Below are 72,089 nucleotides of genomic sequence, written 5' to 3'. Positions count from 1 at the left end.
TGATATTTCAAGTTCCTAGCCAGGACAGATAGATTTATTCATGAAAGAGTTTCTGATGAGAAAAATCTTTTTAATCCAGAACTGGAATTAAAAGAGAACATAATATTCATAGCAAATGGGTTTGATATAAACCTTGACTTCAGCTCGAATTGAGATTTTGTAACAGAAAGATTATAGTGCATGGTAACATATGATTATAAGTTCATTTAAGGTAAACCTTATTACTAATTGGGTGGCCATGGCATGCTATGCTAGGTGTTAACCATGGTCTATGAGGTGCATAAAATGATTTAGAGAAATCATTTATAGTAAGAAAGAGTTCTAATGATATTAAGAGTTGATATCATGTCTCATTGCCAATTAATGATGAGCCTAGTAAGTCACACACATACATAAGCAATCACCAAATTAAATATGATTTAATTAATTAATTAAAGAGTTTAATTGATTAATTAAATAGGTTTAGTTTACAATTAGATTGCAAAGTCCCTAGCATGGCTTGAAACCAAATCTAGGTTATTGGATGTATAGTATAAATTAAATTTATATTTAAAGTGTTTAAATATGAATTTAATTAATGAGAAATTAATTAATAAAGATTAATTAATTAATTTATATTTGATATAAATTGATTAGAAGAAGAAAAATAATTATTTTGGGTTGAGAACTCAAAATTAAGACACAGGGGTATTTTGCTCATTTCACAGAGTGACATGTGGCACCATGATATGGTGACACATGGCACTATACATAAGCTTGCCAAATGTCTTTTAATCATGTAAGATGATCAAAGTCAAGATTAAATATAGGTTTGACACTTGGCACAATGTGATTGGGTCAACTAAACCTAGAATCAATCAGAGGGTGACATGTGGCAAGGGTTTTAAGTGGTGACCTAGCTATATAAGTGTAAGGATGAAAGAACAAAAACACAAGCTGCCATTCATCTCTTTGTGCCGCCACCCTTGGCTGCTCTCCCTTCTGTTCTTCTTCATCTCTCATCAATTCAAAGAGATTAGCAAACAATCTCTTGAATTAAAAATCTTAGAAATTGTTTCTATTTTCCTGTTTATATTTGTAATCTCTCAAAAGGTAAAATTGATTTTCTAATTCATAGAAAAAGCTTTAGAAGCTGTTAAAGGGCTGCCATAGGTGATCTTGGTGTGGATAAGCTAGAGGGACAACATCTGGTGTCCTAGACGTATCCTAAAGGTGTCAAACACACTGCAGTGCATCAAAAAGGTTAGTGCACTTGTTCTTGATCTAATCTAAGGTTTTAATGAATTAATCTGTTAATTCTAAAATCTTAAATGACAAATATAGATCCAAAAATATGTTAAAAGAGTTTTAAAATATTGTTTATCATTGAAATCAAATAGATAAAAATGAATCTTGCATGATGCATGTGACCCTTGATGAAAAATTTTGAATTTCAATGATCTAAACTTGTGTTTTTCATGCTTCCACTCCTTCACTGTCAACCTATTGCGGTCAAGTATGCTTGCAAGGATATTGGATGATGGTGGTTGTTCTGTGCTCATTATTATCAAAAAATTAACTACAGAAAATAACCAGATTAATTAGTAAATGTATCATGTAATTAACCAAAATGATTGTGGTCTTTTAATCAAATTGGTCCTCCCACTAACTTAGCGAATCCTACACTTCCAAAGTAGAAAACAGAAATCTTAGTTGGATGGATTTCTAGTGGGTGATTGAATTCTTATAATTCTATTGATCATCATCAGGTACATTGTAACACCCTCCCGGTAACCACTCCGTACATCCTACTGTTCCGGTGACCAGTGTCGGTCTGGACAGCTAGAACGTCCGGAAAAATATTTAAACTAAAGTTAGGAACCATAATTAACTCAAATATTAATAAGAAAAATTTAGTAAAAATTTTAGAAATAAAATACAACCAAGTTAAACGAGCCGGTGCCCTAGTGAGGGGTAAACTGAAGGGAAGTTGCGGTTCTCGCAACTAGGAGCCCTAGACCCGGGGGAAAAATTATAAAATAATTTTTGGGACTCCAGAGAAGGGTCATTGAGGTTCCTATGGCATTAGAATGCCAAGAAAATACCTAGAAAAATTTTTCAATCGGTACAGACGATTTTGGCCCGTTGAGCCAAACGGAGGGCATTTTGGTCATTTCGCCTTCAGAGGTGATTTTTGGTCGACTTGTCCAGTTAAGTAAATAATTAATATGACATAAAATATGAAGAAACATTACTAAAAATGAAATTTGAAATGAGTAGTGGAGAAAAGATAAGAAAAATAAAAAAAAATGCAAATTATGACATCAAAGTGATGCCATTTAAAATGTTCAACCAATCACAATTAATCTACCATTTGACTAACTAATAAAGAGACAAAATGAAGACTAAATAACCACAAATTGCAGCAGCCATCCTCCCCAAAAGAAACCAGCCAAAACCCTAGTCCTATAGCCACCCTCCATGAAAGCTCTTTCAAGCTTCAAATTTCCATGCTTCCTCACCCTAAAACCCATAAGTCCCTTCATCAAAAATTAATCCCACATCTTAAACAAGCTCTTGGCAGCCAACAAGAGGAAGGAAATTGAAGTTTAGGGCTTGGAAAAATTCTGCCACTTGAGGTTAGTGCACTTATACCCATTAAACTCTTTATTTCCATGATTTTGGACTTGAACTTAGTAAGATTTGTAGTTTAAATGAACAAAAAAACCTATGTGTATGAACACTTGAATTTCGGCTGCCCTAGTAAAAGAATATGTAGGAATGTTTTTGATGAGCTTGAAGTGAATTAGAAACCATATTTGAAGTTATAAACATATGAGTAATGCCTTAGTAGCTAGCTAAGGTAAATGGCATAAATTATGAATTTGAATTAGGGTTTTGGGGAGTGAAAAATTGATTTGGCTTAGGAAATTGTTAGAGCACATTTTAATGGTCAATTAGTGACCATTTTAGGTATGTTGACCATAATTAGAACTGAAAAATGGTATGGCAAAGTCAAGGTATAAAGCGCCTAGGACAGAAAGATAGGGACTGAAAATTCAGTCCCTTTGCACTGCCATAACTTGGGCTGTGTTAGTCCAATTGGTGTTTGGCCAATTGGACATGAAACTAGGCTTATAATGGCACATTTTTGCTGAAGAAACCATGCCCAAAAGACCAAAGCAAAAGGACCAAAACTCAGCCCCAATCCGGATACCCTGCACTGAATTCTACAGAATTGACCAAATGAACAGTAACTGTTCATTTGGCCATAACTCACTGTAGATTTGGTCAATTGACCTGAAATGTTTACAGCAACAAGTTAAGACATAGACAAACAACTTTCATGAAGGAACCTACCCCAAATTATGGTCAGAACCTAACCCAAATGGCTATGGCAGTCACTGTTCATGCTACTGTAGATATGGTATTTTCTGCAGAATGCAAATCCGGCCAGCCTGGGTTTTTGGGTCATATCTGGAGCTACAAAACTCCAAATGGAGTGATTCAAAAAAATAAATTCAACTAGACAAAATAAGGAACAACTTTTATGTTTTAAATTTCTTCAAATTCCCACAGTAACAGTGTCCAATGGAACAGTGAAGTTGACTCACCAAAACTGAAAATTCTGCTTGTGTTGAGTTACACTTTGAAATGGTATTAACACTTAATGCCAACAAGTTTTAAACACCAAATGTGGTATGTTGGGAGTGCCAAAGTCAATGTACACATTTTTATTCCAAAAGTCAACATTTTTGTTGACCAATGATGAATAGTGACACTAAAAATTTGAAATTCACAAATTGAAGAATTTAAAAGTTTCAAATGCCCTAGTATACCTAACAAGATTGGTTTGGATAGTTTGGCATGCCAATAGGGTTCGATTAGCGATCGCACATGGCAATATGCCATTCGTGATTTCATGGCTTTTAGCCATTCGACTTTGTATTGAGACTTGGCCTTGTGCTCGATATTATTTACACTTGTTACCGCTCATGCACACCGGAGATGCATATGTGACCGATGGTGTGACGGCCCGAGGTACTAGTTACCCAGTGCGCTTATCGTTATCCGATGCGTCTAGGGTAGGTTACTTGGGGCAACCAAATGAATAAAAGTGAACAAAGTTAATGAAATAATGAATATACCAATACCAAACAGAGAAAGCATACACATTCTATACATATTTATTTTCTTGCTATTTTCTTTTATTATATTATTGCACCACGAAGCATTATTGCTTAGCGCGTTGCTTTTGCCACGCGTAGGTACTGGAGATCCCGATCGTGAGCCCAGTAGACCACAGACTGGGTGAGTCCATCCGACAGTTCTGCTCAGTGTCCGTGTTACCTCAACTTCTGCTGTGCATTGGTAGGACACTAGGTGTCATTTTGTCATTTTGATATTTTGTAGCAGATTTCTACTTTCTCATATGTATTTGAACTCATGTAATATATTTTGGTGTTCATGTAAATAATGGAAGTTATGACTATGAATGCAAAATTTGAGCATGTATTTATCGCTTGTATATGAGAAATGGATGCTTGAGAAATGAAAAGATTATTGAGAATTGGAATTGAGAAATATTGTTGAGATTGTGGATATTGGAGTTTGAGATGATGGAATAAAAATATTGGAAGTGTTTTTAACAGGTTCCGAAGAACGGTTTTCTCCATTTTTAGCCGGTACTCCACCGGATTTTCTTTAAAATTTTCGGAACCTTAAATGAATAATACTTTTGATAAATGTTTTAAATAAACTGTATTTCATAAATTATATGCAAAAGCATTGTATAAATTAATTGAGAAATATTAGAGTGTGCCGGTACACCGTGTGGCATTACTTACTTGGGTATACTGTACACGGGTAAGGGGTGTCACATTTAGTGGTATCAGAGCGCGGTTTAGGCGTTTCTGGGCCTAGATTGAGTCCATACCATGCATTGCATTTGTAAGAGTCGAGGTGACACTAACGCAGATCTGTTTATCTTTCTTATTTTGAATAGGATATGGACCCTTCATCTCAGAGGGCAGTTGAGGAGGAAGTGGAGAGTCATGCTCCACCGGTAGCAGCTGAAACTGGGGGTAGGGGAGAACCTACTCCGCCAGCTCAGGCAGAGCCTGCTCAGCCTCCACAGGCCATGTTCCAACAAATGGCCGACTTCTTCAGACAAATGGCCGGGGTAATGCCAGCACCACCACCACCAGCTCCACAGCAGAAATCACACCTAGAAAGACTAAGGAAATTTGGAGCTGTGGACTTCTATGGCAAGAGAGAAGATGACTCATGGTAGCGAGAATTGGTTGAATGTAAGGCAGAGTACTAAAACAACTCCACTGCACCCCAGAGCAGAACTTAGAAGCTGCTATATCCTTGTTACAAGACGATGCCTATGGATGGTGGGACACTGTGTCCAGTGAAGTGCAGCCAGAAGCTGTAACTTGGGACTTCTTTCTCTCCGAATTCAAGAAGAAATATGTGGGTAATGTATACCTGGAAGAGAGAAGAAGAGAGTTCATTAATCTGAGACAGAGACAGCTGTCAGTGGCCGAGTATGAGAAGGAGTTTGTTCGATTAAGCCGCTATGGAAGGGAAATAGTCCCTAACGAAGCTGAAAGGTGCAAGAGATTTGAAGAGGGACTGAATGACAATATCAAGATACAGCTCACTGCCTTGGGAATCACAGAATTTAGCAAGCTAGTGGAAGCTGCAATAAGGGTTGAAAAAGTGAGAATCAGTGAGCAGACTAGAAGGGAGAGACAGCAGAAGAGGGGACCCGGTCAGTCTAGTTCATCTCCTGCACCGGGGAAGAAGTTCAAGGGTCCTCCTGCACAGAGTTCAGCTCACCCAGTGGTCGTGGTCGGTCTCAGGGGCCTGTGCCACGATTCACCCCTAGGAGAGGTCAGTCCACACCATCAGTGGGCAGCTCTCCAGGGATGGGGTTCAGGGGACCAGCCCCAACATCTTCTGCATGTCCACACTGCCTTAAATGGCACAAGGGGGAGTGTTGGAGAGTAACTGGTGCCTGCTTGAGATGTGGGTCGACAGAGCATCAGTTGAGAAACTGTCCACGCAGAACTACTACAGCTGCTCCAACACAAGCAGATAGACCTGCTCCTGCACCACCAAGGGGTAGAAGGTCTGGTAAATCCGAAGTTGTGGGACCATCTCAGAGGCCCGCATCTGAGCCAGCAGAGAGGCCAGATAATGCACCACCTGCCGTAAATTATGCCTTGAGAGCTCAGAGGAGCAAGATGCCCTGACGTCATCGAGTGCGTTCTCCCTCTACAATACTCCTGTGCATGCATTGGTGGATCCAGGATCCACTCATTCCTACATTTGCATCAACCTACCCGTAGAAAGGGGGATACTAGTAGGGGAGAGTGACCAAGACATTCTGGTCACTAATCCATTGGGCCACAGTGTGGTAGTGAACAAAGTATACAAGGGTTGCCCGTTAAGGATTCAAGGGTATGAATTCTTGGCCGACCTGATTGAGTTACCCTTCCATGAGTTTGACGTGATTTTGGGAATGGACTGGTTGTCACGTCATCAGGCAATAGTTGATTGCAAACTGAAGAGGATTTCTCTAAAAACTCCGGAGGGTAATGAAATTACAGTTGTGGGTGAAAGGACAGATTTCTTGTCCAATGTCATCTCAGCCACTGTTGCAAGAAGAATGATGAGAAAAGGCTGTGAAGCCTACCTAGCACATGTGGTGGATACTAGGCAGGCTAAGCCAAACTTGAGTGACATACCCACAGTGAGAGACTTCCCAGAAGTATTTCCTGAAGAGTTGCCTGGTTTGCCACCAGAAAGGCAAGTCGAATTTGCTATTGAGACACTGCCGGGTACAGCACCCATTTCCATTGCTCCTTATAGGATGGCACCTACTGAATTGAGGGAGTTGAAAACTCAGTTGCAAGAGTTGTTAGATAAGGGGTTCATACGCCCCAGTGTGTCACCATGGGGAGCTCCAGTGCTGTTTGTGAAGAAGAAGGATGGGACTTTGAGACTTTGTATTGACTACCGGCAGTTGAATAAAGTGACTGTGAAGAACAAATATCCGTTGCCTAGAATTGATGATCTGTTTGATCAGTTGAAGGGAGCAGGAGTATTTTCTAAGATTGATCTCAGATCAGGGTATCATCAGTTGAGGGTGAAGGATGTAGATGTGCCCAAGACTGCATTCAGGACCCGGTATGGGCATTATGAGTTCCTAGTGATGCCCTTTGGCCTAACAAATGCACCAGCGGCATTTATGGACCTTATGAACCGTATCTTCCATCCACACTTAGATCGGTTCGTAGTGGTCTTTATTGATGATATTTTGGTGTATTCCAAGACCAGTGAAGAACATGATGAGCATTTGAGGATTGTTCTGCAAACCCTGAGAGAAAAGAAGCTGTATGCTAAGTTGTCCAAGTGTGACTTTTGGCTGAATGAGATTGCATTCCTTGGACACATAGTGTCAGCTGATGGGATTAGGGTAGATCCCAAGAAGATAGAAGCAGTGATGGAATGGAAGCCTCCCAGAAACACAACTGAGGTCAGAAGCTTCTTGGGGCTAGCTGGGTATTACAGAAGATTTGTGAAGGGATTTTCCCTAATAGCTGCTCCAATGACCAAGTTGTTACACAAGAATGTCAGATTTGACTGGAATGACAAGTGTCAGACCAGTTTTGAGAAATTGAAGGCTATGTTGACAGAGGCACCAGCAGCACACAATGTGTCGAAAAGACTTTGTGGTCTACAGTGATGCCTCACATAATGGGCTAGGGTGTGTATTGATGCAAGAGGGGAAGGTGGTCGCCTATGCTTCCAGGCAGTTAAGGCCACATGAACAGAACTACCCTACCCATGATCTAGAGCTTGCAGCAATTATCTTCGCACTGAAGATATGGAGGCATTACTTGTATGGTGAAAAGTGCTACATTTACACAGACCACAAAAGCCTGAAATACTTGCCAACCCAGAAAGAGCTCAACCTTAGACAGAGACGATGGATTGAGTTCCTGAAGGATTATGACTGTGTAATTGACTACCATCCTGGGAAGGCAAATGTAGTTGCTGATGCTTTGAGCAGAAAGTCCATGATAGCTTTGAGATCATTGAATGCCCGTCTATCCTTGGTTCGAGATAGAGCTATTTTGGCTGAGTTGCAAGTGAGGCCAAACCTGCTACAGCAGATTTTAGATGGGCAAAAGGCAGATGAAAAGTTAATGGCCATTATGAACAAGATCTCAGAGGGAAAAGTAACTGACTATGAGGTGAAAGCAGATGGGTGTCTGTACTATAAAGGAAGACTGTGTGTACCAGATGATGGGGAATTGAAAGCTAGTATTCTAAAAGAGGCACACACCAGTGTATATGCTATGCACCCAGGAAGTACAAAGATGTATCATGATCTGAAGCTTCAGTATTGGTGGCCTGGTATGAAGAAAGACATAGCTGACTATGTGACTAAATGCTTGACATGTCAGCAAGTCAAGGCAGAACATCAAGTTCCATCGGGTTTGCTACGACTATACGCATACCGAATGGAAATGGGATCGGTCACCATGGATTTTGTAAGTGGTCTACCTCTCACCCTAAGAAACATTATGCAACATGGGTGATAGTTGATGATTGACAAAGTCAAGACACTTTACGCCGATTAGGACTGACTACTCACTAGAGAGGTTAGCAGAATTGTATATCAGTGAGATAGTTAGACTGCATGGAATCCCACTTTCCATCATATCTGATCGAGACCCAAGGTTTACATCTAGATTTTGGAAAAAGTTGCATGAATCCTTGGGTACACAACTCCATTTCAAAGATGCCTTTCCATCCTCGACGGATGGGCAATCGAAAGAGTAATCCGTAAACAATTGAAACCCATGAAATTGATACAAATGTTGAATGAAATGATAACAATAACGTGAAATACTTGTCGTCCTTGAGGATATCTTGAGGAGTTGTGTCATTGAGTTTGAGGAAGTTGGGATAGATACCTCCCATCGCGTAATTTGCATACAACAATAGCTACGTGCTAGCATCCAAATGGCCCCATATGAAGTAATCGTATGGAAGAAAATGTAGAACTCGGTGTGCTAGACGAATTGGGCGAAGATAAATCGGTAGGGCTGCACTGTGAAACAGACTGAGGACAAAGTAAAATTGATCAAAGCTAATCTGAAGATTGCCTCGGACAGACAGAAATCTTATGCCGACCTGAAGAGAAAAGAAATAGAATTTGTGGTTGGCGACAAAGTGTTCCTCAAGGTATCACCGTGGAAAAAGTGTTGAGGTTTGGCAGAAAAGGTAAGTTAAGCCCTAGGTTCATTAGCCCATATGAAGTCATCGAACGTGTGGGTCCAGTGGCCTATAGGCTAGCTTTACCACCAGAGCTGGACAAGATCCACAATGTGTTCCACGTGTCCATGCTTAGAAGATACCGCTCAGATCCTTCACATGTCATCTCCAGAGAAGAAATTGAAATACATCCGGATTTGACATATGAAGAAGAACCTCTACGGATCCTGGCTCGGGAAGTAAAAGAATTGAGGAACAAGCAGATTCCCCTGGTGAAAGTGCTTTGGAGGCACCACAACACCGAGGAGGCAACTTGGGAAAGTGAAGAGACGATGAGGCAACAGTTCCCTCAACTGTTTGCATCAGGTAAATTTTGAGGACGAAATTTAAATTAGAGGGGAAGAGTTGTAACACCCTCCCGATAACCACTCCGTACATCCTACTGTTCCGGTGACCAGTGTCGGTCCGGACAGCTAGAACGTCCGGAAAAATATTTAAACTAAAGTCAGGAACCATAATTAACTCAAATATTAATAAGAAAAATTTAGTAAAAATTTTAGAAATAAAATACAACCAAGTTAAACGAGCCGGTGCCCTAGTGAGGGGTAAACCGGAGGGAAGTTGCGGTTCTCGCAACTAGGAGCCCTAGACCCGGGGGAAAAATTATAAAATAATTTTTGGGACTCCAGAGAAGGGTCATTGAGGTTCCTATGGCATTAGAATGCCAAGAAAATACCTAGAAAAATTTTTCAATCGGTACAGACGATTTTGGCCCGTTGAGCCAAACGGAGGGCATTTTGGTCATTTCGCCTTCAGAGGTGATTTTTGGCCGACTTGTCCAGTTAAGTAAATAATTAATATGACATAAAATATGAAGAAACATTACTAAAAATGAAATTTGAAATGAGTAGTGGAGAAAAGATAAGAAAAATAAAAAAAAATGCAAATTATGACATCAAAGTGATGCCATTTAAAATGTTCAACCAATCACAATTAATCTACCATTTGACTAACTAATAAAGAGACAAAATGAAGACTAAATAACCACAAATTGCAGCAGCCATCCTCCCCAAAAGAAACCAGCCAAAACCCTAGTCTCATAGCCACCCTCCATGAAAGCTCTTTCAAGCTTCAAATTTCCATGCTTCCTCACCCTAAAACCCATAAGTCCCTTCATCAAAAATTAATCCCACATCTTAAACAAGCTCTTGGCAGCCAACAAGAGGAAGGAAATTGAAGTTTAGGGCTTGGAAAAATTCTGCCACTTGAGGTTAGTGCACTTATACCCATTAAACTCTTTATTTCCATGATTTTGGACTTGAACTTAGTAAGATTTGTAGTTTAAATGAACAAAAAAACCTATGTGTATGAACACTTGAATTTCGGCTGCCCTAGTAAAAGAATATATAGGAATGTTTTTGATGAGCTTGAAGTGAATTAGAAACCATATTTGAAGTTATAAACATATGAGTAATGCCTTAGTAGCTAGCTAAGGTAAATGGCATAAATTATAAATTTGAATTAGGGTTTTGGGGAGTGAAAAATTGATTTGGCTTAGGAAATTGTTAGAGCACATTTTAATGGTCAATTAGTGACCATTTTAGGTATGTTGACCATAATTAGAACTGAAAAATGGTATGGCAAAGTCAAGGTATAAACTGCCCTAGGACAGCAGCATAGGGACTGAAAATTCAGTCCCTTTGCACTGCCATAACTTGGGTTGTGTTAGTCCAATTGGTGTTTGGCCAATTGGACATGAAACTAGGCTTATAATGGCACATTTTTGCTGAAGAAACTATGCCCAAAAGACCAAAGCAAAAGGACCAAAACTCAGCCCCAATCCGGATACCCTGCACTGAATTCTGCAGAATTGACCAAATGAACAGTAACTGTTCATTTGGCCATAACTCACTGTAGATTTGGTCAATTGACCTGAAAGTTTTACAGCAACAAGTTAAGACATAGACAAACAACTTTCATGAAGGAACCTACCCCAAATTATGGCCAGAACCTAACCCAAATGGCTATGGAAGTCACTGTTCATGCTACTGTAGATATGGTATTTTCTGCAGAATGCAAATCCGGCCAGCCTGGGTTTTTGGGTCATATCTGGAGCTACAAAACTCCAAATTGAGTGATTCAAAAAAAGAAATTCAACTAGACAAAATAAGGAACAACCTTTATGTTTTACATTTCTTCAAATTCCCACAGTAACAGTGTCCAATGGAACAGTGAAGTTGACTCACCAAAACTGAAAATTCTGCTTGTGTTGAGTTACACTTTGAAATGGTATTAACACTTAATGCCAACAAGTTTTAAACACCAAATGTGGTATGTTGGGAGTGCCAAAGTCAATCTACACATTTTTATTCCAAAAGTCAACATTTTTGTTGACCAATGATGAATAGTGACACTAAAAATTTGAAATTCACAAATTGAAGAATTTAAAAGTTTCAAATGCCCTAGTATACCTAACAAGATTGGTTTGGATAGTTTGGCATGCCAATAGGGTTCAGTTAGCAGTACTGCACATGACAATATGCCATTCCGTGATTTCATGGCTTTTAGCCATTCTGACTTTGTATTGAGACTTGGCCTTGTGCACGATATTATTCTGACCTTCTTATTGTTACACCGGAGATGCATATGTGATCGATGGTGTGACGGCCCGAGGTACTAGGTACCCAAAGGCGGTTTACCCGTTATCCAGTCCAGTCGTCTAGTGTAGGTTACTTGGGGCAACCAAATGAATAAAAGTGAACAAAGTTAATGAAATAATGAATATACCAATACCAAACAGAGAAAGCATACACATTCTATACATATTTATTTTCTTGCTATTTTCTTTTATTATATTATTGCACCACTAAGCATTATTGCTTAGCGCGTTGCTTTTGCCACGCGTAGGTACTGGAGATCCCGATCGTGAGCCCAGTAGACCACAGACTGGGTGAGTCCATCCGACAGTTCTGCTCAGTGTCCGTGTTACCTCAACTTCTGCTGTGCATTGGTAGGACACTAGGTGTCATTTTGTCATTATGATATTTTGTAGCAGATTTCTACTTTCTCATATGTATTTGAACTCATGTAATATATTTTGGTGTTCATGTAAATAATGGAAGTTATGACTATGAATGCAAAATTTGAGCATTTATTTATCGCTTGTATATGAAAAATGGATGTTTGAGAAATGAAAAGATTATTGAGAATTGGAATTGAGAAATATTGTTGAGATTGTGGATATTGGAGTTTGAGATGATGGAATAAAAATATTGGAAGTGTTTTTAACAGCTTCCGAAGAACGGTTTTCTCCATTTTTAGCCGGTACTCCGCCGGATTTTCTTTAAAATTTTCGGAACCTTAAATGAATAATACTTTTGATAAATGTTTTAAATAAATTGTATTTCATAAATTATATGCAAAAGCATTGTATAAATTAATTGAGAAATATTAGAGTGTGCCGGTACACCGTGTGGCATTACTTACTCGGGTATACTGTACACGGGTAAGGGGTGTCACATACATCCATTGTTGGAATTACAATAAACTATAAGTGAGCAACTCCTTGCCCATCACATCTCATGTGAGGTTCAATCCTTTACCTAGCCCCTAATGCTCAAAATCTTAGGTACATCCATTATTTACTTATCTTGCATTAGTTAAGTTGATCCCATTGAGCCAGTAATTATGCAAATAATTTAATGTCCTCATGTACATCCAATATTGGCCACCAAACCATTTACATATTTACAACATCTCATGCTTAATAATTATTCTTAAGAAAATTTCTTAAATTAATTGCATCTTATGCAAGTATTAAAATTTCTTAAAATAATTGCCTCAATGGAGGGCTCATGTTATAATTACTTTAATTATAGAATTTCCAACTTAATTATTTGTTTGGAAGATTTTGTGATCATCCTAATTACTATTAAGGTCTCACTTTGCACATTATCCAATTAGCATACATATATCATATACTTGCATACATTCTCATACATCTCATGCATTCATGGATAATAAATAAATATGGTATAATCATAGACTTTTCTAAGGAATTCAATTCTGAGCCACCAAGAATTGAATCAGGGCATTCCTAGGTGCATTTCATTCATTCATTTTACAAGAGTTGCTGAAGGAGTACATAATCAACACTTGATCTTGAATTCCTTCGACTGGTCCCACCAATGCTCTTGACCTCATTAATCTTCTTGCAATCCAATTACATAGTAATCATTGGCATACCAAGGTGAATTTACAAGAACTAAATAAATGAAATTACAACCCAAAAATATTACAACCTTTATAATACATGCCCAAAATAAATTAAAATTAATTAATTAATTTACAACCTAAAGAAACATAAAAGAAATTAATCCAATCACATTGGTCTTTTATAGTCCATGATCATCCATCATACATATCACTATTTAACAATTAAATAAAACACACATACTTAAATTAAATTGAATATCTCATATTCAACTTAAAAATCCAGATTTGAATATGATTCAAACAAATTTAAAAATTCATATTTGAATCACATTCAAACAAATTTAAAAATTCATATTTGAATCACATTCAAACAACTTTTAAAATTCAGATTTGAATCACATTCAAACAACTTTTAAAAATTCAGATTTGAATCACATTCAAATAACTTTAAAATTTTATATTTGAATCACATTCAAACAACTTTTAAAATTCATATTTGAATCACATTCAAACAACTTTTAAAATTCAAATATGAATCAAAATTTAATTGTGTGATTAAAATACCTAATTAAACATTTTAATTAGTCATAGGATAAACCTTAGATCATACAACAATTGTAGATTCAAAAACCAAACGTTGCGCACACCAATGGAGACCACAAAGTGTGCACACCATTGGTGTTCATCACCATGCCGCCACTTTTCCTTTGTAACCAGTAATGGATCTATCATCTCATGATCAAAACACACAATTAGATCATATAATCAACAATCTAAATGGCAAATATAGTAGGTCTGATACCAATTGAAGGAGCGGAAGCATGAAAAACATAAGTTTATATCATTAAATTCAAAAATTTTTCGCCTAGGGTCACATGCATCATACATGATTTATTTTTATCTATTTGATTTCAATGATAAACAGTATATTAAAACTTTTTGAATATGTTTTAGATCTACATTTGCCATTTAAGATTTTAGAATTAATCAGATTAATTCATTAGAACCCTAGATTATATCAAGAACAAGTGTACTAACATTTTGATGCATTGGTTCCTTTGTAAGGTGTCTTAGGATACCAGGTGTTGTCCCTCTAGCTTGTCCACACCAAAATCACCAATGTCAGTCCTTGAATAGCTTCTAAAGCTTTTCAGATCAATAAGAAAATCAAGTTTTTCCTTTTGAGAGATTACAGATGTAAACGGGACATAGAAACGATTTCTAGTGTTTTTAATTCAAGAGATTATTTTCTAATCTCTTTGAATTATTGAGAGATGAAGAAGAAGAGAAGGGATGGCAAACAAGGGTGGCGGCACAAAATAGATGAATGGCAGCTTGTATTTTTTCTTTTCATCTTTTCCCTTATATAACTAGGTCACCACTTAAAACCCTTGTCACATGTCACCCTCTGATTGGTTCTAGGTTTAATTGACCCAATCACATTGTGCTAAGTGTCAAACCTATATTTAATCTTGACTTTAATCATCTTACATGATTAAAAGACAATTGGAAAGCTTATGTGTAGTGCCATGTGTCACCATCTCATGGTGCAACATGTCACCCTGTGAAATGACCAAAATACCCCTGCGTCTTAATTTTGAATTCTCAACCCAAAATAAATATTTCTCTTCTTCTAATCAATTTATATCAAATATAAATTAATTAATTAATCTTTATTAATTAATTTCTCATTAATTAAATTCATATTTAAACACTTTAAATATAAATTTAACTTATACTATACATCCAATAATCTAGATTTGGTTTCAAGCCATGCTAGGGACTTTGCAATCTAATTGCAAACCAAACCTATTTAATTAATCAATTAAACTCTTTAATTAATTAATTAAATCATATTTAATTTGGTGATTACTTGTGTATGTGTGTGACTTACTAGGCTCATCACTAATTGGTAATGAGACATGATATCAACTCTTAATATCATCAGAACTGTTTCTTATCATAAATGATTTCTCTAAATCATTTTATACACCTCATAGACCATGGTTAACACCTAGCATAGCATGCCATGGACACCTAATCAATAATAAAGTTTACCTTAAATGAACCTATAATCATATATGACCATGCACTAGAATCTCTCTGTTACAAAATCTCAATTCGAGCTGGAGTCATGGTTTATGTCAAACCCCATTTGCTATGAATATTATGTTCTCTTTTAATTCCAGTTCTTGATTAAAAAGATTTTTCTCATCAGAAACTCTTTTCTGATTAAATCTATCTGTCCTGGCCAGGAACTTGAAACATCAAGAACAATTAAATGAACATAGGATTTTATCCTTATTTATTTAGAGGAATAGATTCCATCTTGATCAACACCCACCTCCATATATAACTAGTAGGAGCCAACACATTCCCATATACTCATACACAGTACAAGTATGAAAGCAGTATCAAATTCAAACCACCTATATACAAGATAATTGTGCTATCTCAGGTCTAAAGATTATATGCACTGATATGATTTATGACAATGCATTGACAAGAGTAAACTCCATGTGCTTGTTATAAGTGTCACTGGTTCGGCCTACTTATCATGTATAAGTGCCTATCATGTTTGTTATATGGCATGAGACTCACCATTCCATCTTATTTACATCTCATATAAATAACTTGGGAACAAACATGATTACAATCTTTCTGGATAAGTCATGTCCTTATTGTGAAGTATCCTTGATTGTGAACCTATTTATGATACTTTGTGTTAGAAATACTGTCACTCATATTCTTAACAACTTAATAATAGAATTTTTAATAAAATATCAATGGATCTTTTCTATTACACATAAATATATTATGTAAACAAAAAAGTGAAAATGCCTTTTATTAATAAAAATATGTACAAGATATATACTAAATGATATGCTCTAGGACATACTACTAATATGTATACCCTCATTTATAATAATATATTTCTTAATATATCGAATGTAAGTGTATTATAATTTGCGTTCCATAAAAGTACATGCCTAATGAATGATATTTCAATGAATGGTGTTTCTAAAATTGATTTTATATTTTAATTTTTGGATAATCTTTTGTTAATTTAATAAAAATTATATTAACTTCAGACAAACAAATTATTTAATTAACAAAATTAAATTTAGCAAATTAATTTATATGACATCAAAACATATATACTAATATATTGGTCAAATTAATTAAATTGTACTAATTCTTTCTTTTATCATGTTGATCAACAAGTCGTTTAGGGGGCTTGTGTTGGTTTTTCTATTGATCAACTTGATAAAAGTCTATCAACTTTTTTTTTCTTAATCTCTAATGGTTCTTTGTCTTTTTTTTTATTTTTTTTTATTATTTTTTTTTTTTTTAGGAACTGAACTTGTAGATTTCTGTTTGGACTTAAATCAACTGATTAACCACTGTCTTCTTTTCTTTTCTATATATATGCACATGATTTACTTATTAGAAGTCCGGCCTCTACATTGGCAATTGAAATGCAAAACAGAGAATGTTCATACCTTATTTTTGACGTACTCCTTTCATGGATTTTTCTTCATGTTCATGCCTACAAAATGCAAATGAAATTTATTGCATCTAGTCATTAACAAAATTTTTTATCTGCTTCAGGTCTTTTGCAGATTCGTTTCAATAATGAACCTAAGATGATCTCTAGCTTCCAGGTTAGATTATCATACAAATTGACTAATACAACTGACAAATTTGGATAATGCTGTTCGTAAAGAAGCATTGTCAAGAGGAGTTGCTTTACTTATTTGGGTAGGCGGGGGATAGAGATGGGAAGCACAAAGATAAAGTATAGGCATGAAAGATAGGTCTGCAATGAATTCCGAAATAAATATATATCAGAATTAAATAGGGATGAACCAAGAGAAAGTATAAAAATCGGAATTGGCGTCTTAATCAGTAGTGACACATTTCTTGTGCATCAACATCAACCTACCGTGACGGGAAAGAAACTCTTTTTTTTCGCAGTCATTTTTTACATGAATGACAAAAGCATAAAAGACATAGAACTGCTCTTGTTAACTCCGCTTTATGATTGTTTCATTGTAATATACTTCTTATTGATCACAAAGTTTACTAATTTCCTTTCTGCTTTCTAGCTCCTTGCAGGTTCATCTATGGCATCAAACAGTCAGGTAGAAGAACACAGTGGAATTACATCCATTAAATCACCACCAAAACGTCAACCCACCACCTGGTTGGAGAGACTCCCTTGGGAAATCTACCTGGATATACTTTCCAGACAACCCATCATGTCTCTTCTGGACTGCAAACTCGTGTCTCGACTCTGGTATTCTTCAGTAAAGCATCCATCGCTGGCTAACATGCACCTGAACCATGCAACTGAGGATGATCTATACCTGCTATTATTTTCTGACTGGCCAAAAAGCAAGCTTCAACTTGTGCAAGTAAGGCATCCAGAAGGAACAAGAACAGTAAAGACGCTCAAGACCACATTTGACTCTGTGTTGCCCGAGTTCGAAGTGGTAGGTTCTTGTAATGGATTGGTATGTCTCTACAACTACCACTTTGATGACCCACTTTACATATTGAATCCCTTTGCTATTGAGTACAGGGAGTTGCCCAGATTTGAGGCATCTCCACCTTCAAACATTTGCAGAGTGGTTTTTGGATTCGGATTCCATCCGAATATAAAAGAGTACAAGGTGATAAAAATAGTTTATTACATGCAAAGGAACAATGATCTTTACGGTGGCAACCCAGAGGCTTTTGTGCTTACTATGGCCAATGATACTCCTATATGGGGAAATATTGGCAAAATAGGTTATGACCTTAGTGGTCCAACCTCAGAGGCCTTAGTGAATGGAAAACTTCACTGGCTGACTTTTATCCTTGTCCATGAAGAGGTGAGTTATAGACAGATCATATCATTTGACCTAGAAACTGAGCAATTCCAAGTTGTTCCAAGACCAAGTTGTGGAGGTCTAAATCAAAGCAATTATCATCTAGTGACATTAAGAGGTTGTCTTTCAGCAGTTGTTTGTGGTGGCGGGTCAAATGAGATATGGGTGATGAAGGTTTACAATGTGCAGACATCTTGGAGTAAGGAATTGGTTATTGGGAATTATGTGCCTCATGGAATGCCCATGGCTATTCCTCCTTTTAGAAGAAAAAAGAATGGATATCAAGGTGGAGCATTTAGAGTTTTATGTGGTTTGAAAAATGGGGAGATATTGATTTTGCATAGTAGAAGATCCATTGTCTCTTATGACCCAAATAATGGAGAATTCAAGGAGCTTAATTTCCAGGGACTTCCTCTCGAATTCCAAGCAACTGTTCATATGGGTAGCCTCATTTCAGTTCATACACTGTTTAGCATGGAAATTAAAGAGTAAAATGCAAATAATAATAATAATTAAGATGAAACTTTCATCTTATGGATGAAAGTCTAGACTCTTACTATGGATAATGAAATATTTGTTTTATCTTACACTTCCATCTTTTTAGTTTATATATTTTTGTATTTCTTGAAATTTTAAGTACTATTAGACTCTTACTATTAATTTTGTTTTCTCTTTTATTTTTGACCCTAAGTGTTTGAAATAAAATTGTACAATCCAATTTCTATCTTTTTTTTTTTTTTACCTCAAATCTCTCTCTTCATTTTAGGGTTGTTAGTATAATTACAGCAATTAGCATGATTATAGGAGATTTGTGTAGTATAATTACAGCAATTAGCATGATTATATGAGATTTGTATAGCATAATTACAGCAATTATTATTCTTGTCTAAATTAGCTCATATTCTCATGTATAAATAGATGTAATATCTCTGTAAATAAGACACAGACAAATACACAATCTTTTCCTTCATTACTTGTATTCTTTCTTCTAACAAGGGTTTAGTTCCCTATAAATAGCACCCTTATACTTTTCAGTGGAAGCAATTGAAAAAAGGAAAAAAAAAAAATCTTCTACCTAAAAAACCCTCCTTATCATTGTTGTTCCACTAATGCTGATTCAATTAATAATTTTAGAGATTCATATCCACTAATGCTTTGCGCTACCTTTGCACTAAATTTGGTATTGGTAAAATAGTCCATTCGATTTTTGTTGTATCCCTTAAGTCACGATATCACACTTGGCCTACATTTGTTTCAAGCTTCGTTTGTGTAAATCTTCCGCTTGCTATGTGAGAAAATGTCGGATAATAATATATCCATGTTATTCAAGTAACTGTACGCTTCTGGCTACTGATAGGGAGGGGTTAGTGCCTTAGTCTATTTTGATTTTTGAATAAGGTTTTGCTTGCTATTGAAATAAAAATTGATGGTAGTGTCTCGCCCATTAGAAAATGGTACCCATAAGGATTTCGCTTGATTGTTGGGGAGAAATGGTGCTGTTACCATTCGAGATGGGCACTGTTAGTTGTCATATAATGTCATTATGTTTATTACTTAAAACATTGAAGTGGTGGTGGATATGTGGTTGAATCTTATTTGTTACCTTCAATGGTTGGATTGTTGGTCATGTAATTGCTGTGATGCTTGGAAGGTGCAGTATAAGGAAAAACTAAAAGTAATAAAACATTTTTTTTTATGATCTTGTTAATATCTATTATGAAAATCAAATTAATTTGAATTTTAATTAATTATCAATTATTGTTAATGATGAGATCCAAATTGGTTAAGGGGCAATCCATTAATCAATTAGATTCTTTGGCAATAATTAATAGTCTATATTAAATTAAGCCACTAATTTGAGAGAGGTTAAATTAAAATTTTTATTAATTTAATTTGGTAATAAAATTTTAGATTCTTGCTTGAATAAATTAAGATATTCTAGCAAATTAAGTGGGTCTACCAAACAGAAATAATTCAAATTGAAAATCCTTGCTTGTATATTTACTTGTTTTTCCTTTGTTTCATGTGTTTTCTCTAAATTAAATTAATGCGATGTAGATTAATTATTGGTTATTGCTAATGGTTGGTTAAGGGATCATCTTTTAGTCAATTAGACTCTTTAGGCAATAATTGATAGTATTTCTTGAATTAGGCCACTAATTCAAGATAGATTAGATGGAGATCCTTATTAATTTAATTTATCAATCAAATTATTGAATTTTATTTTATTACCAATAGACTATTTTCTTTTTTTTTTCTTTTGATAAATCAAATTAATATGAATTTTAATTGTTCATCAATTATTGTTAATGATGAGACTCAAGTTGGTTAAGGGGCACCCATTAATCAATTAGACTCTTTAGGTAATAATTGATAGTCTATCTTAAATTAAGCCACTAATTCTAAATAGATTAAATCAAAATCCTTATTAATTTAATCTGCAGATAGATTAAATCAAAATCCCTATTAATTTAACTTGCAAATAAAATCATAGACTTAGTAATTGTTTATGTAGTGCTACATGTTGATTAATTAAATTTTTTTTGTCATTAATTAAATTGATTTACTCATAAAACTATAAGTTCACTTGTGCTTTCTTTTCTATTAAATTGTTTTTTGACTTAAAATTTATGACCAATTTAGTGGAACCTGAATTGAAGGCTCAGGTTGATATTAATATGGAGAAGAAAATTGTTTGAAATATTTGTGCAAGCCAGGAAGGTAATTTCATGTAGGTTATGTCTTGTTGAATTTGAAAAACATCCAATTTACAAAGGAGACTTAGTCAAATTTTGGGTAGATATGTAGTTAGTAGAATTGCATACATTTTCAATTGTTGATCATAATTTTAAATTTGAATTAATATGAATTCATAGACATTTGTTTTACCAATGATGGGATTTTAACATGTTAAGAGGACCACCCATTAATAGGTTAAACTCTTTATGTATTAATTAATACTTCCTTTTAAATTAAGCCACTAATTAAAAATAATGTAACTCTAAATTCATAATAATTGGGAGAGTTAGAGTCAAAAAGAGGAATCCTCTCTTCTTTCTCTCATTCAAAATCATGTATGAGATTTTCATTGCATTCTATCTCATTATATCATATTATGCTTTATAATATTTGAAAATCGTCATCGATACCTCAGTATAGGTAAGTTCGATATAGTTTTTTGTTTTAAAGTCTAGAAATATTTAAAATTAGCGGCTTAAAAATTTTCAAATATACTAATACTAAAAAGTACATCAAAGATGTAGTATCAATATTCCCGAGAGGCCACAAATTAAATAGTACTAATTCTTTCTTTTATCATGTTGATAAGCAAGTCGTTTTAGGGGGCATGTGTTGGCTTTTCTATCGATCAACATGATTTGAATCAAAAACTTGATGAAAGATTATCAACTTGTTTTTTTTTTTCTTTAATCTCTAATAGTTTTTTGTCCTTTTTTTTTTTCTTTTATAAACATGTAGATTTCTGTTGGGACTTATATCAATTGATTAACAGCTTAAAGCTAATTTCACTCCTATATTAACAAGAGAAGTTTAATTTAGTTTATTTTCAGCTTTTTATTCAAATTAGCTCTAATATTTCAATTTAAGTTTAATTTAGCTCAAAAATTAAGAAACTCCAAGAATTGAGCTTTTTGATTTTTAAGTTTAAATAAAAAAAATTAAGAAATTTAACTAAAAATCAATAAATTAAATTCCTGATTTTTTTATTTAAATTAATAAATTTAATCTATTAGTTTTAATTTTTGAGCTAAATCGAGTTTAAATTGAAACTTCTTAATTAATTTGAATAAAATATTACAAATGAGCTAAATTGGGTTTTCCTAATAAGTATAGGGGTGAAATTGAATCTTTTGGCATTGATTAACCACTGTCCTCTTTTCTTTTTCTTGGTTGGTTTTTAATGGATAATGGTTGGTTTAATTGGCAGGTGAAAATATCCGGGGGATTTAGATGCAGTGTCACAAAATGGGCATTATTGTGTTGACCATTTTGGTTAGCAATTGTTATCTCACAATGGATTGTTTTCAGAAATATTTCAGATTTAGAAATTTCTGCAGTTCTTTTGTATGCAGTGCTTGTAATGTTAGTATCCCAGCATGTCATCTTCATGAACTGGACGTTCCTCTAATTTTGAAGCATGTTTTATAAGACAATCTACTAATTCTCATAAGATTCTTTTCAATTATGCACCTAATATGATCGCTAGCTTCCGGGTTAGATTATCACACGAATTGACTAATGCACCTGGCAAATTCGGATAATGCTGTTCTTAAAGAAGCATGGTGAAGAGGAGTTGCCTTATTTATTTTGAGTAGGCTAGAGATAGAGATAAGAAGTGCTACCTCATTGTATAGAGGGTTTCTCTTATTTAGACTCGATTTATCATAAACCCAAAATAGAAGATACATGATAATCTATATATTAAATACATTGATCGAGTTAAGGCAAGAGCCTTCAATGAACCCGAAATAAATATATGAATGTCATAATCAAATAGGGATGAATCAAGAGAAGGTATGAAATTCAAAATTGGTGTCTTAATCAGTAGTGACACATTTCTTGTGCATCAACGTCATCCTACCGTAATGGAAAGGAAACTTTTTTTTTTCCAGTCATTTTCTACGTGAATGACAAAAGCATAATAGACATAGAACTGTTCTTGTTAACTCCGCTTTATAATTGTTTCATTGTAATTTACTTCTTATTGATCACAAAGTTTACTAATTTCCTTTCTGCTTTCTAGCTCCTTGCAGGTTCATCTATGGCATCAAACAATGGGGTAGAAGAACACAAAGGAATTACATCCATCAAATCACCATCAAAACATCAACCCGCCACTTGGTTAGAGAGACTCCCTTGGGAAATCTACTTGGATATACTTTCCAGACAACCCATCATGTCTCTTCTGGACTGCAAACTCGTGTCTCGACTCTGGTATACTTCAGTAAAGCATCCATCGCTGGCTAACATGCACCTGAACCATGCAACTGAGGATGATCTATACCTCATATTATTTTCCGACTGGCCGAAAAGCACACTTCAACTTGTGCAAGTAAGGCATCCAGAAGGAACAAGAACAGTAAAGACGCTCAATACCACATTGGACTCTGTGTTCCCCGAGTTCGAAGTGGTAGGTTCTTGCAATGGATTGGTATGTCTCTACAACTACCACTTTGATGACCCACTTTACATATTGAATCCCTTTGCCATTGAGTACAGGGAGTTGCCCAGATTTGAGGCATCTCCACCTTCAAACATTTGCAGAGTGGTTTTTGGATTCGGATTCCATCCGAATACAAAAGACTACAAGGTGATAAAAATAGTTTATTACAAGCAAAGGAACAATGATCTTTTCGGTGGCAACCCAGAGGCCTTTGTGCTTACTTTGGCTAATGTTACTCCTGCATGGAGAAATATTGGCAAAATAGGTTATGACCTTATTGGTCCAACCTCAGAGGCCTTAGTGAATGGAAAACTTCACTGGCTAACCTTTATCCGTGTCCAAGAAGAGGTGAGTTATAGAGAGATCATATCATTTGACTTAGAAACTGAGCAATTCCAGGTCGTTCCAAGACCAAGTTGTGGGGGTCTAAATCAAAGCAATTATCATCTGGTGACATTAAGAAGTTGCCTTTCAGCAGTAGTTACTGGTGGGGGGTCAAATGAGATATGGGTGATGAAGGTTTATAATGTGCAGACATCTTGGAGTAAGGAATTGGTTATTGGGAATTATGTGCCTCATGGAATGCCTATGGCTGCTCCTCCTTCTAGAAGAAAAAAGAATGGATATCAAGGTGGAGCATTTAGAGTTTTATGTGGTTTGAAAAATGGGGAGATGTTGATTTTGCATAGTAAGAGATCCATTGTCTCTTATGACCCAAATAATGGAGAATTCAAGGAGCTTAATTTCCAGGGACTTCCTCTTGAATTCGAAGCAACTGTTCATATGGGTAGCCTCATTTCAGTTCATACACTGTTTAGCATGAAAATTAAAGAGTAAAATGCAAATAATAATTATAATAATTAAGATGAAACTTTCATCTTATGGATGAAAGCATAGACTTTTACTATGAATAATGAAATATTTGTTTTGTCTTATATTTTCATCTTATTAGTTTATATATTTTTGTATTTCTTGAAATTTAAGTATTATTAGAGTTGTTTCTAATACTGTAATATATCACCTTTAGAATTTTAATTAATGTGTGTGCGTGGGTGGGGGGGAGAGGGTAAGATCTATTTTGGATTGGCATATGAATTTAAAATAATTGTGTTCAGCAAATTATAATACCCATCATTCGAAATAGACTTGCTTGTGGATGGGCCAAGCCGCTCTGGCTCGAGTTAGGGTCAGGCTTGAAAGGCTCTTCCCAGATCAAGCTAAGCCCCCCTCTCTCTCTCTCTCTCTCTCTCTCTCTAATCGTATGACGTATAAATTTATTTTTTAAATAATACAATTATTTAATGTAATAGAAAATTTGAAATGCTATTAATAATTTTGGTATTATTATTTTTATTATTATTATAAAAGTTAATCAAAACATCTTCATTATTGTGATTTAGTGATTTTTTGTTAAAATTATAATTTTATATAAACAATATAATTATTTTTTCATTTATTTAAATTTATTATTTAATTAAAAAATATTATTAATAAATTTAATAATACATAGCTCTTTTATTCCTGAAAAAAATATTTTAAAATATGAATCTATCAATTTTAATATAAATCATATATTTCTAGTTTAACTAGAAAGATAAAATGCATAAAAAATCAAGTAGTGAATGAACGCGATTTTTTTTTATATACAATGTGATGCCATTTAATTATATATATATATATTAATATATTAGTTTAGGTAAGCAAGAAATCCAAGAAATTAATTTTCTTTGACATTTGTTGAGTTAATTTTCTTATCCAAAACTTCAACATATTCTATCCTAGTATTGAAAATTTTTTAATATTTTAATAATTTTTTTTTTTACTTAAATTATATAAAAAATTATTAATTATATTGTATATTATATTAATATACTTTTAAATAAAATTTAATATTAATAGAATTAAAATTCTATTTATTATATTTAAGAAGTCACGTGTAAGATATAAGTATTTTAATTCAGAAATATTAATAAAGACCATTTACGTTTAGAGGTATTATAAACCTACACTATTTTTATGTTGAAAAGGATATGTTTTGCATTTACTGCAAACTACACTATCCCCAATTCTCAATCCAAACAATTTTAACACTGCTCAGGATACCATCCCCCAAGAAAATGGTTCACCATCATGTAAGTGAAACCGAAGCCTAAGTATATGTCCACAACATTATAACAAAACATGAACTTTCACTTTATCCAATACCAAACAATTTAAGTCATTGTGCCTGCAAAATATAATACCACATCATTGAAAGTTGAAATCAACATAGAAAAAAAAAGTAAACTAATGAAATTTAACCCCCAACTCGTACTCAAATTTTATCATGCCTATATTCATTGTTGGTGGAACTGCAAATTGCAGCAAAAAGAATAAACTGATACAAGGAATCTGAATGCACCAGATCAATATGCACTACACTTTTTGTTGTGATAAAAGCCCAAAAGAGGCAAAAACTGTTAATATTCCAACAATGAGTGTGAACCGAATTCTTGATCCTTTTGAACCTTGATTTAAAGCATTCAGCATCTGCCTTGTATACATGATTTAGTAATTGTTATCATTATATCTTTCTTTAAAAACTTATTCTAACTACAGTACAAATGCAAGTTGAATAAAAAATTAAATATAAGTAGGAATACATACATATATATATATATAATTAGTATCTTATTCCCAATTAAAATCCATTAGGACTTTGCAAATTTAATATTACATGAAATTATTTAAAAAATAAAAAATTAATATAATTTAAAAAAAAATAGTCTTTCGTTGTCATTATAATAAATCAATATAGGCATTTTTGACAAAGCCAATGTTCCTTCTTCCCTCTTTCCCTTCATACATTTATATATCGTATAGATATGTTGGGTCAAGCTTGAGCTGCTTATGGCTTTAGACACTAATTGAAATCGACCAAAAATCAACTGTTCCTATTTAAAAGTCTAATATTATTAAGATTGGATTGATTCTCACTAATCCTAATTCCATTTTATTTATTTACATCTAAGGTTAGTTTTAAGCTTTCCTGTGAGAAAATATTTGAGCATATAAATTGATGAAGGACAAATATAGTAAACCAATGACAAAATGACTTGAAGCCATTGAAAAGTCAAAACACGCCATTTGAACTATCAAAAGAACCAATAAGAAAAGGAAATCATGTCAAATGAAGAGATGATAGTTAGCAAGAAGGCTAAATGATTTAAAATTGAGATGGCAAAGTCAAGCAAATATTGACCGAGTTAGTCTAGTTAGGTGAAGACCGACCAACTCCACCAAATATACCACACACTACCTGACTTAGGAAATGTAGTTTACGTTTACTATTTGACGAGGACAAAATGCTCACCAAAGTTTTGCAACCATCTGATAGTGATATTAGTAGGATGAACAAGTCCCATAAAAGATCACTTTGCTTAGAGAAACCTTCTGACTTTCCCTTGATCCAGTACAAGGAGCATGGCAAACAATTTCTATCAGTAAGAAATTGGGTTTAATCTTTTTTGAACCTAATGAAGTGATGGTGCAATATTTTGTAAAGCATATGAGGAGAATATGAACTTGTTTCTCAAAAACAATCATTGGAGTTTTTCTCTTATGATTATTGATTGTTCTCTCTTGCTATGCTTTCTTTTCCTAAAAAGCCTACTAGTTGTTCTACATATTCCCTTCTATTTGTTCTTTTTTTTTCTAGCAGAACAGAGTCTTTTGGTGCCTAAAGATGTGACATGTTTTTTTTATGCTTTTACTTCCCTATTATTTAGATTTACTTCCTTCCCTTGTGGCTTTTGTTTTTTTATGTTTCTTTTCCTACTTTTTGTAACTCTTTTGCAAGTTATTTAGGCTATTAATAAATCTTTTGCTTGTCAAAAAAAAACAAAAGGTTACCTATTCTTCTGACACCATCTCTATGAAGGATATAATAAGCCTTAGTTATCTCACAGACACCAAATAAACCTACCATTGTGTGCAAATAGCTTAATAGCCAACTGAAAATGACAATATAACAAACATTCTCCAAGATAGGTAGCTTCTTCTAACTTAGGCTATTAACTCTTTTCTGCATTATCGACAAAACTAACTTAAGCATCAGATTGTGGGGTTCTAAATCAAAGCAATTATCATTTGATGACATTAAAAGGTTGCCTTTCAGTAATTGTTTATAATGCTGGGTCAAATGAGATGTGAGTGATGAAGGTTTGCAATGTGCAAACATCTTAGAGTAATGAATTGGTTATATTGGTTATTGGAGTAAGGAATTTTCTTATTTTAAAACTACCTTTTAATTAAATAAAATACTATATTATTCAAATAATTTTTAGAATATCAACACTGTACTCATTTTAACAGTCACAACATTCAATAATATACCCTTTTATATAATTTTAATCAATTAAGTTACTCTTAAGAATATTTTAATCATACAGAAGTTACATTTTAATAGTTTGTCGAAAATATCTTATTTTTAAATTTACTTATAAGTTAAAAAATACATTGTAAGTCAAATGTTAAAAGTAAGCAGTCAAACTAAACACCCTCACATTTCTAAGATTAGCTTTAAGCTCTCCTAGAAGAAAATTTTGGAACATATTAATTGATGAAGGACAAACTTATGAAACCAATGAGAGAATGACCTGAAACTATTTGACAAGTCAAAACACACCATTTGAACAATCAAAAGAGCTAATAAGAAAAGGAAATCATGTTAGATGAAGAGACAATAGTCAACATGAAGGTTAAATGATTTGAATTGAGATGGCAAAGTCGAGCAAATGTCGACTGAGTTAGTCTAGTCAGGTGAAGGCCAACTAACTCCACCATGTCGACCACATAAGACTTGACTTAGAAAAAATAGTTCACGTTCAATGTTTAATGGGGACAAGACACTCACCAATCTCTTGACACCGCTACCACAGAGGATACACCAGTGCCTTGCTTGTCTTACAAACACCAATGTACAAATAGCTTATCAAGATAGCCTAATAAGCATAGCCCACTAAAAACCACATTATAACAAACATTCTCCTAGATAAGAAGCATCTTCTGACTTAGGCTATTAACTTTTTTATTCTATTCTTTCTATCTACATTATAGCCAAAACTAACTTAAGCGTCAAAAGTATCCTCACTGACTTTAACTTGGATCACTCTTTTCCTCTTTCTGATTGCAAGCAATTCATAGCTAAAGGAACAATATTCTTTAGTTGGCATCGTTTGTGAAAACGATTGGTGAAGATACTTCTAATTGCTCCTAGAAAACAAATCTTTACTTATAATGCATTGCTCTCATTCATTTGATGATTTGCCTAAGTTTGAATACTCTTCACTAAAATGTTCACTAAGAACCACCCTAATAAAGAAAGAGGTACTAGTAACACTAGAAATAAAGATCTACTTCCCCATACCTCCAAGAAGGAAAAAGAAAAACATAAAATCAAACTATTGATAAAAAAAAAAAAAAGAAATAAAAACAACATTAAGACAAATGTAAAAGAATCAATGCTACCTCTAAGAAGCTTACTACAACTATTTTAAAGTGCCAATCATGCATACAGTGCTAAGAGTTCTCGAGGTAGTTATCTGGATTAGGAAGCACCATTTTATGAAATTAGGTAAGTGAAGAAGAGTTAGAAGGATGAAGTGGAGAAAAACCAAGTGTCAGACACAATTTATAAGCAATAATGCCTGGAGATTAAGGGCAAAAAACAGTTCATATCAATCCTAGTAGTAATAATAGTGAGTGTTCCCAATGCGAAGAAAATACCTGCTCATTCTATTTCCAATGAGAAGGTTCTTGCAATTCCTATAGAAAGATGCCACAACCAATCCTAATTAAATCCTTTTGAAAAATCAAAAAGACAATCAAGAGAAACATAAATGATCATCGAGGGAAAAGCACAAAACAAAGCAATAAAAACCACCCCAACCTTAAAAGGAAGACTTTGCAAGCTTGAAGTAAGGGCCAAGTAATGAAGAACAAACTTAAGCAATTAATGAGAGAAAGACACGATACCATTAACAAGTCAAACCACGCTCTGACAAAAGAGCAAATAAGAAAAAAGAGAAGTCACATAAGATAAAGAGAAGATGGCCAACAAGTAGGTCGAATGATTTAAAATTGAGATGGCAAGTCAAATGGATATTGATTGAGTTAGTCTAGTCAAGTGAAGGCTGATCGATTTGAACAGGTCAGCCATGCACCATTTAACTTGGGAAAAGAGTCTACATTCAATGTTTTGACAAGGACAAGACGCTTTATCAATTGCCTATTATCTTAGCACTGCTATTATGGGGGATATACCAATTAAGCCACACTTGTCTCAATTACACCAAATAAACCTATAACCACACTGAGATAACTTATCATAGTAGCCTAATAAACATAGCCAACTTAAAATCACAATATAACAAATATTCTCCAAGACAAGCAATTTCTTTTCGCTTATAATATTAACTCTTTTGTTCTGTTCTTTTCATCTTCATACCTCCATTGTAGTCTAAACTAATTAAAGTATTTAAGTGTACTCACCAGGTTCTACCTAATTCACTCTTTTGCTTTTTCTTTCACTTGATTACAGGTGATTTATAATTGAATATATGAACAGTGTTCTTCATTAATAACTTTCAACAGCAAAAGATTGTTGTTGGATGCAACCTCACTAAGACGGACTATGCTTCATCATTATTATTATTATTATTTTCCTTTTTATTAATGGCTATGCAAACTATTAGCTATGATTCTTTATCAAGAAGTTATTGTCATTTGATCAATGCCATTAAGAGGCAAAAGTTTTGCTAAAATTTTCTTTCTACAATTTAGGGAAGCAATTATTATTCGTGCCAAGGCCAAATAATGAAGCTAGAAAGTTGTTATTTCTTCCTTAAGAAGTTTTGTAAATGTTGATTTTTATGTATATTGTAGCCATGTAGCATCTAAGCATTTGATGTATAATAAGAAGGCATCTACTTTGACATTATCAGTATAACTGAGGCTGAGCAGTTTTAGGTTTGAACCAAAAATCGAACCAAACTGAACTAAGCTAATTAGGTATAATCAATTCGATTATTTAATTTAATCGATTTGGTTCGATTATCTTTTTTTAGTAATTTTAGTTTTTAATTTGATTCTTTTTTTATTATAATTAAAGAAACTGAACAATACTAAAATTTAAAGCCCATAGGCCTTCTTCCTTCTCTGGGCCTTCTCCTTCCTAATTCATTGACTGCATAACCCATTAAATCTATATCTCTTTATCTGCTTTCCTTAAACTTCGTATCTTCTCTCAAAATTTACTCTAAAATTTATCTTTCCATCTTATTTTCTGTATTATTCTCTACTGAAATAGAAGCTCTTCACTCCCTCAAATCATCTTTTTAATCTTTTCAAAATTTCCAAAAGCTATCTGTTTTACTTCATGGCTTGAGTGAAAGGCACTATCTGGAGGAAAAAGGAGATGCGGTTGAAGATAATTATTTAGATTTTTTTTTCCCGAAATATGAAGTCTGATCATTTGTTTGGATCTTTTTCTGTTTCGGTTGTTGAAATCTGCTTTGTTCTGATGTTTTATGGGTGAAATGTGCTTTATAAATTCAATTTGCTTTAATTCGGTTATTCATTTATTAATGGTTTGATTTGATTTAAATTTTTTATAAAATTTGATTTTCAGTTTTATTTTTTAATTTGATTTAATTTAAAAATCGAATCGAATTTTTTGCACAACTCTAGGTACGGCTTAAATGAATTAATGCATCAAAGTTGAGGGGGAAAGGTATAGCGAAGCAGTCCCCACAATTCCCAAATGCAGAAATTGAGTCCAAAAACAAAAAGCCATCTTTTGAGGATCGCGTGACCATTCTCATCTCTGCAATTACCACATCTTCAGTGTGGCGGTGACCCAAAGGAAAATGACGACTCGAGCTAACGCCAATATGCGTTGGATGCCTTGAGAAAGAGACAAAATTTCTATTTTTTTCATGAGATCGTACGTACTAGGTCAACTAGTCTTAGAATGATTGAAACAGAATCTTCCACACTCTTTATCTTTGTAGAACGAAGTGATAAAAGCAGCCTGGAGGACCCATTTGATTGCCCACAACTTTATTCGGACTTTATTTTACTAATTTTCACTGATATTGTTGCCTTTGATGGCGTTTTAGAGAGGCCGACATACCAGCACTTGATATTATTAGAATAGACTTGCTGCCATTCCAATGGGAAAAGATTAAAACAAGCGGTGAATTTCTATGGCTGGGAAAGTTGGATGGAAGGACAGGCTTGCATGAACCATCTTTATTTTACTATTATTGATTATGAATTCTTGTGAGTGTTTCATCTTTCAAGTTTTTGTTTGGGAAAAATTATTATTTAAAAAAATTAATAATGTAATTTTTTATTTAAAAAATATATTAATTAATTTTTATATTCTTATTTCGTTTGCTTTTTAATCTATTCAGTTATTTTAAATTTTGATTTGTATTTTATTTAGTTTTTATAAATTGAAAACACAATTATATAAGATTTAATTTTTCTTTTTTAAATCTTGAACTATGTAAATAAAGAGTAGTTAGAATAAAAATATAAAAATTAATTAATATATTTTTTAAAATAAAAAATTAAATAATTAATTTTGTTAAAATAAAGAAATAAAATAATAATTTTTATTTTTTTATTTTATCCAACTAATACTTTTATTATTTCTTAATTAATTATAATTTAATTAAGTACGTGATTATAAGTCGTGTCAAGGTTGACTAACTTCAAATTTACTTATAAATTTTTCTAAATTTAATATGATTTAGTTTAAAAATGATTAATTATATAAAATTAATGGTGTAGAATTTTAAATAATTTTTTTACAATTTTATAAATTTATTTATTCTAAATGAATTTAAATATGTTAATTTTTTTATTACTTCAAACATATATTTAAATTTATTTCCATTTTCACATCAATTCAAAAGGATTTTTTTTTTTAACCTGGATAAAAGAGAACTATCCCAAGAAAGTAACATATATTTAAGATCTGTTAATAATGATAAAATTTAAATATTTATTCACTTAAAATCTATTAATAATATAAATTTAAAAAAATAAATTCAAAATTTATTATAAATAAATAAAAATTTGAGAATTATTGAAAAATAAAAAAAAACTCAAAAAGTGAGAAATAAGCATTGATAAAAACACTCATCAATGGCCTTCTAAAGAGGAGGGTAAATTTCAATAATTATCCCTGAATATATTATTAGGAGGAACAATCATAAATCTTAAAGAAATTTATAAATCGTAAAATCGAATAAAAACACTCATCAATGGCCTTCTAAAGAGGAGGGTAAATTTCAATAACTATCCCTGAATATATTATTAGGAGGAACAATCATAAATCTTAAAGAAATTTATAAATCGTAAAATCGAATATGGAGAATATTTTTATTAAAAAAACTTTTGAAAAAAAATCTGTTACTATTGAGATTGGGATAGAATCCTATGATTGAAACTTTTCACTTTTTCATGTAAATCTTTTCTTTTCTTTTTGGACTGCATTTTTTTTTTCCCTTTTCTCTCTTTTGCCTTTGTTGGCCATTATCTATAGAAAGCAAACACTGAAATCAATCAACATATCAACTTCATGCCTAGGAAATGATTTGAGTTGTTCAAGATTCAATTTAATAAAAATTTAATTTATTTTATTTATAAATAAATTAAGCTCAAATTAAAAAGCATTCGACTTGTTAAAATTTATAAGTCGATTTCTTTATAAACTTACGAATTAGCTCATTTGAAAGTTCATGTAACACTTTTAATTTTTAAATTTATTATTTAGTGAATAAATATTAATATTTTATTTTATTTAAATTTTAGGAAATTATTTGAAATTTTTCGAATTTTAGAAATTGGGTTTAATTTTTTAAAAATATAAAACTTTGATGATTTTTAAAAATTAATTTAAAGTTCACGTGGCAAAATTAAAAATATATTTGGACTCTACGAATTTTTTTGAGTTTTCTAGAATTTTTTCGGAATTTTTGGGTCTCGTTTTATGTTACAAGACTGAGTAAAAATTTAAAATTTTGTATTCTGAATCGGACCGGCCGAATTGAACTGGATCGGATCAAACCCGTTAAATCTGACCGGCCCTTTCTTTTCTTCTTCCTTCCTAGCGCGCGCATCTGACACAAAATTCATAGTAATCATTTCCCACTTCCATTCTGGGATAGGGAGCTCTTGCAGCTTCCCTGACGGCCTCTGGTATTCAAACTTCACCTTTTGACAAGTCAAGCACTTGGATACAAAGTCTGCTGTGTCTCTCTTCATGCCATTCCACCAATAGCTATCTTTCACATCATGGTACATCTTGGTGGAGCCTGGGTGAACATTGTACAGTATATAGTGTGCCTCTCACATGATTTTATTTTTGAGATTGTCCATACCAGGCACACATATCCTGGAACCTTGGATATCATTAGCAAATCCAAACTCATCATCTTCACCCCAATACTCTTTTTATGATCTTCATCAATTGCTGGTCTCTGTGCTGGGAAACTCTGACTCTATCTCACAGGTCTGGTCTTACTGAAAAATGGGCCAACAATACCCCCTCATCAGAAAGATCTAAAATCAGACCTTGATCCATCAACTCATGTGCTTCCTGAATCAACGGTCTCTTCTCCTTTAATATGTGAGCCAAGCTGCTCGAAGATTTTCTGCTCGAAGCATCTGCTACTACATTGGCCTTCCCAGGGTGGTACTGGATGGTACAATCATAGTCCTTCAGAAGCTCCATCCATCTCCTCTGTCTCAAATTTAAATCCCTCTATTGGAAGATGTACTTCAAACTCTTATGGTCGGTGTATATCTTGTACACTTCACCATACAGGTAGTGTCTCCAAATCTTTAGTGCAAAGACTACAACCGCCATTTTCAAATCATGGGTGGGCTAGTTTTGCTCATACCTCTTTCGCTGCCTTAAAGCATAAGCCACTACTTTTCCATTCTGTATCAAAACACACCCTAAGCCAACTCTAGAAGCATCACAGTACACGGTATATCCTTCACCACTCATCGGTAAGGTCAACACAGGGGCGGTGGTTAGACACTCCTTAAGCTTCTAGAAATTCTCCTCACAAATCATCTATCCAAATGAATGGGACATTCTTCCGAGTTAACTTAGTTAGGGGAGCTGCTATCCTGGAAAAATCTTACACAAAATGCCTATAGTAGCCAGCTAGGCCCAGAAAATTTCGCACCTCAGTGACTGTTGTAGGCCTAAGCCAATCAGTTACAACCTCAATTTTCTTGGGATCCACTTGAATACCTTCACCAGAAACCACGTGTCCCAATAATGAGATGCTTTCTAGCCAAAATTCACATTTTGAAAATAAGCATATAGCTGGTGCTCCCTCAAAGTCTGCAACACCATCCTTAAATGCCACACGTGTTCTTCCTCGGTCCGAGAGTATACCAAAATGTCATCTATGAATACGATGACAAAACGGTCCAGGAATGGCCTGAACACCTTGTTCATCAAATCCATGAAGGCTGCTGGTGCATTAGTGAGTCCAAAAGACATCACCAAGAACTCATAATAACCATATCTTGTCCTGAATGCTGTTTTGGACACATCCTCATTCCTGATTCTCAATTGATGGTAGCCTGATCGTAGGTCTATTTTGGAAAAGAATCTAGCCTCTTGGAGCTGATCAAATAGATCATCGATCCGAGAAAATGGATACTCATTCTTTACAGTCACCTTATTCAACTGTCTATAGTCAATACACAGCCTTAAGGACCCATCTTTCTTTCTCATGAATAGAACAGGAGCGCCCTAGGGTGAAGTGCTTAGACGTATGAAACCCTTGTCTAAAAGCTCCTGTAGTTGCTCCTTTAGCTCTTTTAATTCTACTGGTGCCATCCTGTAAGGTGGCATTGATATGGGGTTTGTACCCAGCACAACATCAATGCAAAACTCTATTTCCCTTCTTGGTGGCAACCCTGGAAGCTCCTCAGGGAAGACATCCATGAATTCTCTGACAACAGGAACATTTTTCATGTTGACACCTTCTACAGATATATCTCTCACCAATGCCAAATGCTCTTGACATCCACGCCTCAACATTTTTCTAGCACTAATTGCTGACACCAAATTATATAGAGTCATGCTCCTATCACCATCAAAGCTAAACTCTTCCACATCAGGTATGTGAAAATACACATTTTTGTTCCTGCAGTCTAAAGTGGCATAATGAGTTGCTAACCAATCCATTCCCAAAATTACATCGAAATCCATTACTGGTAGAGGAACCAAGTTTGCTGGGAGGATCCTTCCATCCACTACTACTGGACTACTCGGAAAAACCATATCTACATCTATGTTGTTACTAAGCAGGGTAGCTACAGACAAAGGGCATTCTAAAGTTGTAGGGTTCTTACACAATCTCATGGCAAACACTGGGGAGACAAATGAGTGCGTAGCACCTGGATCTATCAAAACACGAGCCTCATAGGAATAGACTAGAAGAATACCTGCCACAACTACATTGGAAGCCTAAGCATCCTGGTGGTCAGGGTGAAAACCTAAACTTGACCCCTACCCTGCATTGCAGAACCCTGATATTGACTTCTACCTCCTAATCTGCCTCCAAATCCACATTCTCCTTGTCCTCAGCCCTATTGGCCACTGAACTGACTGCCTGCCATGTTGGAAGCACTAGGATACAATTGACAAGGAACATTTCTAACAGAACCCTGTGACCACATCTGTGGCTCGTTGAACACTGGACATTCTCTAGTAAAGTGACCCTGCTGGCCACATTGGAAATATACTCTTGAACCCATCATACAAGGTCCTGAATGTCCTCTTCCACACTGTGTGCAAGGTGCAAAGGAAGATCCTGAACCAGACCCATAACTGCTATAACCCGAACTGTGACCCTTCTTTGGATCCATACCACAGTGCAGATCCTCGAGATTTATGTTTAAAACCACCCTTCTTGTTGCTTCTACCTCTTCCTCTATAGTGACTTTGGCCGCCACTATCCGTGGTACCCGTGTAGGGAACACCTGAAGAACTTTCAGCTCTATTCTTCTTTGCTCTACCACTGTCATCTCCTGTATAGCTAATCTCAATCTGTCGGGCTCGATCAACTACCATGTCAAAAGACTGATCAGACATCGTGGCCAGGTTTGCATACCTCCTATCCAACCCCTTTAGGAACCTTTTTACCTTCATACTTTCTATAGCCACTGCTGGAGGGGCATACCAGCTCAGTTCCAAAAACTCTATAGCATATTCATCTACCGATCTTCCATTCTGCCTTAGGGCCTCAAAGGCCCATTGCTTTTGATCTCTGAAACTTTCTGGCATAATCTGTTGATAAACAGCTCCACAAACTGGGTCCAAGACAATCCCTCAATACGAGGTAGTATGTAGTTTGTCATCCACTGTCTTGGCACTGGCCCCAATACATGCTGCACACATTCTATAAGCCTCCTATCAGTCAACTGCAACTCCATGCCTGCCTGTTTGTAGGAATTCAAAAACCGATAGGCATCGTCTGATACATCATAAGTACCAAGCATTAACTTCTTGAAATTAATTATTTGTTTGTAGGGTTCCACTCTTGGTGCGGTTGACTGCTGCTGTTGGGTAGGGTGGACCATATACTGTGCCATCATATCGATGGTTCTCTGCAACCCGGCTAAGGTAGTTGCCATTGGGTCCATGGAACCCTGCGCCATAAAAGACTGATCCTAAACTGGTGGCAGCTGCTCTTCTACTTGAGTAGCTCTAGGCCTCCTACCTCGCCTCCTCGGGGCAAGCGCCTCATCCTGTGCCGACACCTCGTCAAGCACATCTGGTTCTGGTGCAGTGGCAGCTCTTCTACTTCTATGCATTTTCCTGAAATTCAGCAGTATTAGCCCACAAAATTTCAAAATGGCATGTTACATAACTTTTTAGACTTATATTTACACACACTTATATAAAGCAGAAACTAGAAGCAAAGATGGCAATGCAAGACGAATGTAGACCTTATTCTCCGCATGTGACTCCTATTAGACTCTTACCAACACTTTAGACAAATATTCCCCATGAATCTAGAGCCTAAGCTCTAATACCACATTTATCATGACTCAACCTATGGGCTAGACAGGCACTAGGACCTGGGCCAGTCTAAAGCCCCTGAGGCCCATAGTAAGCCTAACTATTCCTCAACCCAACTCTAAGGCCCATTTGGGCCCAATTTCAAGAATTCAACCGGACAGAGTTCGGCCATAAAATGGACCATTTAACAAGGAGTTTTTGACTCACCCAACCTGTAAGCACAATATATGATAAATTGGGGAGCTCAGTTCACCCTCCATATAATAAAAAGGTCATAACTCAAATGAGAGCTCAGCTCCCTCATCCAATCCCATCATGCATACAGTTAATAATCTTACAGGTCCAACATAACTTTTATAATACACGCCCAAATAAAATAAGTGCTTCTAATATATGCGGAGTCTAAAAATTTAACTCAATTATATAGAATACATTAAGTACTATCAAAGGACCTGCGAAGAAGAAGATCAGGTTAGCCACAACAAATAATCCTCTTGTAGCTTGGAAAAATAGATAAACAGGAGTGAGCGTTCGACTCAGAGAGTAAAATATCAATTTTAACCATAATTTCTATGGCTATCATGTGGAGTGAAATGCAATGTCATTATAAATTTCATACAAATCACATCAAAAAGGCAATTTGGAGCACTCACACACCCAACACTGTCAAACAATACATATATGGGAGCTGATCCCCTATACAGCCCTCTTAATCCAACCTCTGCCAGCGAGTGTCTCTCAAGCCAGACTTTCGCTTAATAAACCAAATGCAGGGTCCCAGCGAGTGTCTCTCAAGCCGTGTCTACCCCGAAGGACCGGGTCCTAGTGAGTGTCTCTCAAGCCGTGTCTACCCGTCTTGTCCATATCCAATACCATACCATACACACGCCACGCACGCACACTGCTCTAAATTACCACAAACAACATCCATGGCACTTCAACAATTATGAATGCAATATAAAATGTGCCTAGTGTTTAACTACATAGATACATATTTATAAGTGATGCATGGGCATACTTGAACATATAATAATATCGAAATTACAATTAAAATTAATATTTTACTCACAGACACAACCGAAGTCACTGTGGCGATTGGGCAGAGGAGGAAAGCTGTCCTGGCTCACCTGACAATTTTATTATAATTATTTAATAAATTTGGCTCAATACAAACTAAGAAAAGACCAAAGATGTCATAAATCGTGCCGAAAATCCGGCAGAGTCTCCCCTATACCTAGGAACTACTCAACCTGCAAAAGGGCTTAAAATGCACTTCTATATTCACAAACCACACACCCACAACTCAATCACATCACATAGTCCCTCCTGGGCCCATCCAAACGGTCAACAATCATAATATGAACATTTACAGTTTAGTCCTTATAATTAACCCTTTTGCAAAAACTACCCAAATGAGCTCTAAAAATTCAAAAACTTTGCCCAGGGTCCTTAGCATTATTACAAAGCCAATGCAAGAGGAATCATAATTTTCTGAGCTACCACGAATATTTTATGAATTTTTAATCCAATTTAAGCACTAGTCAATTAAGAAAAAGTAAGGTTCGGGTTTACCTATGCAGATTCTGACCCCAGGAACGCGCTCGGGACGTCTAACAATGGTGGGGTAACCAAAATTTCGACCCAATTCTAAGACTTTTTGGGTAGCCTGTCTGTCCGGCTTGAATTTTACAGACTTGGGTAACCGTTGAATTTCAGCGAATTGAAGGTATTAGACTGGCCCAGGTCCTAGTGCCGGTCCAGCCCATAGGTTGGGTCGTGACAGTTCATAAATAAAATTATTGAATAAACATATGAGTTTAATTATTTAAAAATTTGCCAACAAGCTAATTTAATAAGTTTGTGAGTAGGCTCCTCAAATTAGGTTTATAAGTGAGCTTGTTGAATTATCTCATGAACTAGCTCATTTATAAATTCATTTATATTAATTATTATATTTATTAATATTATAAATTTATTATTTTTTAATGATTATTTTATAAAATAGTATATTATTAATTATTATTTGAAATTATTATAAATTATTAAATGATTAAGTTATATAAAATATAGTTATTTATAATTTGAATTTAATTTTAAATGAAAATTATGTTATTTTTATATGGAAAATAAAGTTAAAATGTTATATGATATTTTTTTTTATAATCTTTTAAAATACATTTAGATTATTAAAACACATTTAAAGAAACCAATACTATTTATCTTTCACTCTTATGTAAGATTAAGGTTTAAATTATGCAAAAAATATTTTAATTATATAATTCTTAACAACTGATTAAACTTTTTATAAGAATAGTTATATAAGGTGTTAAGTGTGTACACTGTATAGGCTATAAAAAGTTAAATACTAGAGGTGATGTTTAAAAATTAAATATAATATATATATATATATATATATATATATATTTGTATTTCTATTACATTATTTTCGCATGTATTGGAGTCCCAAGTCAATCTAATTACGAGTTAATATTTAATTATAAAGTTAGAATTTTATTTAGAAGAAAATTAAATAAAAAAATATTTGCTTTTAATTTAGTCAAAATTGATTTTGAGTAGGATGTGGAAGACAAGTCGTACATGCACTTTGATACGTGTTACAAAGAGGTGCTGTACGTGGCCATTAAGCTGCGGAAAGGAAGAGGTGCAGTGTACCGAGTTGAGTAAGACAATTGTGAGTTTCCTTGAGTGTCTTGTGATGTAGGTAGATGATTTAGTGATTGTAATTATTTATTTTTAATAATAAATTTATTTGATGGAATAGAATTATGTTAAATATATTAAATTTTTATAATTTTTTAATTTATATAAGTGCAATTTTCATAATAAATGATATAAAAGTTGTGATTTAAGAAGGTGAATGTAAAATTTGTGGTGGAGTTACTTGATAAAAAAATAATTTTAGTTTATTGCAAAGTATTATGAATGATGTCTTTATACAATAAAGATTAACTAAAGCTTTGAACAAGAAGCAACCGGTGATTATAAAATATTATAATTGAGAGAAGTTTTAATAGAGTAGTAAGTATCATTAGATTAACGTTAATCCCCGATATAAAGCATAATGTCTTGGAAGATACTTAACAGTTATTTTGTGAAAAAAATTAGAGAGTTTATGTATGTAAAAGTCACTAACAAATTATTTGTACATGAAAAAGGAATTACACTAACTCATGAAAGAAAATAATGATGTGACAGAACACTTCAATAAGTTTAATAAATTAATTACCCAATTGACGAGCGTTGGTGTGAAAGTTAATGATGAAGACAAAGTTCTCTTACTTTTAACTTCCCCCCACAATCTTATAAAAGTTTAATGACAATCTTAACAGTTAGGAATAAGATATTGAAAGTATAAGAGGTTACCACAGTTATGTTAAATGATGAGAAATTCAAGAAAATAAGTAATAGTAATTAAGAAATTCAAAAAGATAGGTAATAGCAATTAAGGTGAAGCTTTTGTTACTGGTTCTAGTCGTGGAAGACACAATTCACGTGAAAATAAATTCGACAAGGGGTAATAGATTAAGGTTTATATCATGAGTAAACCTTAAAAATAAAGAATGCTACTACTACAATGAGAAGATCACATTCAATACCATTGTATTAAAATTAAAGAAGATCTTGCATAATTTAAACAATCTAAGAAGAGTATCAAAAAAGAAAAAGAATGAATTGTTACAATTGCAATTGATGATGATGTTGACAGTAAATGTTTAAATGTAGAAAATGATAAGAAAAAGAGAAAAGATTCATTGCAAGATGAGTAGTTAATGGATTATGCTTGCTCATTTTGTATTTGCTGAAAGAAAGAGTGATTTGATGTAATTGAAGGGAGAAAAAAGAGAGAGAGAGAGAGAGAGAAAGAGATAGTAAAGCTAGTCAATGGAAACAAGATAAAAGTTGAAGGTGTTGGTAGGGTGAAGATCAAGCTACATGATGATTATGTGAAATTGTTCGATGAAGTGAGATATATTTCTAAATTCAAAAGAAACTTGATTTCCTTAATAAGTTTAGATGTGTTATATTCATAGTGAAGTAACGAGAGTTAGCTGAAGTACTCTTGTAATCATGAAAAATTAAAAAATTAATATAAAAAATATCTACAAATTAAAAGGAAACATACCAATTAGAAGAATTAAAGCGAAGACAAGGGGCAACATTAATAATCAATAATGCAAGGAAGTACCTAAGATAAAATTAACATGTGTTGAAATAATTAAACTAATTCCATTTAACTTGAAAGTGTAAATTGTTAAATTTCTAAGTCAATTAAAATTAAGAGTTAATATTTAATTTTACAGTTAGGATTTTATTTAGAAGAAAGCTAGAATTTTATTCAAAATAAAATTAAATAAAAAAAAGATATTTGCTTTAATCGGGTCAAAATTGATTTTGACTATGATGTGGAAGTAAGTCCTACGTGGCCTTTGATATGTGTCATAAAACTAGGTGTTTTATGTGGCGATTAAGTTGCGTGAAAAAAAGGTAGTGTACCGAATTAATAAGATAATTATTGAATTTTTTTTGAGTGGCTTGTAAAGTAAATAAATAATTTAGTGATTATAATTATTTTTTATAACGAATATTCAATCTCGTTAAGTTTTTATATTTTTTAATTTATATGGATATGATTTTTATAATATAAAATAGTAAAATTAATTTTTTTAATTTAATTTATATGTGATTGAAGGTGCTAATTAATATATTGTTCTTAATTTTTTTCCTCTAAATTAAAAAAAAAGTAAAAGAAACTTTAAGGTTACAAATATATCCTTAAACATGTTTTTGCCTTATATAATTTAATTATTTACAAAACAAATTTCTTCCTCATATCTAAATATGAAAAAACAAAAATAACTTTTTATTATTATTTAATTATTTTTTTTTTATTTTTAAAATATTTTTATTAATAAATTTTAATTTAATAATTATAAAATTATTTTTAAAATTATAAGATTTGAATTAAACCCAATCATAATTTAATAAAAAAAAAACTCTTTTTCCAATTTATTTTTAAACTTTAGAATTATGGATATAATAATACAAACTCGTCAACTGTCATTATCTATCGCTTATCATAAATGAGAAAATTTATTTCTTGTGTCTAGCGAGTAATTTTATTATGATTAGATTTATGTTAAACTTTTTATAATTAATTGTTATAATAAAATTATTATATAATTATATTTAATTTTTTTTAAAAATTATATATATATATATATATTTTATTAAAACAGAATCTTTGATCACTGTTCATGTAACACTAATTTGTGGGCTTTTTAGTAAATTACAATTGAAAATAGAAGAAATACATTCAATTACAATAAAAATTCTTTTAAAATTATTTATTCGTTTTACATAATATGAGTGAATAAGAACATTTTTTTCTATTTTTTTAAATTATTGTTCAAATTATTGATTTTTCAAAATATAATAAAATGATACTCATATTCACAATTACAACTATTTTTTTAAATTATTTGCTCTTTGTAACACCCCAAAAATTTTAAATTTTATTGTTTGATGAGTATTATTGATATTTTAGTTTTATTTAAATTTTAAGAAATTATTTGAGATTTTTCGGATTTTAAAAATCGGGTTCGAATTCCGAAAATATAAACTTTGATGATTTTTAAAAATTAATTTAAAGACCACGTGGTAAAACTAAAAATATATTTGGAGTCTATGAATTTTTCTGAATTTTCTGAAATTTTTTCGGAATTTTTGGACCTCGTTTTCGATCCCGAGGTAGAGTAAAAATTCAAAATTTTGTATCCTGAATCGAACCGGCCGAATCGGACCGGTCTTCTTTTTCTTCCTCCTCCCCGCGCGCGTCCGACCCCTCTCCCTTCTTCTCTCTTTTTCTCTCTCCTCCCTCCTCCCCTTGCAACGCCGGAAAACGGCCCCAGAAGCAACGCGCAGCGCGCGCACGACCGTTCACCTTCCCGGCCAAAATTCGGCCAATCTGGCCACCAATCGGACCGGGTCTTGTGTCTAAACTCATCTACTCGTCGAGAGTTTTCCATAGACACCAAGAACACCGAAATCCGTTGAGCGGTTTGTCCGATTTTTGCCCGGGAAGTTTTTAGCCCATTTTGACTTTTGGACTAGATTTCTCGCAAACCGTGAACCCCAAGAGAAAACCGAGAGTACCAGAGCGCTCCACTCGTCTAGAGCTTCGCGACGACATAAATTTTAAATTTTTTCGACACCGTTTTTTGGTGGGTCCCACGGAACTTCGCAGTGTTTTTCCGAGCATTAAATGAGCTTAGAAAATTCTGCAAAATTTATGTACTAACCCCCATGTTGTGGGCTTCGTGTAGGTATCCTCAATTCGCGGAAATTCGACAGTTGTCCGGGTCTGAGAATTTCCGGCCAGACAGACCCGTTACCGGAAAAGTCTCCGAATTGGACCGAGGTTTTGGCTACCCCCCCCATTGTCAGACGTCCCGAGCGCGTCCCCTAAGTCGGAATCGGCAAAGGTAAACCCGAACCTTGCTTTTTCGTAATTTTCTAGTGCTTAAATAGGATTAAAAATTCATAAAATATTCGTGGTTGTTCAGAAAATTATGATTCTTTTTGCAATAGCCTAGTAATATTGCTAAGGACCGCGGGGCAAAGTTTTAGAATTTTTAGAGCTTATTTGGGCAGTTTTTGCAAAAATGATCAATTATAAGGACTAAATTGAAATTTTACATATTGTGATGGATGACTGATTTGATCGGCCCAGGAGGGGCTGTGTGATGTGATTGAGTTGTGGATATATGGATTGTGAGTATAGAAGTGTGTTTTGAGCCCTTTTGCAGGTTGGGTAGGTCTTAGGTATAGGGGAGACTCTGCCGGATTTTCGGCACGACTTATGACGTATTTGGTTTTTTCTTGATTTGTATTGAGTCATTTGTGTTAAATAATTGTAATGTAATTGTCAGGTGAGCCGGGACAGCCTTGTTCCTCCGCCCAACCACCACAGTGACCGTTGTCAAGTCTGTGAGTAAAATATTAATTTTAACTGTAATTTCGATATTATTATATGTTCAAGCATGCCCATGCATCACTCATATGCATATATTTATGTAGTTAAACTCTAGGCACGATTTATGTTGCATTCATAACTGTTAGCGTGCCATGGATGTTGTTGTTGTAATTTAGAGCAATGTGCGTGCGTTTGCGTGCGTGTGATGTGGTGTGGACTATGGATAGGACGGGTAGACACGGCTTGAGATCTTCGCTGGGACCCGGTCCTTCGGGGTAGACACGGCTTGAGTTCTTCGCTGGGACCCCGATTTGGTTATTAAGTGGAAGTCCAGTGAGTTCTTGGCACTGTGTTGGATTTAAGAGAGCTGTATAGGGGATCAGCTCCCATATATTATGATTGATATTGCAGGGTGTGTGAGTGCTCCAAATTACCTTTTTGCTGTTATGATGTGAAAATATTGTTGCAGTTGCATTTCACTCCACAGGTTGCATTAGTTTTAGATAGTTATAGAGATTATGGTTAAAATTGGTATTTTACTCTCTGAGTCGAACGCTCACTCCTGTTCAATATTTTTTCAGGCTACAGGAGGATTTTATTGTGGTTAACCTGCTTTTCTCCTTCGCAGGTTGTTTATCAATATTTGTGTAATTTTATTTACTACTAGAATTTTCGCATGTGTTAGAGATATTTAAATGATTCGGGTCTGTAATATAAATTTTCATGTGGACCTGTAAAATTATTATGTGCATGTTTGATGGATTAGATGAGGGAGCTGAGCTCCCATTTATTTTTTGATGCTGATATGAGTATGTGGAGGGTGAGCTGAGCTCCCCAATTGATGATATATTTTGTTTACAGGTCGGGTGAGTCAAAAACTCCCCGTTGAAAGGTCCACTTTATGGTCGGACTATGTCCGGTTGATTTCTTGAAATTGGGCCTAAATGGGCCTTAGAGTTGAATTAATAAATAGTTAGGCTTACTACAGGCCTCGGGGGCTTTAGGCTGGCCCAGGTCTTAGTGCCGATCCAGCCCATAGGTTGGGTCGTGACACTCTTTTTGGATATAATTCATCTTCTTTTTATTTTTTAGTTATTTTAATTTTTTAAAATTATATATTCTTTTAACAAAATATATTAAAAAGATGTTCACATTAATTATTTATAGAATAATATTTTTTATTGCTAAAATTACTTTTTAAAATTATTTACTCTTTTTTACAAGAATACCAATCCACCCGTTTCTTTATTCCTTCCATGACTTCACCATCACTCAATCCTTCTTTATTTTTTAAAAAAGTTTTTTAAATTTCAATTGATTTTAATTTTTCAATATTTAAGCGTGAATTATATAATTATTCAAAATTTTTATTTTATTTTTTATATTTCTTTAAATATTTAGTTTCTACTAATTGTGATTTTTATTAAAATAATTTAAAGTACTTTATTTATACCATAAAATATATATATATATATATATATATATATATATATTTAACTTTCTATCATTTGAAATAATTTTCAAGCAAAACTTTTCTAATAATGATAACTCCAAATTTTGAATCTTAATTTTACAATTAAAATTTATTTAGAGATTAATTTTACGCTATTGATCTAGCCATTTATAATACTTTTTAAATTTTGTCAAATAATAAAATTAAATTATTAATATTGTCCTCGTAAACAACAGTGGAGCTTTTTGGAAACTAGAGCGGCCATGACCTCCAACGCCCGAGCCTCCTCAAGAAAATTTGATGATAACCCACTTCAAATTAATTTTATTTATGAATTTTTTAAATATTAAAAAAAAACTTTTATTCAATATATATTAATATGAATATATAATTATTTAATTCAAAATTTTTTATGATTAATTACCATTTAACATTAAAATTTTCTTAAACTATTATTAACTTGTGATAATATTTTCTTTTTATAATTTTTTATTTATAAATATAAAATGTATTTAATTTTTTTTTAAAATTGTAAATTGAATTTTTAAATATTTACGATAATATGGTAATTTTGTAATAAATCATATTTTATAATATAATTGATCTATATTTCCTTTTAATAATTTAAATTTTATATGAAAAATTTATTATATTCACATATATTTTTATTCTGATCTTTTAAATTTTTAAATTTTTTATTTATATAAAAATTATACTCTTTTTAAAATATAAAAATAAAATTTTCCTAAAATTTTTTTAAGTAGAATAAGCAGAGACAATTTTTATTTATTTGTATAGTAATTAAGATGATGCTTTTTATTATTTTTAATTAAATTTGTAAAAAATTTGAATTTTTTTTTTCATGTTTTGCAAAGAATGTAACTCTTAGATAAATAAAAAATATTTTTATTAGTTATAAATAATGTATAAAAGTAAAGTATAAATTAATATATTATATTTTTACATAAATAAAATTAATAATTTATATAATAAATAATATAAAAAATTTTTAAAATTTGATAATGTTGATAGAATATATAGATTGATTACTTAGTGATTGCGTGCTCTATTTTTTTTATGATATTTATATTAGTCCAATAAAATAATTTCAAATTTAAATATTGAAATATTTGCATTTTGTAAAGCATTTTTTTTAAAAAGGTAAAATATTTAATTTAATCTATGTACTTACAAGAGAAATTTAATATAATATATTTTAAATTTTTTTATCTAAATTAACTAAGAAATTTCAATTTAACCTTAATTTAACTCAAAAATTAAAATTCATGAGCTAAATTTAAATCAAAAGCTAAGAAGTTCAAATTCTTAATTTTAGGACTAAATTTTTTATTTTTTACTTTAAATTTAAAAATTAAGAAGCTTCATTTTTTATTTTTATTAAATTAAATTTAAACTAAAGCTTACGGACTAAATTAGATAAAATTTTAAAAAATTTATGAATCTAAATTAAAAAAGTTTTTATCTAGGATTAATAACTCTTATTTATGATAATATCTTTATTATTTTATACTTCTTAACGCTTATTTTGTATCAAGACGATCAGATTTGATTTTGATTTCATATAAAATAAGAATTAATTACTAAAGAGATTGCATTATCTCTATAAAATATTGGCTTCCTTTCCATGCTTTAATTATTTTATTCCTTTAGTGGAGGTAGGTATGTGACTTAAATAATATAGGAAATTGAGCTGATAAGTTTAGTCCCATGCGTAGCTTGAATTAACACTTGAATTTGAGTTTTAGGGTTTGTTTTTTTTTTGAAAATATTATTTAAAAAATATTTTTATATTTTTTAATGTTTAAATCATTAAAAAATAAGTCAATGAAAACATTTTTTTTTATTAAAAAGAAAATTAAGTATGTTTTTTAAAAAATAATTTATCTTTTCAATTGATTGAACTTATACATATATAATAAAAATATATATTTTTAATTTAATAATATAATTTAATAATAAAAAATATATTTTAATAAAAATATTTTCTTAAAAAATAATTTACATAAAAAATATTTTTATATACGAATTATTTTTCACAAAATGAATGAAGCTTTAGTAGAAAAAAAATTACAATATTATCTATCATTTATCTAAATTACTAATTAATGCATTTCTTAATTCAAATAAATTATTAATTTGGATAAATGATACATTAATATTGTAATTTTTTTAAGACTTCATTCATTTTGCCAGAAATAATTCATATATGTAAAATTTTTTCATGATTATTTTCTTAAAAAATATTTTTCCATACAAATATATTTTTCATTGTTTTATTGCATTAAAAGTATATATTTATATTATATATGTAAAAATATTTTCACAACTTAAAATAATTATTAAAATTAAGAAAATAACTTTTTTTTTAAAAAGATAAAGTTATTTTATTTAAAAATAATTTAACTTTTAATTTAATTAGAAAAAATTATTAATTATTTTTTAAATATCTCAAAAACTAAAAAAAAATATATAAAAAAAATATTTTTCAGGGCAGTAAAACAAATGGAAGCTACATTTTTCTTAATTTCTAACTAAGAAAATGAAGAAAAGAAAACATCACGTAAGGGCATTGTTGTCAAGGGATATAATTGTCAAGAAAATAGAGAAGAGTGCCCTAATCAAAACATTGAGCTACTTTAGCAAAAAAAAAAAAAAAAAAAAAAGAAAAAATAAATAAATGAAAACAAGAATAATCGGGGAAATGTAATATGACTGGGCTGTACCCGCCAATTACATGATCTACTTTGAGCTGTTTATCCGCACCAAAGGAATAATCGTGCCCAAAAAAGCTGTCACTCCAAGATTCAAGAGAGAGAGAGAGAGAGATAGTACACAGAAAGGTGAAGCAGAGTTCTTTGCCTCTTGTTTCTTGATATTATTGATTATTTTCATGTTACTTGTTTGAAAGGATTTACTTGTTTTTGCAGAGCTCTGCGAAATCAGGTTGAGAATGGGTGATAAAGCTGAAACTATGGAGGCTGTCTTGAAGGAAGCTGTGGATTTGGTACTAAGAAAAGCAAAAAAATTAAAAAAAAAAAAAAAAAAAAAAAAAAACAGAGCAACCGAACCCATGTCTCTGTTTTTTTATATTTGTTCAAACTTTTGATGTTTTTAACTTGAAAGTTTTTTTTTTTGGGGGTCTGTATTTTTGACGAACTGGGACTGCTGAGTGCAGGAGAACGTGCCAATTGAAGAGGTTTTTCAAACTTTGAGGTGTAATTCACATGGTCTCACTACAGAGGCAGCTGAGCAGAGGCTTGCCATTTTTGGATATAATAAGCTCGAGGAAAAGCAGGTTCAAGACTATTAACTGTTTTCTGCTTTCAATGGCTAGCTTTTTCTGGGAGTTATATGATATGCCCTCTTCTCTCTCTCTCTCTCTCTCTCTCTGGTTCTGAAGATAACTTTAATGAATATCTTCCGGGTTGGTTTTATGGTTTGCAGGAAAGTAAGATCCTGAAGTTCTTGGGATTTATGTGGAACCCTCTTTCATGGGTCATGGAGGCAGCAGCTATCATGGCTATTGCGCTAGCCAATGGAGGAGTGAGAATCCTTCTCTCACTTTTTGCTGTTTGCTTGCTGAGAAAATTTATACGTCTCTCCTCCAACTGAACCCACACAAATTTAAAGAAGAGAAATGTGTCCGGATATTTCATTTTCTCAGCAACAGCAAGATTTTTCATTTAAAAGCTTTATTTTTTCTGATTCAAATTTTTGTTCAATGTCTGAACCCGTTGTTGTTTTTATATTGTTCAGGGGAAACCACCTGACTGGCAAGATTTCGTTGGAATTATTACGTTGCTTCTCATAAATTCTACAATAAGTTTTATAGAGGAGAACAACGCTGGTAATGCTGCTGCTGCTCTCATGGCCCGTCTTGCTCCCAAAGCCAAGGTATGGATAGAAGAATCTCTGGATGTTTATGGATTCTTCAAAAGACTTTTGCATTTCTTTATGCCTGGAGTTATCAGTGTGCTATCTGAGGTCAGCTTGTTAAATTCTTGGGCTCATTGCTCTTACTCTTCTTTTCTTGACTGAATTTGTTTCAGATCCTTCGAGATGGAAGGTGGATTGAGGAGGACGCCTCGGTTCTTGTTCCGGGTGATATTATCAGCATTAAGCTTGGAGACATCCTTCCTGCAGATGCCCGTCTCCTTGAAGGTGATCCACTAAAAATTGATCAGGTAATTTTACAACTTCTCCTTTTCTGTTTACTAAATTTACGTTTGATCAAGTTGAAATGCTTAATTGGCCTTATTTTATGTTTGATCAGTCTGCTCTTACTGGTGAGTCTCTTCCAGTGACAAAAGGACCTGGGGACAGTGTTTATTCAGGTTCTACATGCAAGCAAGGAGAGATTGAAGCTGTGGTCATTGCCACAGGTGTGCATACATTCTTTGGTAAGGCTGCCCATCTCGTGGATACCACAAATCAAGTTGGACACTTTCAAAAGGTAAGGAGATACAAATGTTTATTCTTTTGTTCAACACTTGAAAATGACTATCGGAAAAGAGAAGGGGGTTTGACATAGTTCTGCTTTTGTGCTGCTTTTGTGTTTGTTTAATAGGTATTGACTGCAATTGGGAATTTCTGTATTTGCTCCATAGCTGTGGGGATGATAATAGAAATAATTGTCATGTACCCAATTCAACTCCGAAAATACCGCCCAGGAATTGACAACTTACTAGTACTTCTTATTGGAGGGATTCCTATTGCAATGCCCACAGTTTTATCTGTGACAATGGCAATAGGTTCGCACCGTTTATCGCAGCAGGTTGGTAATTATGGACATTGCAGCTTTGCAATCTTAGATGATCATATTTGATGGTTGGTTTGGGGCTATGCATTAAGCTATACTTTGTTAATTATTGCAGGGAGCAATAACAAAACGAATGACAGCGATAGAGGAAATGGCGGGCATGGATGTCCTTTGCAGTGACAAAACCGGAACTCTGACCTTGAATAAACTTACTATTGATAAGAATTTGATTGAGGTTGCTGCTTTTTGCTGCAAACAATGATTCCATCTTTAACTTTTTATTGCCGTTTCAACATTTTGCATGGGTTTTAATGCGCAGATCTTTGCTAAAGGAATAGATGCAGATTCTGTGGTTCTGATGGCAGCTAGAGCCTCTCGAGTGGAAAACCAGGATGCAATAGATGCTGCTATAGTGGGGATGTTGGCTGACCCAAAAGAGGTAGATTGATAGATAATATAATGTCTTCTATTTAAATTTTTAAATTTTTATATTTAAACTATACCACTTAGTCTTTCCCATTCCACTTATCATTTTACTTTGTTTTGCTTCTGACTTCAACAAGGCACGAGCTGGTATTCAAGAAATTCACTTCCTTCCATTCAACCCAACAGACAAGCGAACAGCTCTGACATATATTGATAGTGAAGGCAAAATGCATCGGGTCAGCAAAGGTGCACCAGAGCAGGTATGGGTATGGCCAACAGTGGCTATATAGATGTTTTGGCAATTTAACGTTGAATTAATTCATTTTTTGACTTGGTTATTAGATTCTGAATCTTGTACACAACAAGTCGGAGATAGAACGTAGAGTTCATGCAGTGATTGAAAAATTTGCAGAACGAGGTTTACGTTCTCTTGCAGTCGCATACCAGGTAAGTTTGTCACCCATCACCCATGAAGAAAAATAAGACGCAACGTACATGGGTTCTAACTTATATTCATGCAACTCATATTTGTCTCACTAGTCAACTATATAATCACATAATGAATATGAACTATAAAGATTAGTTCACGGTCTATATGTGGAAACAAATAGTTCCACAACTTGTTTGAAATGAGAGTCTCCAAAAATTAAGAACCAAGCCAAACTTGCACACACAAATGCTCACCTCTTGTTACACCTTAAAAAAGGCTTGTAAGGCTCTTCTATATACCATTCAAAGTGTGCCAACCTTCTTGCCAAAAGATGCATCTCTTCGTGCATTACAGATCCAATGTACATGACTTTTGGGTTTTGCCACCTTTTTAGCAATGTATATGACTTTGGATTTTAAGTCTAATGGATCCAGGATGACCACATGGACCTAGACCATATTTACAGCAACCCATTATTTTTCATCGTAGTGTCAACTACTCAACTCAGTTTATGCACAGGAAGTTCCTGAAGGTAGAAAGGAAAGCCCAGGAGGTCCATGGCAATTCATTGGTCTCAACCCTCTGTTTGATCCGCCAAGACATGATAGTGCTGACACCATTCGGAGGGCATTGAATCTTGGGGTAAATGTGAAAATGATCACAGGTATATATATGTATCCATTTTTTCTGAAATTATTTATCATCATATTTGTTATTGGATACTCTTTAGTGCTTCTGGTGCGGTTCAATCTCATTTATTTACGGTGACTGGTACTTTCAATCTCAACTAGGTGATCAACTGGCAATAGCAAAGGAAACAGGACGCCGTTTGGGAATGGGAACCAACATGTATCCTTCATCAGCCTTGTTAGGACAGAACAAGGATGAGTCAATATCTGCTTTGCCCGTTGACGAACTTATTGAAAAGGCTGATGGATTTGCTGGTGTTTTCCCTGGTATTTCATCCTTTCTTCCCTTTAAGCTGAATTACCATGCATTGGTTGTTGGTTTTGCTTATTTGACTGGCCTTGCTTCATCATTTGACAGAGCACAAGTACGAGATCGTCAAACGTTTGCAAGCTAGGAAACATATATGTGGAATGACTGGTGATGGAGTAAATGATGCTCCAGCTCTTAAGAAGGCTGACATTGGAATAGCTGTTGCTGATGCAACTGATGCAGCTCGTAGCGCTTCTGACATTGTCCTAACAGAACCTGGTCTCAGTGTTATCATTAGTGCTGTACTAACTAGTCGGGCAATATTCCAGAGGATGAAAAATTACACAGTGAGCTTTAATTCCAATTACTAGATTCATTATTCAGAATTTATCACAGTACGGACTGCCTAGGTTCAGAATATAGAACCTTAGTTGCAACTAATTGAGTCCAGAATCTTGTGTCTGAACTTTTGTTAACGTAAATCAATACCATGGCAGTATGGTTCACTAACATAGTTGATTTCTTTTTTATTGCAGATATATGCAGTCTCTATTACAATCCGTATAGTGGTAAGTTGTTAGTTTGATGTTGGCTTTGTAAACTTTTCTTTAAAAAACAATACTACTTTAATAGCTAAAATCGCACTTCTGGCATTGTAATTATAATCTGACCAATATTCTGGTTTCCTCTCAATATAGCTTAATTCTTATATTTCTTTTGTGACAGCTTGGCTTCATGTTACTGGCACTTATCTGGCAGTTTGACTTCCCTCCCTTCATGGTGCTGATCATTGCTATCCTTAATGATGGTTTGTATCTCTCTTTTGATGCAGTGGCTGTAGATTTAATCATCTTCTCTACCATGCATGTGTCAACTTTTTTTGTAGTTTTCTGTTGAGGATAGATAAAACTGATAAGAATTTGTTAGTTTTCACAATTTGTAACAGGCTTTTCAATATTTCTGAGTAGCACTGGATATGCCCATAATCTTTAGAGACTTTAGTTTTATCCAAATTGAGCGGGTTTGGTTGCAGGAAAGATGTAAAAAAATCTTTGAAATTGTGTTTTTTTGGGCAGTATTATGGAGTATTTGGATGGAGAGAAATGATCATATTTTCAAAATTTCCTTTCATTAAAAGTGTGGTACAAGTTTTTGTTATTATTACTTTTTTAGCTTCAATTTGGGTTTATGCTTTAGGAGCTTTCAGTGGGGTTACATTAAGTGTCCATTTATTTTGCTTGGAGGATTACTTCTTCAGTCTTGTTTTTAAATTTATTACCATATACAAAAAATGATTAAACAAGAAAAAAAAAGAGGATTATAATTTGTTTATGCAAGACTCTAATGCCCATTGCTGTTCCTCTATATCTTGTTATTTCATTTTTTTTTTTTTTTTGACCTGGATGGCTTTTGGGTTTGGTGGATCTTTCTATTAATATTTACAATGTGTACACTGTGCCAGGCACGATTATGACAATATCTAAGGATAGGGTGAAACCATCTCCTCAGCCAGACAGTTGGAAGTTGGCAGAGATATTTACAACTGGGATCATTCTTGGTGGCTACTTGGCTATGATGACTGTAATTTTCTTTTGGGCAGCATACAGGACAAATTTCTTTCCTGTAAGATGGAAACATTTTTTTTTACCCCCTTTTTTTTGGATAGTATTATAGTTTGTTGAAACCAATCCCAGTTCTACTTTCTTCACTGTCTTTACTTTTTTTTTTTCTTTTTCTTATTGAGATTATGGAAAAAAGGAACAAATTTACATCTCCTGTTTAATGTTTATATGTAGAGTCCATTTTCCTTGTACTTGTAACATTGCACGGATGCATTGTAGAAACTGATCCTGACTTCCTGAGTTGTGCAGTCTGTGTGGCTATCACAGTTAGCTCAGTCTTGTCCAATCATTTTGAAGATTTTTGTTAGTGTTCTTCGTCAATCTAAATAGACCACCCTAATGGGCATTTTTGCTTCCATCCTTTATGGTGGTAACCACTAACTAAAACTTCAATATGCCACTTAAAGCCATAAACTTGATTGCATTCAGTGATTTCTTGTCTGTGATTTTCTGTGAAGTACACCCAACACATACTTTTGATTAGATGTTATCTTTCAAAGATGTCTGTACATGTTTTTCTCTCTGCTCTTGGTCATGTGATCATTTTTCACCTTACATCAAATGGTTGGGCTAACACCTATAATACTCAGCGAACATTTGGGGTTTCAAGACTTCAAAAGAAGGATGAGGAAGACTTCAGAAAGCTTGCCTCAGCAGTCTACCTGCAAGTGAGCACTATTAGCCAGGCCCTCATATTTGTGACTCGGTCTAGAAGTTGGTCTTTTGTTGAACGTCCTGGCCTTTTGCTTGTAACAGCTTTTGTGATTGCTCAGCTGGTAAGCGAATTTTAATTTGGAACTCCGTTTCTGATATGTTCATTATTACTAGAACATATGATTCACTGCTTGTTTTTCTTTCAAGGGCAGATTGCTACTTTAATTGCTGTCTATGCAAAGTGGAGCTTTGCTGCAATTGAGGGCATTGGATGGGGTTGGGCTGGTGTGGTCTGGCTCTACAACCTTATCTTCTATTTCCCACTTGATTTCATTAAGTTCTTCATTAGATATGCCTTGAGTGGGAAAGCTTGGGATCTTGTCATTGAGCAAAGGGTACAAATGGCACTGGTTCAGTGAAGTTATTTTGATCTGTGGAACCTCTCACAGTCTCGCTGACTATTTGTGGTGGAATTTTCTGTTTTCCAGGTTGCCTTCACAAGGAAAAAAGATTTTGGGAAGGAAGAACGTGAGCTTAAATGGGCACATGCACAGAGGACCTTGCACGGTTTGCATCCACCTGACACCAAGATGTTCAGTGACCGCAGTAGTTACACTGAGCTTAACCAGATGGCTGAAGAGGCAAAAAGACGAGCTGAGATCACAAGGTATAATGTTAAATTCAAATGAAGCCCCTTGCTATAGTATCCTAAGTTTGACATCGATAATTAATCACGTTACAATCATGATAAACTCGGAAAATGCAATGATAAGGAACAGATTGTTCTTCACAAATTTTCCATTTTATTCTGAAGGTTGAACGATCTCATTAAGCCTGTAAATTTGAATTTCATTCTCATATATTACATGGTTAGTGAAACAATAAATGTGCTTTTAGTTATAGAATGTTAGGGTCACTAAACATTCGAGAAATTTCGTTTGCTGCTTGCAGACTCAGAGAACTGCATACCCTGAAGGGACACGTTGAATCAGTAGTCAGACTGAAAGGTCTAGACATCGACACAATTCAGCAAGCCTACACGGTCTGAGAGACATGATAATTTTTGCTTCCAGAGGTATATTATACTTTTCAAAGATGAGAGTAAAATGTGTAATTTATCTTCTGAATGTATAAAAACCATAATCTAGGAGCAATTCTGTATCATATTTTAGGACGAGTGTTTCTCCATATATGCAACAAAACTTTGTTATAGCTTATGATTGTTTTCCGAGTTACTTTTGTTTTCGCCTCGTCTGCTCAAAACATTAATGGATGGTTCATTGCGCCATTTTGTGAAATGGGTAGCAATTTTTCCAAATTTAGAGGGAAAACTTATAAAATGTCCTTCAAATACCATACAAAATTGAAAAAGAGAAAAGTTTGTTTTCTAGGTAGTGTTTGTTTATGTAAACAAGAACTTCTACCGTAGAATAACTATACCACAGAACTTTCTGCGTTACTTTGGTTTGTAATTTTATAAAGAATCGGTGGGCACATGAGACATTACAACCTGTTTCTCGCATAGGGGAATATTGAATAGAGTTACAAATTACAAATCACTAGAGATGTGTTTCAAAATTGAATGCAATTTAGTGATAGGATTTATTTTTTATTTATTTTTTTATTTTTTTATCCGGTTCTATGACTTTAGATATAAGACATATGATGAGATATAAGATGTATGGTGGGATCCACCTATTAAGTATATGAGTTTCATCTTGAATCGAGTCTAAATAGAAATATCCCTCTTATTGATATGGTATTAGTTTTCTTTCTTTATATAGATTCATGAAGTTAGATTAATGATGTAGAGAAAAAAGGGATTAAGAGAAACAAATTCTCTGGACTTTGTTCATTCTCGATTATCATAATAACTAAAGTTTACATAATAGAAAATCTGTGCCTATTTACTAGAGTTTTTGCAATCTTTATTACGTTAGAATTAGGAATCCTAATTCAATTCTATTTAAGAATATAAAACTAATTGAACTTTCTAAATAAAATAAAATACTTCATAAACAATAATAAAATTCTTATATAATATAAACTTTCTAATTAACAATAATCTAAGTTTCTTAATTTTAGGCTTCGTTTATTTCATAGAAAATATTTTCTTGAAAAATATTTTTCATATTTTTCAGTATTTGGGACACTTTGAAAAATATTTTTCATATTTTTCAGTATTTGGGACACTTTGGAAAATTGATTAACGGAAAATATTTTCTTGGTCAAGGAGAAATTAGGACCCTATTTAGTTCAATTCTATAGTAAAAATCATTTCATGTGCAAATGAATTCCGTAATAGAATTCATTTATAAATGAATTTTTTTGTTTGACGTATTTTGTATTAAATATGAAATTTATTTTATATGAAACAAATTTTATGTTTGGAATAAATAAAATAAAATAAAATGATATATGATAAAAGAATAATTTTGTCACTTGAAATATATATGATTTTAAGTTTGAAATTCATTTGCACATTTTATCAATTTCGATGAAATTTGGTTTAATTGTAATAAATTTCATAAATTTGATTATTAAGAATTCTAAATGAATTTTCATTTAAACCAAATATTAAAATTTTAGATTTATAAATGAATTTCATAAAATTTTATAAAATTCAAATTCTATCAAGAATTCTAAATGAATTTTCATTTAAATCAAATACTATAATTTTAGATTTACAAATAAATTTCATAAAATTTTGTAAAATTTATTTATACCAAACACTACTTAGTCATTTTTAAGGAAAATAACTTTTATTTTTCAAAAGATAGGTTTTTGTTTGTTTTCTAGACTTTGATAATCTTATTAAAATATGAAAACACTTATGCATACATAAAATAAGTACATGTCATTAATTTAACATTGCAATCAAATAATGGAAAATATTTTTATAGAAAATATTTTTAAAAAAAATTTTTTTATGAAAAATATTTTTCATATATAAGTTATTTTTCATAAAACAAATGGAGATTTATAATGAATATAATTCCTAAGTTTATTCCACTTTTAACACTATATCATTCTCTTCTAGTCGGAGAAAACTCAACCTAGAGTTTTGAAGTGAAAGGATCTGAATTCAAAGAATAAGCAAAAAGTTTGAAGCAAAGAACTTCATTCTTTCCTTTACATCCCTAGTAATATTAGAATAGATAGAATCAATCAAAACAAAAACTAAAAGGTCTTTGATTCTATAGGACCACAAGAATTTAGAAAAATTTCAATTTCCATTGTCATCTAAATGACTTGATTTTCTACGGTATCTAATGAAGTTTCTATGGGTTGATTTTCTTTGTTTACTAGGATAGATTCTTCAAGCTTGTCATGCTCATTCTCAATAGGTTCTTCAAAATTTTCCAATTCAATCTTATCGTCTTGGATTTCTACATGAGAAGGCCGAGTGAGTAAATTTTCAAAATTTTCAAGCTCAGACTCCTCAAATTGCTCTTTTTGTTCACTTTTAGATTCATGTTGTTTTTCAAATTGCTCTTGTTAATCTTCAATTTCAATTTGCTCATTTTGTTCAAATTGCAATTTCATACTTCTTTCGTGCATTATTCCAACTCTATTTCCCTAAATCAGAAAATTTGTTAAATATCTTGATATTCCCTATCCTCATCTAGTAAAATTTGTTTAATTTCTCAATATTAATCATGTAAATAATAACATAATTCATTATCACAATCAATATCTATCCAATGACATATAGAAAGTAATTGACCCTTATGGTATTTGATTTCATAACACAATTATTCAATGATAACTTTGTAATAATTAATTTCATCTTGCAGACTCTTAATGTGGTAATGCCGATGTGGCACAGATTTTGATGTGGCTTTGCTTGTTTAATAGCACAGCAGATGATGTGGATCGAAAGATGACGTGACAAGATGGTTAACTTGGTAAGGCAGGCAATGGATCAAGTGGAACAAGCTCACAATAAGCAGTGCAAGCTTGTCTTTAAATCCAGTTGGGTTTTGATCCAACTTGGATGGAGTTGGCGCTAGTTGTGTTATACTGGAGTTCCAACAGCTGGGCCATGGTCGATAGTAGTAGGTGAAGCTATAAGGAGGAAAAGATGATGGAAAAACTCTAGTTTTGGCTGAATATGAAGTCGGGTTAGTACCCAACCTAAACAGATCTCTGATTGTGAGTCGATCATGTTCGATGATCGACTTGTTTTGGACGAGTCACTTAGGGCCGAGAAGTTGATTTGTGGTGACTGGACAATGGTGGCTTGGTGAAGGGGAAAAACAAGCTAATTAAGTTTTAGTTTTATCTGTTTTTGAATTTTCCTACAGTAATATCAATCGTTCAACAAGTAAACTGGTTGAGTGCTTGTGCAGGATCTTATGCATAATCAGGTCTAAGAAGAATGGTTGGAGATGGATTTTCATGACCATGCACATCTTGTGCACTTTTTGGCAAGTTTCAAACTCTTTCTGTGACATCACATAAGCAGCTACATGGCCATGCAAGAGGTTATGCAACTTTCGACAACTCTAGGTAATTTTTCAGCTTTTGCATAGGTGGTTGCATAAGTTGTGCAACTTTTGGTGGATTTGAAATTCCTTCTGTGACATTGCATAAGCAGTTGCACAGGCTATACAATATCCTATGCAACTTTCGATAGGTTTCAACTTTTTCCTAAGTTATTGCATAAGTGACTACATGGTCATGCACGAAGTTGTGCAACTCTAGATAAGTTTTAACACATCTTCTATTTTCTTAATGCAGATTGCACAGTTTATATAGCTCCTTATGTAACTTTGGACAGTTTTCAAATTTAGTAATATTTACACTTTATTTTTGGTATCTTTAAACTTGGAATTTATTCTTCAAATATGTAGTTGACTCCTAATTTCTCAAAAACACCATTTGACCTACAAATTAGGAACAAATTTATAAATTAAACTAAAATTAACAAATATGAAAAACAAATTAAATTACTAATGGAATTAACTAAAACTAATCAATAAGAGAGTAAAATGGCAATGAAATCTAACTTAAATAACTCTATGATATGCAAATATCGGTAATTATGCCATAATTCATGTTCGTCCTTAAAGATATCCTAAAAATTCCTTAAAGAAAATACATGTTTGAGCAAGTGGCCCATTCTCTATTATGCAAAACTTTGAATCCAATACATATTTACTTGACTTGCTTAATTACATGAATATTAGCCTTGCTATCAATGTGGAGGATTTGTCACCTTATGAAGGCACTTTTGAACCTTTAAATTTGCCATTTAGTGTTTTTTAAGTCAACATGTATCAAAATTATCACCTTTGTCATCTCTTCCTCAACAACAAGATTCCATTGACACTGTTATAGATGGTCAATTTATTATTTCTTCTCACAATGATTTTTGAAAATTTCTTGTCAAGCGGCATGACTAGTCCAATTCCAATACTACTTGAATTATAAAAGAAAAGTTTGGAGCTTTACCTCATTCCCCTTTTGAACAAATACCCATAAAAAGAAAGTTGTAATTTACAATCCAATTCATGTTATTAACTAGTTTGTAAATCTAATATTTATTTCTCACTCTAATAAAGAATAGATTAATTTTCATGAGAAATTATTAGCTAAACTTGATTTACCATAGACCTAAGATACAAAATATACGGTGAGATCTACCTATTTAATAGGTGTGATCTACATATTTGTATTTTAAATTTACAGTGAACTGAGTTTAGACAAGAAAAATCCAACTTTAATACATTATATTAACTTTCATCTTTGCAACTCAAGCATAAATATTAGGACAATAATAGTAAAAATTTATTTAAACTAAAATTTAGTATTTTTAAAAAATTTGTAATCGCATTTAAAATAATAATTAAAAAAAAATATCCTTTCAAATTTCAATTTCGAAAGAGAGGCCTATAAGGCGAATATCTTAGGGCATGAAACGAACTTTCCTGGCACGCTGGTCCATTCTCAAATTTCAACTATTTATTTTAAAATAACTCCATTAAATTAAAAAAATAAATTAAATAGGCCCAATCCATGAATTTCTAAACTAATCCAAAAAGTTCTATTACATTCTTTTTGTTTTGATCAATTAGATTTATATATTTTATTTTAAATTTATTACATCTCTTAATTTTTTTTTAATTAATAAATATAATCTTTAATTCATTGATGCATAGTTTATTAATAATAAATTAAGTATATGAATTGATATATATATATATATATATATATATATATATATATATATATATATATATTTTTTTTGTCATTTTATAGTGGATTAAATTTAATAATTCATTTAAATGAGTTCAACAAATTTTTGTTACTGATGTAAAATAAAAGATTAAGAGTGTAATAAATAAAAATATAAAATAATTAATTATTAATGATTAATGATTTGATACATGTATGAGTATCGTTAGAGCAATAAATTAATAAAAAAGAATTGAATCAAAATTATAATTAATTGATTGAATTTAACTTAATCAAATTGAAAATTAAAAAAAAATTATAATTTTTAAATCATATATTATTAATTTATAAGTTATTAAGAAAAAAAAAAGTAATTATAAGTATAAATCATTAATAAATTACAATATAATTATATAACATTACTAAAAATTATAAATATATTATTAATTAAAATTTCGGTTTTTTTCTGAGAGAAAAATTTTAGTTAGTTTAATTACCATTTTAAATGTAAGCCAATATATTATTAAAAATAATTGTTTGTATATTATTGACATGAAATCCAATGAATTAATTTTTATAATAAAAATAATTAAAATTTATCAATTTAATTTAATTTAATTTTTCAGTTATAATTGAAACTCATAATTTTGTAGTTTCGGAGATGATTCAAGTATTATTAATTTAAACTCATAATATGCGCTGTAATTAATATGATGATGATGATGATATACATGTAAGGTATTGACCAACTGATCTCTACTTACATTGGACAGCACTAGCTGTATAATGTTCATTGATAATTATAGCTTAGCTTCCTTATTTATGTATGCTGTTCTATGATCTTAAACAAGGTGCTTCTGAGACTGCTGCTTTACTTCTATGCTCAACTCAGAGCTGCTGTCATTGCAACCTTTATATCTATACCACTTGGCAAACACTAGGAAATAGCCAAAGTTGAGAACTCCTAAAGCAGCAATCAAGTAATAAAACAAATCCAATTTCCCCTTGTTAAGATCCTCAGACAGCCAATCCCCACCTTGAGATGTTGCTGTGATATGATGCACTACTGAAATAAGAAAACTACTCACATAACTAGAACCTGCAAGCCCAAGAAACAAGAAAGAACCAGCTACACTTCTCATATTTTCAGGGAACTGCTTGTAGTAGAACTCTATCTGGCCAATCGAATTGAAGGCCTCAGTTATTCCTGCAATTGTTAGTTGAGGAACTAGCCATAAAGCAGACATAGATGATATTGCTCCTCCTTTAGGTGCAATGCCTAGTGTTAACCTGGTAAGTGCCAAATGCCGCCTTCGCTCTTCCACCACAGCAGAAACCAGCATGGTAAGAACTGAGAGAACAATTCCAATTCCCATTCTCTGGAGACTTGTTATTCCACTTTCTATATGGGTGAGCTTTCGAAAAGAGGGAATCAGAATTCGGTCGTAGATAGGAATCCAAATGGTCAGGCTTACCATTGAAAAGACTATGAATGAAGCAGCAGGCACCTGAAAGCCAGTATTTCCGAGTCTTCTATCTGATTGAAGTGCTTGCAGAACAACATAAGTTTGTTGCTGAATTATGGCAACAAAGTAAATTATGGCTGATGACCATATTGGGATCACTCTCAGTACACATTTTGCTTCTTCTACTTGTTGGATACTGCAGAGTTTCCATGGATTGGCAGCTGATCCATCTGAATTTAGTTGGTCTTCACTAGTTAAAATTGCAGATTTGGAAAGCCACCTGTTGCAATTTTCTTGTTAGCAAAGACAAGTGGTTTAATAACTCGAGCTTGCAGGTGAAACCAAATAATAGTTTAATATCTTCAACAATTTCAACTGATTAAATGAATCCAAATTTGATCTCTAATTAAAAATGTAAAAGCAAGAATCACTTCATCAAAAGCTAACAGAAAAATATGGGTTTTCTCTTACCTGAATTGATCTGTGTAGACAAGCCTCGAATTGATAGAATTGGTTGGAATATAGTTGAAAAGGGAAAGTGCAGGGTTGTCAGGCAGATTTAACTTTCGCTTCTTGGCAGCAGCGACTAGCACTTGTACCACACTAGTTATAGGGCTGCCTTGAGGTTTCACTTTGACATAAAGTTTTGAACCCACGAAGAAAAGTGCACAGGACATGAACATTAAAAAAGCAGGAATGGCCAAACCTATACCCCAGCTTATATTTGATTGGATATAGACAATGAAGGTTGCGGATATCATCATAGCAAATGTGAAGGTGAAATAGTACCAATTGAAGAAGCTATTAATGCCCTGCTTGCCAGATTTAGTAGCCGGATTGAACTGATCTGCTCCAAAGGCTAGGTTGCAAGGTCTGATACCTCCAGCTCCAAGGACTAGAAATCCAAACCCACTTAGTAGAAAGGCAAACTGCCAAGCCGTAGGCCCAACACATTTGGCACTCTCCTTCACCTCACATTTTGGAGGGTGTAATTTGTAGATTGCTGCTGTGAGAGTTAGTGCAGTCATTCCCTTGAAGGGCAAAAAAATTAAGTTAAAAAAAAAAAAAAAATTCTTGTTAGACATGATCCACTAATTCCATGCACATTCAAATTAGGGTTAATTACTTAAAAAAATTATCCATATGCGGGAGGATTGACATATGCAATTTTACCCCTGCTTTCTAGAGAGGTTGTTTTCATGCTTCGAATCCGTGACTTTCAGGTAACATAAGCAAAGTAACTTTACTATTGCACCCCCTCTATATACTTTAATCAAAATTATACTTAAAATGAAAAAGAAAAGATGGTATTGAGAGGTTAATTAATCAATTAGCACATAGGATGGTGAAGATAAGTACCAAAAGAGAACAGATGGAAGCAAAGGCCAAAGTGTTGTAACGTCCGAAGTAAGTGTCTGAAAGGAAGGCACCTGCTAATGGAGCCACATTTGAGGTGCCATTGAAGAAATTAACAAGCAAAGTAGCTGTTATGTTCTTCATATTGAAAACAGTTGTGAGATAGACCAATAGGTTTGCTAGAGTACCAGTAGTCCCTAGCTTCTCAAAGGCTTCATTTCCTGCCAAGTTTAATTACAAGATTTTTCAAAAGCTACTAGAAAAACAAGAAGATGGGTCCAAGAAAACTGGTTCAGTAAATATATACCTACTATAAATGGCATGGCTTTAACTCCTTTGTAGTTGATACCATGATCCTCATTACTTGATGGAGCTGATTTTTCCTCCTTGCCCTCCATAGTTGTTCTAAAAAATTCAATTTTTTGGCCAAAACTTAGCAAGTGAAGGTGTTGTAAAGCTTGTAAATATAAATAAAAGAAGAGTCCTGAAGCTTTGGAACACTTCCTGCTCCTGCCAACTGAGAAAGCTACACTCTTTGACAATATTTGCTTGCTTTGCAGATGACAAGTCATAATTGGCTTACAATTCTAAGTGAAAGTGCTAGTCCTTTGTCTATATTACATTGTTGGCTAGCATGAAGATGGTTATCATGCATAGTCATGGCTTGGCTTCCTGCAGAAGGCTACAATCATATGGTGCCCGTGGAAAGGTCGCCTACCACTTTTTTATTTTGGTTGATTTGATTTTATTTATTTCATAGTACAACGCAAAAAAATCAAATGCTAAAGGCGTATTAATTAAGGGAAAGAGACAGAAGACCTAATATGACAGAAAGAGAAGAAGAATTATAGGATTTACAAGTTTTAAATATTGAGACAGATCTGCTATCTAACAAAACGGAATGGAAAAAATGATCTATATAGCTGATTCCAACTCGTTTAGATTTAAGATTTAATTGTTGTTGATAATTTTTATTTATTTCATAATTTTAACAAATGATTTCAATATTTTTAAATTAAAATCCTTGAATTTACTTGGTTTTTTCACCAGAATTTCTTAGTGTGGTCTGATGCATGTATTTTATATTATCATTTATGTATAATTTTTGCACATAATTTACTCTTGTTCATAACTATTACTATAGATATTAGCATATATTTAGTCAATTTTACCTTTTTACACTTCTTAGTTTAATTTTTGGAATTTATTTGTTATGTAGGTTGAATTTGGAGAATTTTGGTGTATTTTGATCAAAGCAGCCATTTGGAAGAAATTAGAGTTGAATTGCAAAATTTTAAAGTTGAGTTAAAGAAACCGAAAGTTGCACAACCTATGACACAGCTTGTGTCATTGTCAGATATGAAGTTTTTCTCGGGCAGAAGGTTATACAACTTGCAACACAAGGCGCAACACAACCTATTCAGCTTGTGTCATTTTAATGAAAATGGCTAACGTGACAATTTCGTCCCTCTGATTTAATACATCACTTTCTCCAGAATCTTCTACCTTTTTACCCATTCTAAGGCAGACCTCTAAACCATATAAAAACTTCTTTTTCTCTTTCTCTCCATAAGAAGAAAAACAAGGAGGTTTTGCAAGTGAGAGAGAGAGAGAGAGAGGAAGAGGAGCACGTGAAATCGTTTTGCAGCAGCAGCAGAGGACATTTTCTGCAACACTCTAGCAACAGATTCTTTATCATTTTACTGGGTTTTTCTGTTCCTTAGCTTAGATTTTTATTATTTCTTCATTTTTATACTTGGGTTTATCTTGAAACCATGATTTATGAGTAAATCTTTGAGATTTTAGAGATGGGTTTGTAAATATTGCTTTGTATTGTGATTTTTAAACTAATTTAGTCATTTAGATGGGATTTGCTGCATTTTGATTTATTGCTTGAGCTTGTTGCCTTGCTTGATGAATGGACCCTCATTAAGTTAAGTTTTAATCCTTGATAGATAGACTGAAAAGTGAATATTTGGGATAGATAATCTTGCAATAAACTTAGTTTTCTTGGTGTTAGAGATAAGTTAAGAGGATTAAGGGGACTTTCAAAAATCAATTAGAGCTTTAGTTGGGTTTTTATCAGGTTTTAGATACCGTGAAAACATGGTTTGATTTGATGAATACTAGCTTTGAAATGCTTGAAAAAGGTTTCAAAGAACTAAGAATTGATTTTCCTCAAAATTACAATTTTCATGTGTTTGGCTAAATTGAGAGTAAACCACATGCAAATAATATTGAAAATCCTATATCTAGAATCACTTTAATTTTTATTGAATTTAGATTTAATTCCTCCCAATTTTTTAATTAGCAATTTCAATTTAAATTTGGGTAATCTAGTTTAATCAATTTAGTTAATTGTTTGAATTAGCTTAAATTCCTCAAATACCAATTTTAAATTTCATTTTTTTAATATCTTTAAATTTTACCATTCTAATTAGCTTATCCTTTTATTTCCAATTTAAGCACAATTCCCTGTGGAAACGATATTTTTAAAACTATATTACTATGACCCGTGCACTTGCGGAAGCTATTTTACAACAACATCAAGTTTTTGGCTCCATTGCTGGGGAATTGTTTATTTTTAAGTTGGATTTTACTTGTTTCAAGCTGATTATAATTTTTATTTTCTTTTATTATCACTACTGTTCCTTGTGTTTTTCAGGTACTTTGATTGTTTATGAGACGATCGAAAAGCACAAGTGATACTCAATTGTTGTTCAACCCTGAAATTGAAAAATTTTGTCGAGCTAATAAAAAGGAATCTAAGAGGAGAAAGGAAGCAGAAAAAGAAGAACAACAAAGGTTTGACCAAGAGGAGAAAATTGAAAATATGGAGAATTAAAATAGAGCTATTGGTGGAGATAATGGAGAAAATGAGCAAAATAGGTAGAATGAAGTTGTTAATCAAAATGATCCTTAGAGAAGATCCATGTTAGATTATGCTTTTCCTAGATCTGAAGATGTGAGAGATAATAGACCTATCATTGGAGCTAATCAATTTGAGTTAAAGACTGGTCTCATTCAAATGGTTTAGAATTCACAATTTGGAGGTAACTCAATTGAAAATCCTCATTCTCATTTGAAGAAATTTTTGATGATATGTGGTACACAAAGGCAGCCTGGAGTTTCAGATAAAGTGATTTGGCTCACCTTATTTCCATTCTCTCTTTGAGATTCAGCATTAGAGTGGTATGACTCACTTCCACAAGCTACTATAGCTACTTGGGAGTAGCTATCTCAAGCTTTTCTATCTCAGTTTTTCCCACCTGGGAAGACCACTCATTTGACGAATTTGATAGTAGCTTTTAAGCCAAGGGATGATGAAACTTCGTATGAATCTTGGATGAGATTTAAGGAGCTTGAAAGGCAATGTCCTCATCATGAAATACCCAAATGGATGATTGTTCAGAATTTCTACACCAGAGTTACTCCAGCCATAAGAAACACAATTGATTCACAAGCAGGAGGAGATTTCATGAGAATGACAAGTGAAGAATGCTATGATCTATTAGAGAAGATTGCTCATAATACCCATTTATGGGGAAATCCTAGAGCAATTGAGCCAAAGAAGGCTGGGATTTATGAACTTGATTCAGTTAGCTACATGAATGCAAGATTTGATTAGTTGACTCAGCTTCTTAGTGATTTTTGCACAAATGCAACAACCTCAACTCCTACAACTATGCAACAAGTTGCCTATACAGATGGAACCCAAGTTGTGGAGTTGATTACTCTTCTTATGGTGATGATTATTTGCAAGAATAAGCTGCTTATGCAGGAAGTTATCAACAGAAACCTATGGGAAATTCTTACTCTAATGTGAACAACTCAACATGGAGACCACAAGCAACTTTTGCTCAACAAGGTCAAAGCTCAAATTATGCTCATAACCAACAGTATATGCAGTAGAATAGGCCTCAGTTTCAGCCTCAATTTCAGCCCACAAGGCAGCCACAACCTGGATATCAAGCAAGAGCACAACAATCCCTTCCACCTCATGAACCAAAGCCAACCTTGGAAAGCATGATGGAGAAATTTTTTGCTGAACAAAGCAAGATGAATAACAAATTGGAGGAAGAAATGCAACACATGAGACAAACCATGGATCAATTACAAGCTCACAACTGTATGTTGGAGACTCAATTGGCTCAACAAGCAAGCTCATCAGGAAGTAAATCCTAAGGTAACTACCTAGCCAACCACAAAACCCTCATGAACAATGTAAGGTTGTGAACTTGAGAAGTGGTAAGAAAGTTGGTCAAGAGAGTGAAAACGAGAAAGAAGAAAAAGAGAGCACAAAAGAAGAAAATTCAGTTGAGAGCAAGAAAAATGAAAAAGAAGAAGAAAGCAAAAGTGAGCAAGATGAGGGAAAGAAACCATACATCCCACCTGAGCCTTACAAGCCCATCCTTCCCTACCCTCAAAGATTCATTAAGCATAAACTAGACAAACAATTTGGCAAATTCCTTGAAGTGCTAAAAAAGTTGTATATCAATGTGCCATTCACTGAGGCACTATCCCAAATGCTAAGTTATGCCAAGTTTTTGAAGGAGATTCTTACCATCAAGAGAAGGCTAGAAGATTATGACACCATCAACTTGGGAGAGCAATGCAGTGCTATAATTCAGAAGAAGTTACCTCCCAAACTCAAAGATCCGGGTGTGTTTTCCATTCCTTGTCATATAGGTGATAATTGTGTAGCAAATGCCTTATGTGACCTTGGAGCTAGCATCAGCCTAATGCCTCTTTCAATATATGAGAAGCTAAATATGGGAGAGTTGAAGCCCACAAACATGTATCTTTCATTGGCTGACCGTTCAATTAAGTATCCAGAAGGCATTCTAGAAAATGTGACTATCAAGGTTGGGAAATTCTACATTCCGGTGGACTTTATCATTTTAGATATGGAAGAAGACACAAAAATTCCTATCTTATTGGGAAGACCCTTTTTGGCAACAGCTGGTGCAGTAATTGATGTAAAGGGTGAGAAATTGACACTTAGAGTGAGAGATGATCAAATGATATTCAACATCAATCCAGCCATGAAAAGGAAACATGAAGAAGTTGAGTCTTGTTTGCGGGTAGACATTATTGATGAGATAGTTTAAGAGCATTTTAGAAAAAGCTATCCACAAGACCCACTTGAAAATTGCCTAGTCCATGGTGGGAGTATTGATGATGACAATTACAACATAGCAGTTTTTGCACAACACTTGGAGAGCTCTCCACCACATCCTGAAACCACAATTTTTCAGCTTGAAGAAGTGCAAACTTTGGAGATTAAACCACCATCATTAAAGGTAGAGGATGCCCCAAAGGTAGATCTTAAATCTCTTCCTTCCAACCTCAGGTATGCTTTTCTTGGATCCAATGTAACATATCCTGTTATAATTAATGCATCTTTGACTAATATTGAGATTGACAAATTGTTGAGAGTTTTGAGAGAATATAGGAGAGTTTTGGGTTATACAATTGATGATATAAAGGGAATTAGTCCAACAGTTTGTATGCATAGGATTTTCCTAGAGCCAAATAGTAGACATTCTATTGAACACCAAAGAAAATTGAATCCTACAATGAAGGATGTTCTGAAAAGGAAATTCTGAAATTACTAACTGCTGAAATTATTTACTCTATTTTTGATAGTGAGTGGGTTAGTCCTGTGCATGTTGTATCAAAAAAAGGTGGGGTGATAGTTGTTAAAAATGAGAATAATGAATTGATACCCACTAGAATTGTTATAGGCTGAAGAATGTGCATAGACTATAGAAAGTTGAACAATGCTACAAGAAAAGACCAACTAATTTAAATTTAAGATTTAATTGTTGTCGATAATTTTTATTTATTTCATAATTTTAACAAATGATTTCAATATTTTTAAATTAAAATCCTTGAATTTACTTGGTTTTTTCGCCAGAATTTCTTAGTGTGGTCCTCTCTAATTTTCAGTGATCAGCAAGGGATCGTACGAGATCATCTAATAATTACAATATATGTGGCACTCATCCAAAGATTCACATGTTTTTAGAATTGCAGATCCTGTCAGTTATATAGGCCAACTAATAGTACACAACTATGTGTGAAATTTCTTGCAAATGATAATGATATAAGAAAATTGATCTAAGAGGGATCTCTAAATTGTAATATTGATGGTACGAGCCATTCTCAATTGTTGGGACCATGGTTAATTTTTCTAAAGAAGTTGACTGGTTTTGAGTCCATTAATTGAATTGACTGCTGGTGAACAACAGTAGCATTCATAGCCATTCATCTACTCATTCGTCCCACATCTATCAAAATCCAATTTGATTATGTAATATGATATCGAGTACTTAGAATATCGACAACTCATCTTTTGACTATATAACTAAATAATCATAAATTCATATATCCAAAAAAAGAAATTTATCAATAAAGTTTAATTCTATGATGTTTAAGTTAGTTTTAAAATTATGAAATTTTGAATTAAGTAAAAAATATTTATATAATTAAATAAATAGCTCATAATTAGACCGATCCATCAATTTTTAGTTAATTTGATTTTAATTTCAATCCATTTAAATTTAACTGATTTGATCTAATTTTAATTTGAAATTAAATTGATTTATCTTAATTTTAAACTGAACAATGAATACCTCTAATATAGTCCATAGGTATCACACAATGATTCTTGAGTGAGGTTTGCCTCCCATAGGCTTCCTTTGCCCTTTCCGAGCAGAGGAAGCTTTTTCCTTGCCAATAAAGCAGGTTTCTCCCTCCTTATCTCTAGGTTAGAGTGTAGATACCTCCTTTTGGTTTGTTTTCGCAGATCCTTAGAACTAATGGTGAGGGTTATGGTTTGCGATCTGCGTTGTGTATTTCATTATGTGTTTATGTAGGTTCAGCTCTGTAAGCAACAGTTGAAGAATGGTAACTCGAGGGTCTTGGTGTCGGCGTTAAATGGTAGTTGTCAGTCCCCTAAGGCTACAAGAGATTGAGAAACTGTGAGCTCTACCATTCTTCTCCTCCATAACCAACGGAGATAGATTGCTATTTTGACTATCGAGAGGCTTTGGGATAATGACTAGGCAGTAGGACCTTTTTCTTGGCGTTGAATAGGCTCACTTGGCCATTCATGAATTTTGTGGGAAGGGATCTCCCTTATATGTGCTTTCTTGGGGGTTATTGTTTCGTTGGGGTTGGTTTTGCTCAGTGGTGTAAGCAGCACTGTGCTGTGCAGCGAGCTTCGCTATCACGTGCCATAGCTCTAGGATTTCTAGCTGTGTGGGATCTAGGCTTTGTCTCTTTTTAGGCTCTGTATGGTTGGGTTTGAGGGTTGAATATATTCCTTGTATTCGAGCCTTGAGTTTTATACTAATTTTGATCTTATGAATATCTACCTTTGACATAAAGAGAGAGAGAGGGGTTTAGTGATCTAGTTCTAGGTCTACTCAAACTATGGTAACATAACATTCTAGTGATACATGATTTCTTTTACTATTTCTTTTATACATGTTAACATGTTTTTCGTACTTCGCAATAAAAAAATAATGTGATTAACAATTAATAGAATCGATTGCTAATTGCTTTAGTAAATGATTCAATCGTTTGCAATAAGTTGATTGTTAATTTACTTTGCAATCAACTAATATTTCTTTTACTATTAGCAATCGATTAGCAATTAATAATTCAGTTGTTAAATTAATTAATTTTAAAAAATAGATAAATTAGCAAAAAAAAAATCGATTGTTACTAGTAATTAATTTATCGATGATAATCCGTTGCTAATAGCAACCAATAGCATAATTAGCTGCAAATTTTTGAACTCTTCAATTAAGCAACATAGCGATCATTTTCTAAATTGGTTGCTATTTACAATAGATTTAGCAATGAAAATCCGTTGCTAATTGAAAAAAATAATAAAAAATTCAACAATAGAAATAACAAAGAAAAAGTTCACACAAAGAAATTGCAATAAAAAATTACTAAAATAATAAATTATAAATGAAAAATTAGTACTAAAAATTTAATATAAAAAATTATCAAAAACAATTACTAATAATAATTAATAACCAAAACAATATCATAAATAAATTATAATAAATATTACTAATGAAATTCTAAAAAAGGTAATACAAAAATATATGTACAAGACA

At 33.1% G+C, this 72,089-nt stretch overlaps 4 protein-coding genes, 1 long non-coding RNA gene and 1 other non-coding gene across 6 annotated transcripts; 4 read left to right on the top strand and 2 right to left on the bottom strand.

The window, feature by feature from the left end:
• Window positions 1–17,618: 17,618 nt before the first annotated feature.
• LOC110668701 (F-box protein At3g07870-like) lies at window positions 17,619–18,857 on the top strand. The gene has a single exon (XM_021830021.2). The coding sequence runs from the start codon at window positions 17,619–17,621 to the stop codon at window positions 18,855–18,857; it is 1,239 nt and encodes a 412-aa protein (XP_021685713.2).
• A 4,233-nt stretch (window positions 18,858–23,090) lies between these two features.
• Window positions 23,091–24,384, top strand: LOC110663654 (F-box protein At3g07870-like). The gene has a single exon (XM_021823043.2). It carries the CDS (start codon window positions 23,146–23,148, stop codon window positions 24,382–24,384), a length of 1,239 nt encoding a protein of 412 aa, XP_021678735.2. The 5' UTR covers window positions 23,091–23,145.
• Window positions 24,385–48,827: 24,443 nt separating this feature from the next.
• On the top strand, window positions 48,828–56,166 carry LOC110632599 (plasma membrane ATPase 3). Its single transcript, XM_058140725.1, has 22 exons — window positions 48,828–48,959; window positions 49,047–49,123; window positions 49,295–49,414; window positions 49,564–49,662; window positions 49,876–50,013; window positions 50,169–50,303; window positions 50,393–50,572; window positions 50,687–50,893; window positions 50,994–51,113; window positions 51,198–51,317; window positions 51,442–51,564; window positions 51,647–51,751; window positions 52,254–52,398; window positions 52,526–52,690; window positions 52,782–53,020; window positions 53,210–53,242; window positions 53,400–53,481; window positions 54,136–54,296; window positions 54,886–55,071; window positions 55,162–55,344; window positions 55,438–55,616; window positions 55,901–56,166. The coding sequence occupies exons 1-22, from the start codon at window positions 48,854–48,856 to the stop codon at window positions 55,995–55,997; spliced, it is 3,000 nt and encodes a 999-aa protein (XP_057996708.1). The 5' UTR covers window positions 48,828–48,853; the 3' UTR covers window positions 55,998–56,166.
• A 3,011-nt stretch (window positions 56,167–59,177) lies between these two features.
• LOC131176034 (uncharacterized) lies at window positions 59,178–59,816 on the top strand. The gene is made up of 2 exons (XR_009146191.1): window positions 59,178–59,461; window positions 59,693–59,816. It is a non-coding gene; the product is annotated as an uncharacterized LOC131176034 (long non-coding RNA).
• Window positions 59,817–61,918: 2,102 nt separating this feature from the next.
• On the bottom strand, window positions 61,919–64,417 carry LOC110632606 (protein NRT1/ PTR FAMILY 2.10). Its single transcript, XM_058140936.1, has 4 exons — window positions 64,259–64,417; window positions 63,955–64,172; window positions 63,067–63,626; window positions 61,919–62,875 (listed from the first exon to the last, which is right to left on the bottom strand). Exons 1-4 carry the CDS (start codon window positions 64,347–64,349, stop codon window positions 61,972–61,974), a joined length of 1,773 nt encoding a protein of 590 aa, XP_057996919.1. The 5' UTR covers window positions 64,350–64,417; the 3' UTR covers window positions 61,919–61,971.
• Window positions 64,418–67,234: 2,817 nt separating this feature from the next.
• LOC131176193 (small nucleolar RNA R71) lies at window positions 67,235–67,341 on the bottom strand. Its single transcript, XR_009146318.1, has one exon. It is a non-coding gene; the product is annotated as a small nucleolar RNA R71 (small nucleolar RNA).
• Between the last annotated feature and the right edge of the window lie 4,748 nt (window positions 67,342–72,089).

This window comes from Hevea brasiliensis, chromosome 18 (genome assembly GCF_030052815.1).
Source record: "Hevea brasiliensis isolate MT/VB/25A 57/8 chromosome 18, ASM3005281v1, whole genome shotgun sequence".
In the NCBI taxonomy this organism is placed as follows: domain Eukaryota; kingdom Viridiplantae; phylum Streptophyta; class Magnoliopsida; order Malpighiales; family Euphorbiaceae; genus Hevea; species Hevea brasiliensis.
This window is presented reverse-complemented; position numbering and strand designations above follow the sequence as displayed.

What these genes read in the sequence shown, in the direction of transcription:
- LOC110668701 (XM_021830021.2), top strand. Translation starts at nt 17,619, where the DNA reads ATGGCATCAAACAGTCAGGTAGAAGAACACAGTGGAATTACATCCATT.
- LOC110663654 (XM_021823043.2), top strand. Translation starts at nt 23,146, where the DNA reads ATGGCATCAAACAATGGGGTAGAAGAACACAAAGGAATTACATCCATC.
- LOC110632599 (XM_058140725.1), top strand. Translation starts at nt 48,854, where the DNA reads ATGATCTACTTTGAGCTGTTTATCCGCACCAAAGGAATAATCGTGCCC. An exon ending in ACAGGACAAATTTCTTTCCT is followed by an intron (nt 54,297 to 54,885) that starts GTAAGATGGAAA and finishes TATAATACTCAG; the next exon opens with CGAACATTTGGGGTTTCAAG. An exon ending in CTTTTGTGATTGCTCAGCTG is followed by an intron (nt 55,072 to 55,161) that starts GTAAGCGAATTT and finishes TTTCAAGGGCAG; the next exon opens with ATTGCTACTTTAATTGCTGT.
- LOC110632606 (XM_058140936.1), bottom strand. Translation starts at nt 64,349, where the DNA reads ATGGAGGGCAAGGAGGAAAAATCAGCTCCATCAAGTAATGAGGATCAT. An exon ending in AGCCATGCCATTTATAGTAG is followed by an intron (nt 64,173 to 64,258) that starts GTATATATTTAC and finishes TAAACTTGGCAG; the next exon opens with GAAATGAAGCCTTTGAGAAG. An exon ending in CTTCCATCTGTTCTCTTTTG is followed by an intron (nt 63,627 to 63,954) that starts GTACTTATCTTC and finishes TTGCCCTTCAAG; the next exon opens with GGAATGACTGCACTAACTCT.